The sequence below is a fragment of the Vicia villosa genome, unplaced genomic scaffold (assembly GCF_029867415.1).
Source record: "Vicia villosa cultivar HV-30 ecotype Madison, WI unplaced genomic scaffold, Vvil1.0 ctg.000927F_1_1, whole genome shotgun sequence".
Lineage (NCBI taxonomy): Eukaryota > Viridiplantae > Streptophyta > Magnoliopsida > Fabales > Fabaceae > Vicia > Vicia villosa.
Window position 1 is genome coordinate 619,505 of NW_026705417.1, and position 72,089 is coordinate 691,593.

The 72,089-nt window shown below is 36.8% G+C and overlaps 1 protein-coding gene across 1 annotated transcript; it reads left to right on the top strand.

The window, feature by feature from the left end:
• The first annotated feature begins 20,949 nt into the window (after nt 1-20,949).
• On the top strand, nt 20,950-32,823 carry LOC131632325 (uncharacterized). The gene is made up of 5 exons (XM_058903091.1): nt 20,950-21,171; nt 31,605-31,721; nt 31,806-32,114; nt 32,209-32,466; nt 32,722-32,823. The coding sequence occupies exons 1-5, from the start codon at nt 20,950-20,952 to the stop codon at nt 32,821-32,823; spliced, it is 1,008 nt and encodes a 335-aa protein (XP_058759074.1).
• Nucleotides 32,824-72,089: the final 39,266 nt, after the last annotated feature.

Genomic DNA, 72,089 nt, shown 5'->3' on the forward strand with positions numbered 1-72,089 from the left:
AGCTTACCTATCGACATTACCGACTATCAACACAGGGATAGACTTGTTTATAATGCGAAGGTGAAAGGTATGAAACTGTGTTACCGACTATCAGCATGGTGATAGACTTGACACAGTAAAAAGAGTTTCAAAGGTTCGGTTAATATTACCGACTATCAGCATGGTGATATACTTGACATGGTAATATAACCAGAACAAAAGGTTACCGACTATCAGCCTCGTGATAGTGGTTTTGAAGACATGATCAATTATCAGCCAAGTGATTACTGGTTATTCAGCCTTGTGAGCAGTAATAAGGCCCTGATTGTCAAATGGTCTTCATGAGGAAAAATCTTTTGAAAGAGACATAAGCTGCTCGGATGATGAGGCTATAGCTTATTGTCTGTTTTTCATGACTCTATTTCGGGAATCGGAATTTGAATCTCTGGTAAAGACAAGGTTCTATCCATGAATGAATTTGGAAAGAAACAGTCAAACAAGACTTTGAACCTAATGAGGAATGAACTCAAAATGGGATTTCCTCCTTCATTTTGAGAGGAGAAACTAAAGCAACCTTCTTCCACGAGGAATGATCTCAGTGGGGAACTGGAGAAAGAATATGTTCTTTTTTGCTTATGGGTGACAACCTACTTGGAGAGATGACACGCCCCTACTTGTTTTTTTTTTTTTTTTTTTTTGAGGATAGATATATCCTAAACAAGTGATTTTAAAGCAAACATTGAAGAATGCAAGAATACATAAATGATGCAAGTATGTACGAATGATGAATGTCATGAATGTCGCATGCATGTTGACGATACTGACAGACAAAGAAGTATATACTGGAGACGGACCAACGTCGCAATACAACCAGATACTTGGCGAATGTTCTTCAACACGGTGTAGATAACACAGGTGATGAATGATGCTGCGTGCTTTAAACTTCTCTGGGAAGATAAGCATCTTTTCTTATTGAGATGGAAGAACTTCTTCACTGGAGTTGAAAGATCTTCTTCACTGGGGATAAAAGAACTTCCCTACCTCGAGGGGTAATTGGTTCAGGAATTCTTTCCTGGGATAAGAATACCGTTGTCTCATCATCTCTTTTGGGGAAAAGAACAATTCTGAAAGATAATCTTTTTGTTCATCCTATGGAGACAACTGTTGATGTTCCTTCTGTTATTCACAACTCAAAGGAAAGTTTCGCTTTTATTTTGAAAAGAAAGGAAAAGTAAATTCATTTAAAACTTATTTTTTTCTTTTTCTTTCAAAAGTGAATAACACAATTAAAGCGTCATTTTGCAAGCTAGAAGAAATCAAGAATTGCAAACAAATGGGCACAAGGCTCAAATTTATTTAATAGGATGGTAACCAGCTAAAGGCGTGATTCCATGGAGTATTTACAAAAGTTGGAAATGGTAATTATGCGGAAAAGGCTACATTGAAAGCAATAACCACTATTCACCCTAACAACTTTGAGTTCCAACTGTGCTTGTTGCTTCAGATTGGCGATGATTTGATTGAAGATCCTTTGATGAAAAAGACTCCTCAGGTGACGAAGTACGGACTGATGCAGTTACTTTGTCATAGATCCCTAATTTTTGCCTAGATTGCCCTTTCAGGTTTTCAATCTACTAGGATGAATTTTTCTGTTTATTGTCTCTAATTTTTGCCTGGACCGCCCTTTCGAGTTTTCAGTCCACCGAGACGCTCTTTTTTGCCTAAGTCTCCCTTTGCGGGTTTTCGACTTACCGAGCTGTTCTTTTGTTCTTTTTTAGACAAAGAATTTTTTGCCTGCATCAGCATTCACAGGATGTGGGAGTTCATCACCATCCATAGTTGCAAGAGTCATGGCGCCGCCAGAAAATGTTCTTTTGACAACATACGGGCCATCGTAATTAGGAGACCATTTGCCCCTAGAATCTGGTTGAAAAGACAAGATCTTTTTAAGCACGAGGTCGCCTTCTTGAAATTCACGAGGTCGAACCTTTTTGTTGAAAGCTTGTTTCATCCTTGCTTGGTATAACTGTCCATGGCATAGAGCAGTCATACGTTTTTCTTCGATTAAGTTTAACTGATCGTATCTGCTTTGACACCATTCAGCCTATGATAACTTAGTCTCCATGAGGAATCTCATTGATGGGATTTCAACTTCTACGGGGAGCACAGCTTCCATGCCGTATACTAGAGAAAAGGGAGTTGACCTGTTGAAGTACGCACTGAGGTACGGTACCCATGTAAAGCAAATGGCAGCATTTCGTGCCAGTCTTTGTAAGTGATGACCATTTTCTGGACGATCTTCTTAATGTTATTGTTAGCAGCTTCAACAACGCCGTTCATTTTTGGTCTGTAAGGAGAAGAGATATGATGCTCAATCTTGAATTCCTCACATAGTTCTTTCATCATTTTGTTGTTCAAATTTGAACCATTGTTAGTAATGATCTTGCTGGGAACACCATATCGGCAAATGATGTTGTTCTTGATGAACCTCACAATCACTTGTCTTGTAACGTTGGCGTAAGATGCTGCTTCGACCCACTTGGTGAATTAATCAATTGCCACCAAGATGAAACGATGACCGTTTGAAGCTTTCGGTTCGATCATTCCGATCATGTCGATACCCCACATGGAAAAAGGCCATGGAGATGAGAGAATGTTGAGTAGAGTTGGTGGCACATGGATCTTATCTGCGTAGATCTGGCACTTGTGACATCTCTTCACGTGTTTATAACAGTCAGATTCCATTGTCAACCAATAGTATCCTGCTCTTAGTATCTTCTTGGACATTGCATGCCCATTTGAATGAGTTCCAAAGGACCCTTCATGCACTTCATGCATTAACATGTCTGCTTCGTGTCTATCCACGCATCTGAGCAAAACCATGTCGAAATTTCTTTTGTATAGCACATCTCCGTTCAAGAAGAAACTGCCAGAAAGCCTCCTTAGAGTTTTCTTATCTTTGTTTGAGGCCCCAAGCGGGTACTCTTGAGTTTGAAGGAAGCGTTTGATGTTGTGAAACCACGGTTTATCATCGATGACTGCTTCAGTTGCAAACACATAGGCGGGCATTTCAAGGCGCATAATTCTTACTTTAGGCATATCATTCCAGTGATTGACTTTGAACATGGAAGATAGAGTAGCCAAGGCGTCTGCCATTCGATTCTGATCTCGAGGTATATGATGCAATTCAACTTTATTGAAGAAAGTCAACAAACGTCTTGCATAATCTCTGTAAGGAATCAAACCAGGGTGGTAAATTTCCCACTTGTCTTTGATTTGGTTGATCACAGGAGCTGAATCTCCATATATGTCTAGGATCTTGATCCTTAAGTCAATGGCTTCTTCGAGACCCATGATACAAGCTTCATATTCTATGACGTTGTTGGTACAATCAAATAGCAATCTGGCAGAGAACGGGATATGAGTACCCTTGGGAGTGATGATGAATGCCCCAATTCCATTGCCAAAAGCGTTTACTGCTCCATCAAAAATTAGGCCCCATCTTGATCTAGGATCAGGACCTTCTTTAGGTAATGGTTCGTCACAATCTTTCATCTTCAAGTACAAGACATCTTCATTAGGAAAGTCAAACTTGAGAGATTGATATTCATTAATTGGTTGATGCGCCAGGTGATCGGCGAGAATGCTTCCTTTGACCGCTTTTTGAGCACGGTACTCGATGTCATACTCAGATAACAGCATTTGCCATCGGGCAATCCTTCCTGTTAAGGCAGGCTTTTCAAAGACATACTTGATCGGATCCATTTTGGAGATTAACCAAGTAGTATTGTTGATCATGTACTGGTGGAGACGTTTTGAAGCCCAAGCCAAAGCACAACATGTTTTTTCGAGCATGGAGTAACGAGACTCACAATCTGTGAATTTCTTACTCAGGTAATAGATAGCATGCTCCTTCTTACCGGTTTCATCTTGTTGTCCAAGCATACAACCCATGGATTCTTCTAACACGGTAAGGTACATGATTAATGGTCTTCCTTCAACTGGAGGAATCAATATTGGTGGTTCTAACAGGTATTCCTTGATACTGTCGAACGCTTTCTGGCAATCTTCAGTCCATACAACCCCTTGATCTTTGCGGAGAAGCTTGAAAATCGGCCCATAAGTAGCAGTCATTTGAGAGATAAATCTGGAGATATAGTTCAATCGTCCGAGAAATCCTCTTACTTGCTTTTCACTTTTTGGTGCAGGCATCACTTGAATAGCTCTGACTTTGTCGGGATCTACTTCAATACCTCTTTGGCTGACAATGAAACCCAAGAGTTTTCCAGATCTAACCCCAAAAGTACATTTGTTAGGATTCAAGCGAAGCTGATATTTCCTTAGTCGTTGAAACAACTTCAAAAGGTATTCAATATGTTCTTCTTCTGTGCTGGACTTGGCTATCATGTCGTCCACATAAACTTCAATTTCTTTATGCATTATGTCATGAAAGAGAGTAGTCATTTCCCTTTGGTAAGTTGCGCCTGCATTCTTTAATCCAAATGGCATCACTTTGTAGAAAAAGTTACCCCATGGGGTGATGAAAGATGTCTTCTCCATGTCTTCGGGAGCCATCTTGCTCTGATTATAACCGGAGAACCCGTCCATGAAGGAAAAGACGTTGAACTTAGCGGTGTTATCGACCAGCATGTCGATATAAGGTAATGGAAAGTCATCTTTTGGACTGGCCTTGTTCAAGTCACGGTAGTCAACACACATTCTGACTTTTCCATCTTTCTTCGGAACTGGCACTATGTTGGCCAACCATTGAGGATACTCAGAGGTGACAAGAAAAGCTGCGTCGAGTTGTTTTTGAACTTCCGTTTTGATCTTGTTAGCCATATCAGGGTGAGTCCTTCGCAATTTCTGCTTAACTGGCGGACATTCTGGCTTTAATGGCAAGTAATGCTGAACAATATTGGTATCCAACCCAGGCATGTCTTGGTAGGACCAGGCAAACACGTCAACATATTCTTTGAGAAGGTCTGTCAACTTACTCTTGATATCAGTATCAAGCAGCGATCCAATGGTCACTTCTTTTTTGTCTTCTTCAGAACCCAAGTTGATCTTTTCTAGAGGCTCTTTGTGAGGCAGAATGGCTCTTTCCTCGTGCTTAAGTAATCGGGAGATCTCGTCCGGGATCTCTTCTTCTTCCTCTTCTTCGGCTTCGAACACAGGAAACTCAAAGTTGGGAGAGGGCATACGGTTATTGCATTCAATGGGTTTATCAATAGTAAATCTGCACATATGATTTATGTTTATTTCAGAAAATTTATGAATGCAAGAGTGTATGCAGCTTTTTTTTGGAAAAGTTTTTTTTTGGTTTTTTAGGATTACCATTTCCAGAAAAAGAAAAAAAATAAAACACATAGTGTAGGGAATTCAAAATGACACTTTATTTATGATTCATTTTTGAAACAAAGCCCTAAACACAAACTCATTTGTCTTGGGCAGGACAAAGAGGGAAACTTTTAAAACAAAGCCCTATACACAAAGTTATTTGGGCGGAATATTTAAAAGCAAAGCCCTGTAAAACATCTCTCTGCTTTGGGCCAGGCAGGAGGTCAAAATAACAGCGAGGTGATTAATTTGAGCGGCGAACAACATTCGGAATGTCGACAGCTTTCCAGTAGCAACGAACTCCTTTGTATATTATGTATTCAGGAAAATTCTCCTCAGAATTATCTTCAATATTGACATTGACCGCTGGTCGAGCAGGATTTGAAGGTCCTGGTTTGCCAACCTTGTTCTTTGTAGAGCTGAGACGGTCTTCTTCTACTTCTTGAAGAGCATAAGATGAATCACAATCTTCAAAATTTTCAGGATGTAATTCCCAATCCTCAGGATGAAGAGACTCATTGTCAGAGACACTTTCCAAGTCAACTGCGGGGCCATCTTCCCCTTCATCTTCAAAAATGGCATTTATGTGATAATAACCATCTTCAGGGTTATCAATCTTGGTAGATGCAGTGAAGTTGAAATTTTCAGTAATTTCAGGCTGCTGAGAAAATTGAGAGGGCTGATAAACCTCTTCTGGTTGACTATTATATTCAAGGGAATCTCCCCATCCAGTTGGTTGGATATCCTCAATCGCAATCTTTGAACTTTCAGGTGCCGTATATTTCACCATATAATCATATTTGCCACTTGGTTGTCCCAAGGTGTCCCAAATTTCTGCAGGAACAGGCTCAGTTTCTTTATCATTTGTTTTGACTTTACCTCTGGCTTTCTCTGAAGGAGGATAGAATGGTGCATACGGTTCTTCCTGAGATATGTATCCCGAGTCATTGAGATAACATTTCCATTCTTCTTCAGGATCGGGTAGACCTTCTTCGATACATTCTTCGATAAGGACATTAACCTCTTGAGGAATTGGGTTAAAGAATCCTCCACTAATGAATGTTTCTTTGATCGGACGAAGGGTTTCATCCTTCTTGGTGCAGTTTGAGAATGTTGGTGAACATCCGAGTCCTGTTCTGGTTTCATTCTTGGTAGGGATCACAACTTGCCCCCAGCCAGTGGTAGTTCCATCTTTCACTACTTTCACTGCCTCTTTGTATGAAGAGATTGATGCTTTCTTCCTAGAAGATTCGTCTTCTAAAGAGAGACCTTGAAACTGCGTTCCTTCCACATTATCAGCACTAATGAAAGAGAAATTGGATAAATGGCTCACCATCAAGGCTTGTTCCCCACTTATTGTTACCAATTTTCCATTTGTTACAAATTTTAACTTTTGATGGAGCGTAGAAGTTACTGCCCCTGCTTCATGGATCCATGGTCGTCCTAACAGACAGCTATAAGCAGCTTGAATGTCCATGACCTGGAAAGTGATTTGAAATGTATGTGGACCAATTGTCATGGGAAGGTCGACTTCGCCAATAACAGCTTTCCGCGATCCATCAAATGCTTTGACTACTACACCACTGAACTTCATAGGCATTCCTTGGTAAGATAAACGAGCAAGAGTCGTCTTCGGCATCACATTCAAGGAAGATCCTGTGTCTACCAATACGTTTGACAAAGAGTCTGATTGACAGTTTATAGAAATGTGTAGAGCAAGATTGTGATTTCTGCCCTCCTCGGGAAGTTCTTCATCACAGAAGCTTAAATTGTTGCAAGCTGTTATGTTGGCTATTATCCCATCAAAATGATCAACAGTCACATCATGATCCACAAAAGCTTGATCCAAGACTCTCATCAGGGCTTCCCTATGGGCTTCTGAGTTTAAAAGCAATGAAAGTATTGAGATCTTTGAAGGAGTCTGCATAAGCTGATCCACAATCTTGTATTCACTTCTTTTGATAAGCTTCAAAATTTCATCAAAGTCAGGATTGACATTGGTTCCACTGGATTGACCAACATCAGTGTTTGTATTACTGACAGGAGTTCCCACAGGATTCCCCACTGGTGTATTGACAGGATTTTGCCCGGTTACAGGAGCAACAGGCTGCTTTAAAGGTAGTGGAGTATACACACGTCCACTTCTTGTTACTCGACTCACATCGGCGATATTCACGACAGATGAAAGAGTAGGTAAAGGAACTTCTTGTCCATTCTTTATCATTGTTGCATTGTAGTTGTAGGGAACTGCCTTGTCAGAGTCATAAGGAACAGGTCCAGGTAGACAAATGATCAGAGGAGCAACAGGAACCTTTGGCTTGTTGTAAGTAACTTCTATGCGCTCAGGCATGTTGAAATGAGGAACGATGACGTTAACTTTAGGCATTTCCGAGTTGATATCTGAGACTAAATGCTCATGCGGATAACATCCGATCATGTTAACTTCATCTTCATTCCTATTTCTGTAGATCTGAATAGTACCATTATCTAGCAATACTTGAAGATCTCTTCTTACAATCAAACATCCATGAGAATCTACACAACATATGCTACACAAACCGTAGTGATGCTGGCGAAAATTCTGCCCTTGACAGAGAGTAGCGTGCATTTGTACCAAATCTGCTCTTGAGAAATTGATGTCATAGATTCGGTATGGACCAGGACATCCATGCACCATGTTTACAACCTGCCCTCCATGATTGGGCAGCGGATTTGCTTGCACATTTGGATTCAAATTTCTGAAAGAGAGGAGATTAGATCTAACCAACCTCTGAACTTCATATTTCAAAGCTATGCAATGCTCAAGATCATGGCCAGGTGCTCCTCGATGATAAGGGCATGAGACCTTAGCTTTGTACCACCATGGGAGTTTCTCAGGTACTGGTGGTGGTGCTTTAGTTTGAACAAGACCTCTTTCAATCAAAGCAGGGTACAACTCTGTGTAGGTCATTGGAATCGGATCAAACTACGGAGCTCTTTGTACACGATTATGATTGTTGTTGAACTGCTGAGCCTGTTGTCGAGGCTGTTGTTGTTGAAACTGCGGGGTAAATCCTGGATTCGGTGTTGTATTAACGGCTGGCGCGATAGCAGCTACCTGTTGTTGACTATTGACATTTCCTCTTGGCCTTCCTTGGGATACCATGTCAACACTTTGTTCTTTCTTCTTTGGGAAACCACTTCCGAACTTTTTGGTTCTGCTTGAAGATCCACCTTCTTTAGTTAGACGTCCGGTTCAGACTCCTTCTTCTAGACGCATCCCCATGTTTACCATTTCGGTGAAATCACTTGGAGCACTAGCAATCATGCGTTCATAATAAAATGGGCCAAGAGTGTTCAAGAAGATCTTTGTCATCTCTTTCTCTTTTAACGGTGGGCCGAAACCATGTTGGGCCTAGTCTTGGCCCAATCCAGAACACCTATTGACATACCTTAGAATCTTAGATAAGTGGATGACTTGAGCTATGTTATGTGTGGTTATTGGTTAATTCGTCAACTTTGAATTTTCTTCTTCCTTGTTTGTTTCTTTATTTTTTTTATGAATTCAGAAAATGTAGTAACAAACTATCTACACAAGTCTTTGAAAACTTAGCATGGTGAATTGGTGATGCATTGCATTTGCATGGGGATCCATTCTAACACCAACATTCTCGTATGAGGACAGTATATTATTCCCATAGCTTCTCTCTTCTTCTCTCTCCATTTATTATTTCTTATTATTGTAATCGTCAAACTAAAATTAGTTACAATTAATGTTGAGATTTAGTTGTCATATGCCCAAAATTGTCATGCCACTGCACTTGTTTTGAATGTTTCATTAAAATAGCTTCGCCCAAATTTATAAGTTTCAAATTTTGTTTAGAGTTAGACAGATTGGTTCAGGGTTCGAGAGATGTTGAAGCTAAATCTCTCAGTGAGTTGTTTAGTCTCTTAGTGAGGGATTTTATTAGAGAGTTTCACTTTGACTTCATAGTTATTCAAGAAGTTAAGTTAGACCATGTGGATGAGGTATTGTGTTAGCATCTTAGTAATGTTCATAAACTGTATTGTTTTAAAATCAATTTTAATATAAATCTAATTCTATAACTAGTTTGAAAATATAGTTAGTTTTAATATAAATTCAATTCTCCTTCTTTTTCTCTTCAATTAACTTTTTTATTTTTTATTTTCAGGAATATTTTTGCTAGGGGTTACTTGTGAAGAGTGAAGTTCGATTCGTTTCCAAGAATCTTACAGTGTGTGTTTCTAGAAGTTGCTGACTTTCTTTACAGGTAATTAGTTATTCTGTTGCTATAGTTGCGTGACTAATTAGCATTTTTTGTTTAGCTTATTTTGAAATAGTTGCGTGAATAATTATAGTTTTTTTGTTTACTTTAATTAGTGATAATTCCATGGATAAAAAATGGATGAATGCCGATCGTTTTTCAAAAGAGTACGACAATGGGGTATTGGAATTTGTTAAGTTTGCAGTTGAACACGTCAAAGACGCTGGTCGAATGAAATGTCCTTGTTTGGGTTGTTGTTATGGGGGTCGGGTTGACGCAGATGGATTGAATTCGCATTTACTGACGCATGGGATTGATCGAAGTTATAAGTGTTGGATATATCATGGTGAGAAAATTAACGAGAATATTGAACCGGGGGAGAAAAGTAATACGACTACATATTCTCTAGACGACAATGACACGGATACATACGATTGTGATCGAGCTGAAGAGATTGCAGAAGCACTTGAAGAAGATCTTAAGGACTGTCCCAAAATGTTTGAGAGGTTGGTAGGCGATGCAGAGAAACCGTTGTATAAAGGTTGCAGTAAATTCACAAGACTGTCTGCGGTATTAAAGTTGTATAACTTAAAGGAGGGCAATGGATGGTCGGATAAAAGTTTCACAGAGTTATTAGCCCTCATGAGAGATATGCTTCTGGAGGATAATATTCTTCCTAATCGAACCTATGAGGCCAAAAAAATGTTGTGCTCTATTGGCATGAGCTATGATAAGATACATGCTTGTCCAAACGATTGTGTTTTGTTTCGAAACAAATATGCATCGTTAAATGAGTGCCCTAAATACGGTTTATCTCGATATAAGAAAAAATTGTCTCCAGCAAAAGTCTTATGGTATTTTCCTATATTTCCGAGATTTAGGCGCATGTTTCGTAGTGAAACCGATGCAATACATTTAACTTGGCATGGAGATGAAAGAATTATTGATGGAAAGTATCGACATCCGGCAGATTCACCACAATGGTCGAAAAATGATGATGATTATCCTGATTTTGGAGAAGAAGCAAGAAACCTTCGAATGGCATTATCTACTGATGGAATGAACCCACGTGGCCTTCAAAGTATCTCACATACCACATGGCCTGTGATTCTTATGATTTATAACCTACCCATGGCTATGTATGAAGCGTAAGTACATGATGATATCTATGTTAATTTCTGGGCCTAAACAACCAAGGAATGACATAGACGTATACTTGACACCATTGATCGAAGATTTAAAGATTTTGTGGGAGAACGGCGTGGAGGTTTATGATGGATATAGGAAAGAAAGTTTCAATTTGAGGGCGATGTTATTTGGCACAATTAATGATTTTCCAGCATACGGAAATCTATCAGGGTACAACATTAAAGCTCAAAAAGCGTGTCCTGTTTGTGAAGATGAAACCGATACGACGCGATTGGACCTTTGTCAGAAGAATGTGTTTCTCGGTCATCATAGATTCTTACATTCTAAACATCAGTACCGTGGGTGGAGACAAGCATTCAATGGAAAGGTAGAACAACGTAGAGCTCCACCTATATTGACAGGTGATCAAATTTTTGAAAAGGTGAAAGATGTGAGTACTCAGTTTGGCAAGCCTTTTGCACATGAGGTTGTCAAGGGTGGGTGGAAGAAGAGGTCGATTTTTATTGAAATGCCATATTGGAAGTCTTTGTATGTGAGACATTTTCTCGATGTTATGCATATTGAAAAAAATGTATTCGAAATTGTTATTGGTACCTTACTCAATATAAAAGGAAAGTCTAAGGATGGCGTTAATGCAAGGGAGGACATGTTAAAGATGGGAATAAGAACTGAATTGGGACCAGTGATGAAAGGAAGACGAACATATCTACCTCCTGCTGCTTTTACTCTATCTAGAAAGGAGAAAAAAATATTGTGCAAGTTTCTAAGTGAAGTAAAAGTTCCAGAAGGATACTCTTCAGATATTAGAAGACTCGTGTCTATGAAAGACCTCAAGTTGAAGAGTTTAAAGACACATGATTGTCATGTTATAATGGAGCATTTTCTACCAATAGGTATACGTTCCATTTTGCCAGAAAAAGTAAGAAGCGCCATCACTAAATTGTGTTTTTTCTTTTGGTCAATCTGTAGTAAGGTGATCGATCCTGAGGTCTTACCAACACTGCAAAAAGAAATAGTTATTACCTCGTGTGAGCTTGAGATGTATTTTCATCCCTCTTTTTTTGACATAATGGTACATCTAGTTGTTCATCTTGTGAAAGAGACACAGTTGTGTAGACCAGCTTATATGAGATGGATGTACCCTGCTGAACGTTATATGAAAATATTAAAAGAGTACGTGAAAAACCGGAGTCGTCTAGAGGGTTGTATTGTTGAACGATACATTGTTGAAGAAGCGGTTGAGTTTTGTACTAAATATTTGTCCAATGTTCAATCCGTTGGGCTCCCCAAAACTCATATTTTTGAAAAAAAGGAAGGTAAAAAATTAATTGGAAATAAAATTGTGACATTATCATGGGATGAACCGGAGCAAGAGCATTTGTATGTTCTACACAATGACAGTGAGGTTGAGTCATAAGTTGAAATGCACAAGGTTGTACTCCGAGGGTTAAATCAAAACAGAAATGAAAATTGGATAGTACGAGAGCACAATCAAAGTTTTATACAATGGTTTAAGGATCATATTTATTCAAAGCGCTCTTCAGATCCCGCTTCAATAACAGAAAGGTTGAGATGTTTGGCATATGGTTCAAGTTTGCATGTGTTTTCTCACAGCGCATACGCAATAAATGGATACACATTTTATACCAAAGAACAAAATGATAAAAGTACTATGCAAAATAGTGGTGTCACCGTGCTAGCTGAAGCAATCCACATATCAAGTAGGAAGGACTTAAACCCCAAATATGCAAATCTTTCATATTTTGGGGTTATTGAGCACATTTGGGTGTTTGATTACGAGAAGTTTAAGATTCCTATCTTTGTTTGCAAGTGGGTAAACAGTAGTGGCATATGAATGGATAAGTTAGGATTTCTGCAAGTTGATCTTAATAGGGTGGGGTACAAAGACGAGCCTTTTATTCTAGCATCTCAAACTAAACAAGTGTTTTATGTCACTGACCCGACGAGTACGAAATGGTCTATACTGCTTTTATCTAACAAAGTGGTTAATGATACCGGTGTAGATCAAGTTGATATTGATGTTGAGAATCAGTCAAGTGTTAGACAAAATTTTCAAGATGAGAATAGTATAACGGATGAATCGTATATCAGAAAGGATCATGATGAGGGAATTTAGATCAATTCTGACGTCCGCATTGCTAAGAAACAAGTAATTCGTATTTCAACCAAGAAAAGAAAGAGATGTTAATGAAAGAAGTAATATCATAAAATATTATATATTATGTCATTGTCAATAAATTTATGTGCGTATTTGGTTCGTGTTCTGCTGTGTGAGTGATATTTAGTACCTATTTTATGTTTTATTTTCATTGTTCATCGTGTTATCCTGTGATTACTATATGATAATATTTGATAATGTAACTATGTGAGTGTTACTAGTATGTCTAAATGTGTTAATCAATAAATTATTGTGTGCAGTGTAATCTTATGATGTAATAAGTTTATGTTTTATATTCAATTGATTATGGAATTTTATGAGTGTCATTAATTATGTTTTTCTTATTATAGGTTAATTAAATGGCTAGTAACGAGGATCAACCACATGATGATGATATTGATGATGGAGATCATGAGAACATTGTTGATCAGGAAGCGGAAATTAGAAGAGGAATAACACTTATGAAGAAAGTCATTCGGAATAGAGACCGAGGCATACTATTAGATGCGCATAGGAGCGAAAGTGGCCTACTAATTGAGCCTAACGGTTCAAAGATTACAAGTTTTATTGGTGCACTCGTAAGGAATGCAATTCCAATTACTTGTGATCATTGGAGAGATACAAATTTGGAAGAAGCTAAAGAAAAACTTTGGATTGAGATACAGGTACCATATGTGATGTTATTTGTTTTTAATGACAATTACGTCTTTAAATTACTTGTACTAACGCACTGTGTATGTTTTTCGTAGAGGAGTTTCAACAACATGGAGGATATAGAAGAAAAATTTGTCTCAAGTTGGCTGGAAGACTACTAAGAGGGTTTAGGACTTTTTTAACTAGGAGATATCTTAGGGATGCGAAGAAAAGTTTTGTTGATGCAGAGTATCAAAAAGGATATAGCAGTTTGATTGCACCTGAAGAATGGGAAACTGTTGCACCCCAAAATTTGCCCACTTATTTATTCCCCATTTGGCCTTCACATTACATTCATGTGCATACCTCATATAGGCCATTCATCCATTACATTCATCCATATCATGGTTACTATCCAGAATTGATAAGAAAAGAGCTACTGTAGAAGAAATTCCTGATAGAAAAATAAGGGAAAATTTGAAGTCTGATCGCATGGTATTATTCCCCTTGAAGTCCTCCTGAAATAAGGGTTTCATCCTCTCCAATTCAAAGCTTGATTAAAAGATACAATCCTCAGATTCATTAGGGCTTTCAAATTAGGGTTTTGACCAAAGTCAACCCTGTTGACTTTCTGGTCAAAATTTAATCAGAAGATGATTTTAAAATGTGAAATGTGGTTGTCCTGTTCATTGGAGCTTCTTTGGTTGAAAACTGATTGAGAGATGGAATCAGAAATGGATTAATCGGGAAATTCATTTGAAATCGGAAAAATCAGGAAAAGTTGACTTTTTGGTCCGAGTCAAAGTCAACTGTCAAATATTGACTCGTGGTGGAAAATCGGTCAAGAAAAGTCAAAGAAATAAATAAAATCGAGAAGTAATCAAAAGTTGCCATTTTTGGAAGTTGGTTGAAATAGGAAATTCCAAAAGAGGAAAGTTCTATACTTAGAGGAATTTTTGAAAGATTTGGAAATGGTTGACCAGCTCACTTCAGGTCCGGTTTACACGTGTTTTTATGTTCCAATTCAAAACAAGATCAACATCAAAATTGCTCCTCTCATGGCATAGAACAAAAGTGTAGTTAGGAGTTTTTTATTTGGAAGCATGGGTAAGAAGTTATGAGGGTGCAAAGTTGAGGGATTCAAACTGAAGGCGTGTCAAATTTGCCAGGCAGATTCTCGCCAGCGCAAGCAATTCCACAAACACATGGCGTGCCGTTTTCAATTCAATTTTTAAAGAGTTCCAAGCACATTCTATATCCAATTCAAACATCAATGTGTTCTATTCCATGCCTCCTATTTGAGGAGCCAAAGATCATTGATTCTATATCCTCTCGAAACTGTTGTAAGGTGGTTCCTTGACTAGGGTACGCGTGCAGGCAAGTCCAGTTGCGGAGGACCGAGTTCCAATACTTTTTTGAATAAGTTCCAGCACTCAAATCAATGTTCTCTAAACACCAAAGTTGTTCATATCGTAGCACACTATAAGTTTGTAGTTGGGAATTTCTCCAAAAGAGTTTTGAATCAAAAGATATATGAGAGAAAAGACTGGGATTCAAAATTGTTGAGTTTCCAGCACTTAGGGAAATTCATAAAGAAATTAAATCTCAATGAAACCATGGCTTTGATGAAAATTACACATTGATTTAAGCTTTGATTTAGGAGAAGTTCAACAACGAAAGTGTTCTATGATGTTCCTGCTCTCCGTTGATCAAAAGAAGTCCACGCTCGGTTGGATGGTTATCAAGTTCTGATTCCTTGAAGTAGAACATTCGAAACTGACAGAAGGTCGTTATTAGGCAGAGCTGGCAAGCGCATATGCAATGGTTGTGAGAGGTCATATTCCGAAGAAATTTTGAGCATGTTACAAGGAGCTTCTCCACAAGAGTTCAACAGGAAACTTGTTCTGCTACAAATGATCTTTGCCACGAAACCAAGAATTGATAATGTGAGGCATTGAGTAGACGGGTAGAGTATCATGAAGGTCACTTCTTGAAGTTGTCGTGACGCAAGCTTGGTTCAAACTTTTCCAGCCGAAGTTCAGCCACTACCAAAGCATTTCAAAGTCAATTATCATGCATTTGCAATCACTGTTTCAAGAGTTTATCAACACCAATCATGTTCAGTCTTGTGAAAACTCTCACTTTACTCTTGAGGTCGTGATCAGAAGGTGATCCCAAATCAAATTACTGGAGCTAGAAGACTGCCACTTGACCACCATAACTTCCTAGCCAAAATGTTGCACCATGACATATTTGTAGTAGCAGGAGCGCATGCCTACGTCTATTGCTCTAAATATCAACACATAATGCTGCACACATAAAATACAAAGGGAGAGTTACTATAAATGAAAAAAATTATGCATTAAGTTTAGAAAAAAGCTACAATACACCATACCATAACTTCCATGAATCATCATCATATAAAAACCAAACTCTTTCACAAATCAGGGGGGCACCGTTTTCGTTTTCTTTCTTTCTCAGTTTTCAAAATCTGTTCCCTTCTCATTTCTCCATTCTCAGAATCTTCACCACTTCCCTCTCACCATTCATCTTTCCTTTTTTACAGTTTCACACAAGCTCTCTCGTCTCTCGCCACTCTCCTCTCCACCCTCTCTTCTCTCATCTCTTTCTCTAACAATCATAACAACCTAACAAACTCCATAACAACCTAACAATCTTCCACCACCATCTTCTAACAAACAATCCCCACTCAAAGTTCTCACCTTTCATCATCATCTTCAACCACGATCCATCTCCTTCATCTTTCAATTACCAATACTGCCATAATCACCACGTTTTCATAATGTTATCAAACGTCCATGGACAGTCATCATCTTCATCCCCATAACCTTCATAGTCATTGTGAAAAAGCCGAGGATCCGTACCTTCACGGAGTGCTTCTGGATCGCACCGAGTCTTGTGTTTATTTCACAAGCTCCCGTCTACTGTTATCGCTAATCATCGTCAGCACCAAGAATCAAGGAAGACAACAGCTAAAGTTCTCTTGTTCTTCGTTTCCAAGCCCTAACAAGTAAGTAATCAACTCCCATGCATATTGAATTTGCTTCGCTTTTCTTGATATGGTGATTGTTTGGATGTCTGAACGATGTGTATGAATGATATATGTGGTGAGGATCATGTTGCTAGGCTTAATATGGATTTCGATGAAGGTCTTGAGTTTTAGGGTTTTAGAAACGGCCTCGGTTTGGGAGATAGAGGGAGGGCTGATGAAAATTAACACCGGATTCAGATAAAGCACGGAAAACCGAGTTGAAAGGTGGTCCCTTTTCTGGTTTCTGTGCATTCTAGTCGCAGCTCCGGTGATGGTAGATCGGAGAAGACGACCGGAGCCATGGCTCCGGCGTCTGTTTCATGCCATGCATTCTTTCTCCGTCGCTTAGGTGGCGCGCCAGCATTGGCGGATCTTCCTAGTTTTTTTTATTTTTGCTTTGTGCTAATGATTGGTTTGATGTGTTGTCATGATATGAATGACTCAGGATTTTCATTTTGTCCTTTAGTGTTTTAAGTGAAGACTGCACAGTTGATACAAGTCCTTATGTCACGTCTTATAAAATAAAACCATTTTAATAAATAGTTGCGGCAGGCATAATAAAAATGAAATAAAAAAAAAGGGAGTAGTGGACCAAATTGGAACTAGGCCCTAGCGCCACTTTTGATTTTCACACCCCTGATTTGGGCCCAAGCGCTTTTGATAAGGAATCCAGTTTATTCTTTTTTACTTTCTTACCCCCAGTCCTAGGAAGATTTGCATTTTGTTTTACAAATTGTTTCCTCTTTAACTTTTGCTTGCTAAATCTTTTTCTCACCATATAAAAAATGTGAAAAAATATGTTTTAGATTCCTTAATGTTGTTAGATAATTGTAATATTTTTCTAATAATTTTAGGACTTATCTTGGTATTTTTAATGGATTATTTTCTAAAGTGTAGTCGATTTTGTTTCGGTTTAGGTACCTTATGCATTTAGGCTTGATTGAATAACTTGAAAACTGATTTTTTTCATTCCTTTTTGTGTACATTCAGTAGAGATATATAGGATGTCATGTATCAAAGAGAAAGTTTTGATTCTAAATTTTAGTATGGTTTTTAGGCTAGTTCCTTTAGCATTCGATTATTGTGCGTTTATGTACGATTGTTGTTTGTTTTTGCCCATAAGGGATGATGCACCTATGCAATGCTTTTAATACTTTTTGAGGACATTTCTAGGACTGTTTAAGAGGCTTTAGTGCCTGATTTGTGAATTTTAAGTCATCCTTTCATGCTTTGCTCGAATTTCCTTTCTTACATGTAAATAACTTGCTTTTAGTTAGCGATTGTATCATAACTTGTCCAAATGACCTATAATTTTGTATGAGACTTCTTGACATGATTCTATGATTGATTAGACACCTCTTAGAGGTTATTAGCTACTGACTTCCATCATTTGATTACATTTTTCTAACTTCATTCAAAATTTGAAATCGTTTAGTTAGTTTGACCTAGTTTTGCCTAGTTTTTGTTAGAACTTTGTGTTGCTTCAAGCCAATTGACTAACAAGGATTGGTATAAGGTCTTAGACCTATAAATGCAATGTTATGCTACTGACCTCAAGCTTAGGTCATGTGTTCATTTGTTTTTTTGATTCAACTAATTGATACATGTTCGTTATTTGTTAAGCGACGAGTCATGCGATACTTTGGTAACTTCTTGTGAATATTTTCGTGTGTTTCCATGATGCTTTTGTGTTTGATTTAGGACACTAATTTCCTTGGTTTGCTACTTCCCTAGGGATCTCTTCCCTCTTTCTCATGCTTTGCCTCTCCTTTCACACTTTGATTGTTGTTAGTCTAAGAGGCGACGATTGTTTGTTCTTCCTCCACCTTTTGTGGATTGTTCTCTTTTGGGATTCATTATGTGTAGTCTCTCTTAGGAGTAGACTTGGTTAGGGACTTCATTAAGTCACCTACCTTACTTGTTGCTCTCGCTTATCTCTTACTATATGCTTACCATGTTCCCTTAGGGCGGTGACTTCAATCTTCATTAAGATTAGTCACATAGAACAACTTAGGTTGTAGTCTATGCATGATAACATAGGTAGAGATCCCTTATCCTTGACCTTAGGGCCATTTGTATGTTAGTATTAGGTTAGAAATGTATGTTCCCCTTTTGCATAACAAACAAAAATCCATAAAACACAATAAAACATTAATAAATAGTGAAAATAATAAAAAGGAATGGAAACTCTCGTCCCTCTTGTTTAAGGGGATCACTTGAGTGGAGATTCCTAAACCTAAAAAACACAAACATAGAGTTAATTGAGTCTTCCTTGTTTAAGGTTCACTCGAGACGCTCGACATACTTTTGTTTTGCTTTTAAGAGCATGTTACTTCCACTCCAATCCCAGCGTGAGTCTCCAAAGGTCAAGCGGCGGAGTGTGCTGTAACTGTTCACTAAAAAACACCAACAAATCCTAAAAAACATAGAAAATCTTGAGCAGAACTACGGTGCTCTGATTCTTCTTAAGAGGATACGTAGGCAGAGAGGCAACTCTAGCGAGCACAATAATTATTAAAAAACTTTAGGTTTAATCATGCATTGCATTAGTTTTAGATACACCCTTTAGATAGAAGCAAACATAGGTGGATACCATCGAGTACGATGGGCGCGAGGGGTGCTAGCACCTTCCCCTTGCGTAACTGACTCCCGTGCCCTGTTCTCTGGTCGAAAGACCTTGTCCTTGTTTCGAGTTAGGTTTCTGATATTCCTTTCCTGCGATGGGATGAATATATTAGTGGCGACTCTGATCCATTTTTCACGGTAGCGACAGCTGGCGACTCTGCTGGGGACGTTGTTAGACCTATTGCGGGTCCGTACTTAGTGAGTCGATCCTAGCCTTTGTTTGTTTATTTTATTGGGTGTTTATTTGTTTATATGTTTACATCTTGTATATATGTTTGCATATCATGTCTATTTCCTGCTTGCATATCATGTTTACTTTCCGCATGCATCTGAACTATATTATGGGTCCCCGTGGGGGCCACATATTTTCCTGATTTGTTTTGCAGGTGGGGGGTTGTGTGAGTTAAAAGGCCCACTACCCAGGCCAGTGATACTTAGGATTAGTTTGGATGCCCATGTCAACTCCCATAGCGTTTGATACGATCGAGCTTGACATGGGGTACCACAACCAGGCGAGGTTCTTTCATGGAACATTGTGTCTCGCACGTTTGTGCCTCAAACACATTGTACCCCATGGGAATTGTTAACCTTGGTGACCATTAGGGACCACCTGTCCGTGTCTAGACTTCATACCCGTGAGATTGGGGTGGGACAGGATACTAGCCTTCATCATACCCGGATTTCTATATTGCAATCTGAAGCCGGAATTTTGAACCTGTATCATTCAGAAAGATCAGTATAATTCAGATATCCAGATTTGCGAGACATTCAGTTTCACCACTTTGCATTGCATAACATCATTCCTTCATCCACTTCATTTGTGCGGGATCATAAAGTCTATTTCCAAAAAAAAAAAAAAAAAAAAAGAAAGGATATTATATACAGAACGAGGCTTCAAAAAAAAAAAGGGGGAAAAGAAAAGAAAAGATATTCTATACAAAACAAAGCCCCAATTTCAAAAAAAGAGAAAAGAAAAAAGAGAAATGAAAGTGTGTGAAAAGACTTTAGGATCTCTCATAAGTAAACATGCATTCATACTATCATGCATTTCATGGCTCTTACAGAGACTTATGGGACCCTTTCTACTCAGATTTCAAGATCAACAACGGATTTGACCTCTCACCGCCGCGTACTTCGAGATCGACTATGGAACAACTCTATGATGAGATGGATGAGATGAGGGCCCAGATGGGTCATCTTATGATGAAGATACAAGTTCTGACCCACGATCAGGGTGTGTTGAAGGAGGAAAATGATCAATTGAAAACTCAAGTGAGCCTGATCATGGAAGTTCTGAAGACGGTATTGAGAAAGGAAAGTGATACTGTTCCTGCTACAACAAGGGTTGTTGATCTCTTTCCTTCATATGGATCTCTTCCCATTCAAGGTATGCCTCAGGGAGTTCTTTCTCGACCTCAAGTGGCAAAACTTCCCCGTCAACCAGTTCATGTTCCTAAAATGAATCAGAAGGGCCAAGTATATGGACAAAGACCTAAGATGCCCGAGACGGTTTTCGATCCGATTCCGATACCCTATGCTCAATTACTTCCTCGCTTGCTAGAACTTCAATTGATTGAGCTACGCAATTTGACCATGCCTAAAAAGCTCCCCCTGATCATGATGCCAACGCTCGTTGTGAATTCCATTCGGGGGCACTTGGTCATGACATTGGGAATTTTAAGGCACTGAAGTATAAAGTCCAAGAGCTCATCGATTCCAAGGTGATTATGGTCATCCCTGATGGTTTGGATGTGCAAGGCAATTTGATCCCAATTGTTGAAGAGAAGGTTGATTCTGTTTTCTATCATGGGTCTACCTCAGGTCAGAAGAATGCTCCACCATCCTGGGTTCAAGATTCTCCGTCTTGGCCTAGTCCTCAACCTAATCAGAAGGCCAAGATGCCTGAACGAGGTGTACCCGACACAGAGGTTCAGGAAGCCAAAAAGAGTGTACGACAAGGTTCCTATGCCTTATAGTGAATTGTTCTCCCCTTTGTTCAAGAACTCTTTGGTGGAACCCAAGCAACTGAATCCCGTCTGTTTTCCTTATCCTTTAGGACTTGATCCAAATGTCAGTTGTGACTACCATGGTGGGGCACCTGGTCATTCAACCGAGAATTGTCAGCCATTCAAAGACAAAGTTCAAGACCTTGTTGATTCCAAAGCAATCACGTTCACTCCAAGAGGTTATGCATAAATTGAAGTCCCTATGAGATATCAAAACTGCAAAAAGCATTAAAGAGCAATAAGTCCAGACGGAGTCAGGTCTCCTCAACAATGACATTCATTTAGTTTTTTACTGCATTTTCATTTGTAATCTTCCTTTGTTTGTTTAAGCATTGCTAGCATGTAAAAATTTGTTAATTTTCGAATGAAAATCATAATAAAAGAATATGTTTGTCTTGAAGTAATCCTTTCGTTATCACTCATAAAAATGTTTTTTGGCATTACGATACCAACTTTATTAATATCTTGCTTAGGCAACGAGCGGAGGGAGAATGATGATAAAAAAAATGCAAAAATCCCTAATTGTGTGTTTTGAATAAAACCCTACTAATGATGTACAGGCATTGTTTCAAATCCCTAAACACACGAAAATATAAGGGAGATAGACCCTCGTTAACCCCTTTGAGCCTTGAAGGAGGAGTTTCTTTTTTTGATCAGAAAAACCCTTATTTTTAACCCTGGGGCAAGGTAGTGTTCATTTAACTTGATCAAGTGTTCAAAACTCACAAATGATATGCATCTAAGGATACAACAACGGTTATCTTTCAAAAGGTTGAGGAGAGTCAAAACCGTAATGGTTATCCTTCACCTACCAAGAGGTCAGAAGATGACGATACCACAATGGAAATCCTTCATCAATCATGAAATGAGGCAGTCGTGATCACTTCAACGAATCAAAGACAATGCAAGGTCACACGACTTGTTCAAAAAAAAAAGGGAAGAAAAAAAATGATGAAAAAAAATATATGAAAAGTGATGAAAGAAAAGAATATAGCAATAAAAAAGAAAAAATGATGGTGAAAATAAATCAAGAACAAAGTCGTGTGATACTGAATCAAAAGAATAAAAGGTGAGCGGCTGCCATGTCCAAGAAACCTCATTGATTCCTCAACCATCTCAAAATTCCTTGTGAGGGATGAGCACTCGTGTTGAGTTAACTGAATTAGGGTTGGAGAACATCATGAAGGGGGTGGGGACCAAATAATTTTGAGCCTAAAATCCTTTGTTTCTGAAAACCGTGAACCCAACCAAGTTACAACCCTTAAAAGTCCTAATTGAAGTAGGGTTTATTTCGAAAACACACTCCGATGAGATAGCGTTTAGCTGACTCCCAATGAAGCGTAACACATATCTATGTTGGTATTGTATGCCCGCTTTACATTTCATTCACAAGAGGTGGCCACCTCATTGCATAAAAAGTTTTAAACTTCAAGACTAGCATAGGCTTTGCATTAGAATTATCATTCTTAGAATTAACATTCTTTTGCATACAAAACAGTTGCTTAAACATCAAGGAAGTTTCCATGATGAGAATCCATGAAGAGCTTGATCATGTTAAATTAAAAGAGACTTGAGAACTTCGTAGAGAAAAAAAAAAGAAATCATTATCAAAGCAAGTTGTCTGAAGGCTCCATTAAAGGATGTGCAGTTTAATGCCTTCGTTGTTTGATCATTAATGGACAAGTGCTTGAAGACTCCGTTGAGCCTAATCAGTTTGATACTGTTCTTGATTGGTTACCCTGAAAGGAAAGGTTTGGATGCTCTGTTGAGCAAATAAGTTGATACCTTCATTGATTGACTACCCAGGGGGAGAAGTCTGAATACTCTGTTGAGTAGATGCATTTTGATTAAGTACCCTGAAGGGAAGAGTTCGAAGACTCCATTAAGTATGATAAAGTTGCTCCGACAGTTTGTTTGATCTTAAGGGAAGTAAAACTTGAGGATTCTGATAAGATGTACATAATCAGGGGAAGTCACGACGAGGAATCTCTCTCGTGAGTACAGCCAATCTGGGGCAATCAAATCGAGGTTTGAAATCTCAAAATCAATCAATCTAGGTCAATCACGACGAGGAATCTCTCGTGAAATTCAATCGATCTGGGGCAGTTACGTCGAGATTCGACAAATCTCTTCAAGGACCCGTTGATCAAGAGGAACCATTTCAAATGCTTGAATGTAATGGAATAAATTATCTCAAGTAAGCGTGGTGTAAGGATCCTTTCGAGGCAAATACCTTCGTAAGTCAGGCAGCCTGGGGCATAACCTTTTGGTTTGTATGGAAGAATCGTCATTCACCTGTAAAGTGCAGTTGAACATCATGAAGTTGAGAAGTATCATAATACTCTTCCCCAACAAGGTTCCATTCCTCAAGCATAGGAGTTTGTTTCTCCTAGAAAAAATCACTCCCCGAGTACAGGAGTTTATTTCTCATGAGAGTTGTTCCATTCCCCGATCATAGGAGTTTATTTCTCCTCGAAGTTGTTCTACTCATCCCAGAAAGGGTTCCTTATTCGGATTTCTAATCCTCACCATGGTGAACTGAGGGAATCTCCTCAAGCTGAAAAATTCCCCAAGCAATAGCACATGGTGAGAAGTCAGAAGTATTCTTCAAGTCAAATAAGAAGTATGTCTTGCAAGTTAAAGTCCAATGTCTATTGGCACCCCCACAGAGTTCTTAACACTAAGGGGATTCTCCCTGGTGTTTACCTCTCCCGAGGTCAGAGACGAAGCTCGATCGACAAGTCAACGGAATATTCTCTAAAGGGACCTCGTTATCTCTACATATAGTAATCATTGCATTCACCTTGCATCTACAAAAAGAAAAAACGCGTAGCATTTCCATTAATATGGAGCATTACGCCATGAAAAATTCAAACACGCATCAATGCATAAGCCAAGTTTGTATGTGCTCCAAAGGAACGAGGTAGTATACCCCCAAAAGAAGTCTCACTTTCTCTCTCAAGTTTGGATTGGATACATAATCATTTTCTCTATGGTTATTTCCCGTTTGCTGAGCTCAATCGTTTGGATAACCCATACTTTGTGTGTGGCAATTCGAACGAATGTCACTCTTGTAGAATTACACCCCGCCTTTTGGCCTGAGGGAACCACGTAGTTCTTATGTTTCGTGAATAACAATACCTCTTTCAAATACCAGTGTTTACTGGCATCATTTAATAGAGTCTGGTCGTCACCAGTTTTCTCTTTGTACTAACTTTCTGCGAGTCCCCTTACTGCCTTTTGCATAAGGGATATCTCTTGCTACTTGCAAGTTTGCCGTGGTTATTTTCCCGTATGCTGCGTGCAGATTAGAGTGCGAGTGAGGGTGGGCATTCAACCCATCTCATTTTTCAATCATTTGGGTAATCATACTTGGTGTGTGGCAACTCGATGAATGCCACCATTGAAGAGTACACCCCGCCTTTTGGCCTGAGGGATCTACGTAATTCTTATGCTTCGCAAGCATCAACATCCCCGTGAATGTTCAGTGGTTACTGTCATCCGCGTGTCGAGTCTAGTCGTTACTAGTCTTGTTTTGGTTATTTTCCCGCATGTCGCGTGCATAATAGAGTGCGAATGAGGGTGGGCATTCAACCCATCTCATTTTTCAATCATTTGAAATCCATACTATGTGTGTGGCAATTCGAATGATTGCCACCCTTGAAGGGTTACACCCCGCCTTTGGCCTGAGGGATCCATGTAATTCTTATGCTTCGCGAGCATCAATATCTTTTTGAAAGCCCAGTATTTACTGGCACCCCCTGATTAGTTCTAGTTGTCACTAGCCTTTTTTTCGGTCAAGCCCAATAGTTATTGGCATCGCCTTCAAATTTAGTGTTCATAAACATCCCCAATAAAGTCTAGTCGTTACTAGTCTTCGTCAATAAAGTCCAATGATTATTGGCATACCTTTTCAGATCTAGAGTCACCCTTCGGCTGTGTCTCTTTTTGAAGTCTAATTGAGGTTAGCAAAATAGGAGCGGTTTCCCCTTCGGCTGGTTACATCCTTTATCGAGTCGCCCTTCAGTGGTGTCTCTCTTTGAAGTCTAACTGAGGTTAGCAAAATAGGAGCGGTTTCCCCTTTGGCTGGTTACATCCTTTATCGAGTCGCCCTTCAGTGGTGTCTCTCTTTAAAGTCTAACTGAGGTTAGCAAAATAGGATCGGTTTCCCCTTCGGCTGGTTACATCCTTTATCGAGTCTCCCTTCAGTGGTGTCTCTCTTTGAAGTCTAACTGAGGTTAGCAAAATAGGATCGGTTTCCCCTTCGGCTGGTTACATCCTTTATCGAGTTGCCCTTCGGTGGTGTCTCTCTTTGAAGTCTAACTGAGGTTAGCAATTAGGATCGGATTCCCCTTCGGCTGGTTTCATCCTTTATCAAGTCACTCTTAGACTGTGTCTCTTTTTTGAAGTCTAACTGAGGTTAGCAACCTGTTTAAGGTCTACCTTCGGCTGATATCCTTTGATAATACTCAACACTCTTTTGCTCGGCCACAGAATGCAAATTTTGATGGTACTTTTGGGTATTCAATCCACCTACACCTCTCATGTCCAGAACTTGTGTCGTACGTACATTCAGGTTCAAGAAGATTGAATAGGGGCAGCTGTTGCACCCCAAAATTTGCCCACTTATTTATTCCCCATTTGGCCTTCACATTACATTCATGTGCATACCTCATATAGGCCATTCATCCATTACATTCATCCATATCATGGTTACTATCCATAATTGATAAGAAAAGAGCTACTGCAGAAGAAATTCCTGATAGAAAAATAAGGGAAATTTTGAAGTTTGATCGCATGGCATTATTCCCATTGAAGTCCTCCTGAAATAAGGGTTTCATCCTTTCCAATTCAAAGCTTGATTAAAAGATACAATCCTCGGATTCATTAGGGCTTTCAAATTAGGGTTTTGACCAAAGTCAACCCTGTTGACTTTCTGGTCAAAATTTAATCAGAAGATGATTTTAAAATGTGAAATGTGGTTGTCCTGTTAATTGGAGCTTCTTTGGTTGAAAACTGATTGAGAGATGGAATCAGAAACGGATTAATCGGGAAATTCATTTGAAATCGGAAAAATCAGGAAAAGTGGACTTTTTGGTCCGAGTCAAAGTCAACTGTCAAATATTGACTCGTGGTGGAAAATCGGTCAAGAAAAGTCAAAGAAATAAATAAAATCGAGAAGTAATCAAAAGTTGCCATTTTTGGAAGTTGGTTGAAATAGGAAATTCCAAAAGAGGAAAGTTCTATACTTAGAGAAATTTTTGAAAGATTTGGAAATGGTTGACCAGCTCACTTCAGGTCCGGTTTACACGTGTTTTTATGTTCCAATTCAAAACAAGATCAACACCAAAATTACTCCTCTTGTGGCATAGAACAAAAGTGTAGTTAGGAGTTTTTTATTTGGAAGCATGGGTAAGAAGTTATGAGGGTACAAAGTTGAGGGATTCAAACTGAAGGCGTGTCAAATTTGCCAGGCAGATTCTCGCCAGCGCAAGCAATTCCACAAACACATGGCGTGCCGTTTTCAATTCAATTTTTAAAGAGTTCCAAGCACATTCTATATCCAATTCAAACATCAATGTGTTCTATTCCATGCCTCCTATTTGAGGAGCCAAAGATCATTGATTTTGGCTGCGTGGTCGGAAGGATACAAGGCCCCAAAATTATCCTCTCGAAACTGTTGTAAGGTGGTTCCTTGACTAGGGTACGCGTGCAGGCAAGTCCAGTTGCGGAGGACCGAGTTCCAATACTTTTTTGAATAAGTTCCAGCCCTCAAATCAATGTTCTCTAAACACCAAAGTTGTTCATATCGTAGCACACTATAAGTTTGTAGTTGGGAATTTCTCCAAAAGAGTTTTGAATCAAAAGATATATGAGAGAAAAGACTGGGATTCAAAATTGTTGAGTTTCCAGCACTTAGAGAAATTCAGAAAGAAATTACATCTCAATGAAACCATGGCTTTGATGAAAATTACACATTGATTTAAGCTTTGATTTAGGAGAAGTTCAACAACGAAAGTGTGCTATGATCTTCCTGCTCTCCGTTGATCAAAATAAGTCCATGTTCGGTTGGATGGTTATCAAGTTCTAATCCTTGAAGTAGAACATTCGAAACTGACAGAAGGTCGTTATTAGGCAGAGCTGGCCAGCGCATATGCAATGGTTGTGAGAGGTCATATTCCGAAGAAATTTTGAGCATGTTACAAGGAGCTTCTCCACAAGAGTTCAACAGGAAACTTGTTCTGCTACAAATGATCTTTGCCACGAAACCAAGAATTGATAATGTGAAGCATTGAGTAGCAAGGTAGAGTATCATGAAGGTCGCTACTTGAAGTTGTCGTGACGCAAGCTTGGTTCAAACTTTTCCAGCCGAAGTTCAACCACTACCAAAGCATTTCAAAGACAATTATCATGCATTTGCAATCACTGTTTCAAGAGTTTATCAACACCAATCATGTTTAGTCTTGTGAAAACTCTCACTTTACTCTTGAGGTCGTGATCAGAAGGTGATCCCAAATCAAATTACTGGAGCTAGAAGACTGCCACTTGACCACCATAACTTCCTAGCCAAAATGTTGCACCATGACATATTTGTAGTAGCAGGAGCGCATGCCTACGTCTATTGCTCTAAATATCAACACATAATGCTGCACACATAAAATACAAAAGGAGAGTTACTATAAATGAAAAAACTTGTGCATTAAGTTTAGAAAAAAGCTACAATACACCATACCATAACTTCCATGAATCATCATCATATAAAAACCAAACTCTTTCACAAATCAGGGGGGCACCGTTTTCGTTTTCTTTCTTTCTTTCTCAGTTTTCAAAACTTGTTCCCTTCTCATTTCTCCATTCTCAGAATCTTCACCACTTCCCTCTCACCATTCATCTTTCCTTTTTTACAGTTTCACACAAGCTCTCTCGTCTCTCGCCACTCTCCTCTCCACCCTTTCTTCTCTCATCTCTTTCTCTAACAATCTTAACAACCTAACAAACTCCATAACAACCTAACAATCTTCCACCACCATCTTCTAACAAACAATCCCCACTCAAAGTTCTCACCTTTCATCATCATCTTCAACCACGATCCATCTCCTTCATCTTTCAATTACCAATACTGCCATAATCACCACGTTTTCATAATGTTATCAAACGTCCATGGACAGTCATCATCTTCATCCCCATAACCTTCGTAGTCATTGTGAAAAAGCCGAGGATTCGTACCTTCACGGAGTGCTTCTGGATCGCACCGAGTCTTGTGTTTATTTCACAAGCTCCCGTCTACTATTATCGCTAATCATCGTCAGCACCAAGAATCAAGGAAGACAACAGCTAAAGTTCTCTTGTTCTTTGTTTCCAAGCCCTAACAAGTAAGTAATCAACTCCCATGCATATTGAATTTGCTTCGCTTTTCTTGATATGGTGATTGTTTGGATGTCTGAACGATGTGTATGAATGATATATGTGGCGAGGATCATGTTGCTAGGCTTAATATGGATTTCGATGAAGGTCTTGAGTTTTAGGGTTTTAGAAACGGCCTCGGTTTGGGAGATAGAGGGAGGGCTGATGAAAAATAACACAGGATTCGGATTAAGCACGTAAAACCGAGTTGAAAGGTGGTCCCTTTTCTGGTTTCTGTGCACTCTAGTCGCAGCTCCGGTGATGGTAGATCGGAGAAGAAGACCGGAGCCATGGCTCCGGCGTCTGTTTCATGCCATGCATTCTTTCTCCGTCGCTTAGGTGGCGCGCCAGCATTGGCGGATCTTCCCAGTTTTTTTTATTTTTGCTTTGTGCTAATGATTGGTTTGATGTGTTGTCATGATATGATTGACTCAGGATTTTCATTTTGTCCTTTAGTGTTTTAAGTGAAGACTGCCCAGTTGATACAAGTCCTTATGTCACGTCTTATAAAATAAAACCATTTTAATATTTAGTTGCTGCAGGCATAATAAAAATGAAATAAAAAAAAAGGGAGTAGAGGACCAAATTGGAACTGGGCCCTAGCGCCACTTTTGATTTTCACACCCCTGATTTGGGCCCAAGCGCTTTTGATAAGGAATCCAGTTTATTCTTTTTTACTTTCTTACCCCCAGTCCTAGGCAGATTTGCATTTTGTTTTACAAATTGTTTCCTCTTTAACTTTTGCTTGCTAAATCTTTTTCTCACCAAATAAAAAATGTGAAAAAATATGTTTTAGATTCCTTAATGTTGTTAGATAATTGTAATATTTTTCTAAGAATTTTAGGACTTATCTTGGTATTTTTAATGGACTATTTTCTAAAGTGTAGTCGATTTTGTTTCGGTTTAGGTACCTTATGCATTTAGGCTTGATTGAATAACTTGCAAACTGATTTTTTTCATTCCTTTTTGTGTACATTCAGTAGAGATACATAGGATGTCATGTATCAAAGATAAAGTTTTGATTCTAAATTTTAGTATGGTTTTTAGGCTAGTTCCTTTAGCATTCAATTATTGTGCGTTTATGTACGATTGTTGTTTGTTTTTGCCCATAAGGATTGATGCACCTATGCAATGCTTTTAATACTTTTTGAGGACATTTCTAGGACTGTTTAAGAGGCTTTAGTGCCTGATTTGTGAATTTTAAGTCATCCTTTCATGCTTTGCTCGAATTTCCTTTCTTACATGTAAATAACTTGCTTTTAGTTAGCGATTGTATCATAACTTGTCCAAATGACCTATAATTTTGTATGAGACTTCTTGACATGATTCTATGATTGATTAGACACCTCTTAGAGGTTATTAGCTACTGACTTCCATCATTTGATTACATTTTTCTAACTTCATTCAAAATTTGAAATCGTTTAGTTAGTTTGACCTAGTTTTGCCTAGTTTTTGTTAGAACTTTGTGTTGCTTCAAGCCAATTGACTAACAAGGATTGGTATAAGGTCTTAGACCTATAAATGCAATGTTATGCTACTGACCTCAAGCTTAGGTCATGTGTTCATTTGTTTTTTTGATTCAACTAATTGATACATGTTCGTTATTTGTTAAGCGACGAGTCATGCGATACTTTGGTAACTTCTTGTGAATATTTTCGTGTGTTTCCATGATGCTTTTGTGTTTGATTTAGGACACTAATTTCCTTGGTTTGCTACTGCCCTAGGGATCTCTTCCCTCTTTCTCATGCTTTGCCTCTCCTTTCACACTTTGATTGTTGTTAGTCTAAGAGGCGACGATTGTTTGTTCTTCCTCCACCTTTTGTGGATTGTTCTCTTTTGGGATTCATTATGTGTAGTCTCTCTTAGGAGTAGACTTGGTTAGGGACTTCATTAAGTCACCTACCTTACTTGTTGCTCTCGCTTATCTCTTACTATATGCTTACCATGTTCCCTTAGGGCGGTGACTTCAATCTTCATTAAGATTAGTCACATAGAACAACTTAGGTTGTAGTCTATGCATGATAACATAGGTAGAGATCCCTTATCCTTGACCTTAGGGCCATTTGTATGTTAGTATTAGGTTAGAAATGTATGTTCCCCTTTTGCATAACAAACAAAAATCCATAAAACACAATAAAACATTAATAAATAGTGAAAATAATAAAAAGGAATGGAAACTCTCGTCCCTCTTGTTTAAGGGGATCACTTGAGTGGAGATTCCTAAACCTAAAAAACACAAACATAGAGTTAATTGAGTCTTCCTTGTTTAAGGTTCACTCGAGACGCTCGACATACTTTTGTTTAGCTTTTAAGAGCATGTTACTTCCACTCCAATCCCAGCGTGAGTCTCCAAAGGTCAAGCGGCGGAGTGTGCTGTAACTGTTCACTAAAAAACACCAACAAATCCTAAAAAGCATAGAAAATCTTGAGCAGAACTACGGTGCTCTGATTCTTCTTAAGAGGATACGTAGGCAGAGAGGCAACTCTAGCGAGCACAATAATTATTAAAAAACTTTAGGTTTAATCATGCATTGCATTAGTTTTAGATACACCCTTTAGATAGAAGCAAACATAGGTGGATACCATCGAGTACGATGGGCGCGAGGGGTGCTAGCACCTTCCACTTGCGTAACTGACTCCCGTGCCCTGTTCTCTGGTCGAAAGACCTTGTCCTTGTTTCGAGTTAGGTTTCTGATATTCCTTTCCCGCGATGGGATGAATATATTAGTGGCGACTCTGATCCATTTTTCGCGGTAGCGACAGAAACGTTTAAAGCAAAACGAAAAAACCCAAAATTTCGGAGTAGAAGTGAAACAAATCGGCAAAGAGCATCAGGTCCCCCATATTCATATATAAAAGGGCGTATGGGATATGGACGCTTAAAACAGTCTATTGTAAGTATCTATAAATTTCAATGTTATACTTGTTCATCGTGAGTTATATTTGATCATATTATTTGGCTTAATGTGTAGTTAACAAGGGAGAGTAGTTCTGAAACATCTGTTCCACCACATGTTTTATGGAAGGAAGCCCGTGTGGGAATGGATGGAGTTGTCAAAGAAGATGTTCAAAAAGTTTTTGAAAAATGCGTAAGTATAGCATTATTTCTTTAATTAAATCAAAAGTTTAGTAACATTAATAAGACAAAATTTGAATATTCATATGACTCTCAGGAGACTCTATCTCAGTCTATATCTCCAGATGAAGGCAATGATTGCAGGAGCATACTTAGCCGCGCATTAGATGTTCCTGAATATTCTGGTCGGGTGAGGGGTAAGGGATTTGGAATCACTCCAACATCCTTGAAGATGAAAAAACAGAAGGCTCTTAGCAATGGAGAACTGCAGGAAACCTTGTATGCACTACAAGCTGAAGTCCGCGAATTGAAAAGGGAAAAAGAATTAAGAGAGCAAGCTTCAAGTTGTAAAGCTACTAGTGACAAAGGTAGTATCGGTTGTAATTTTCAACCGGATCTTCCAAAGGTAATTATATATATTATTATGAAATTAAAGTAACTTAATTTATTTAATTAAAATATATACACAATAACAATTTGAAATTTATTATTGGTTTTAGGGCATTTCACCTTGCCAACTCTACTTATCGTCACCGACTTATCGGATGGTTGGCAAGGGAAAAGTGCATAACACTTTGGGAGAATTACTTCACACTAGACCGCTCCCTACCGGCTATTTGAAAGTATCGGTTGACATTGCTTTAGAGAAGGATGCGTTATTACCGCATCCTGACGATGTTTCGGATGCCACATTGGTGGGAGATGCAATAGGTTCGTTTGTTGCATGGCCGCCAAGCCTAATTAGTGTAGATGATGAGGTATTCTTAAAACCATATATATGAATCTTTGAGTATTCAAAGTTTTTTACGCGCATTTTACGTACATTTGTTTTTACATGGTTATGTTAATTATACTCCAACAAAATCCAAAGCAAAAGACAAGGAGCCTCCCTGGAAAATCGAGTCAGTTGCATCAATAAAACAGGTACATCACAATTATATGATATTTATGCATGAAAAATTTTAATTCGTGATCTTATATTTCACCTAACTAATTATATGATCTTTAATTAGATGCATGCTAAAGAGATTGAAGATTTTTGTAAGGGTAAGAAGCCTGAAAAGGTTGTTGCTAAGAAGACTGATCGCGACTTTACGTGTGTATTAATCGGATGACTGCAAGTGCATAGTCGTGACGTGTAGTTTTAAAAGATATCGAATCCACAGGGACTATGAATCGATCTACCGTTATCTAAGGTTACTATGTAAAGCTAAGGCTACTGATATTTTGATTGTTCCTAAGGGAGAGTGATTGTGAATAGTAAGAAATATAATAAAAGACAGATATCAGTATGTATTTCGTTTAACTTAAGGTGATCCGAAGGTCCATTGGCTAGTGCATAATTCCATTAAAAATCTTTACTAATTCAATTGGTTAAAAATCCTCGTCTCAAACTTTTGCTCTGTTGATTTAGATTACTATCCTAATCCTAATGTACGCTTTCGCCATCCCATTAGATTTTAGAAAAGCTTTTTGAAAACAACGTAATTAATAAAATGCCTGTTTTATGAAGTTGTTTTCTATTTAAATCTCCTAATCTCAAACTTTCGCTCTGTTGACTCGAAACATGCTAATATCCCTAACGTACGCTTTCACCATCCCGCTCGGGTGTAAAAACAATTTTTGAAAATAAATAAGTTCTACTAGTTTTAATACGCTTTCGTCATCCTTAAAACTAATGTCCTATGTCTACTATCCAGTTAAAGATCTCAAACTTTCGCTCTATTGATTTTAACCTTTGACCGTCTTAAGACCTCAAACTTTCGCTCTATTGGTTTTAAGACTTACTAATTAAATTAGACATACAAACCAAAAACAAGTGATATTTAATAAAACATAACTAAGCCAATTAATTTCGGATCCCACAGTTAACTTACTTTACATACCGACACCTCAGTAAATTAGCCAGACATATTAATATGGTTAAACATGCATGAATTAATTTGGCTTATAATAAAAGGGAAGTTAATTGGCATATAATATATCATGCAATAACTATATAAATAAAGGCGGTAAAATATTAAACCTGAATTAAATAAATTGCAATTGAATCTTCGAGTATTGAACTTACACCACAGGTTGGCTGGATCGTTCTTCGGAATTTAAACGGACGGAAAATAAAACAAGGAAATAAAAACGATAAATCTAACGTAAGGCTAGATTTATAAAAGGTTCACAACAATTTCCGGTGTAGAAATCGTTGTGAGAAAATAACTGTTTGAATGAAAGCAGGAAGAAAATATAATTCACGGTACAATTTCGGCAGCACTTCGTTGGCAGGAAATCGGACCTTTAGAACTGAAGTGGCAGGCTCTATTTATAGGCGAGGAACTGCAGTAGGAATGCGTGAAAATAGGGACTTCTCAGACTGGGCCTTGGAGACGTGCGTCTCCACTTTTTGGGGAAGACTCAGCACACGACTTGAGACGTGCGTCTCAAGTGGAGAGAATCTAGGAGTGGTTGGAGACGGGCGTCTCCTCTTTGGTGACGTGGCATAGAACGTTGGAGACGTGCGTCTCCACCTTCTTGTGTGATTTGGGCCACGCACAATTGATTCTTCGTGGGCTGGTCTGTCTCTTTGGGCCTTTGGGTCTTATTTGCACATTTGGGCCTTATTTGCACCTCTCTTTCACTTCAGCACCCCTTTTTCATCTTTTAGGCATAAATATTGGTCATTTTAGCTCCATTTCTTCTCCTTTTCACAAATAGTCTCAATAAGAGTGTAAAACCTGAAACAAAGCAAATACTCGCGTAATATCATAATAAATCAACATAATAAATGGAAAATGCTATAAATATCTACAGATTTCAAGCTAAATATAGGATATAAAATCGTGTTATCAAATTCCCCCAGACTTGAACCTTTGCTTGTCCTCAAGCAAAACAATAAGATAAAGATAGGAGGACAGCGAAAATGAAATACGCTTCCACCACGTCGTTCGGTCATACTCAGCTACATAGTGTTTTTGTTTGAAAATAATGTTGCAGATCTTAGCAATAAACTTAGAGTAGCGACACTAGACAACTCCCAGCATGCATACCAATACGAATCATGCCATTATAGCTTGACCTTGACTCGTCATCATGTTTTACCCTTTTCATTCGCGCGCAATCACATTAAGCCCTTTATCTTGACACGCACATAGCAGAGTAGACGGTTAGTGACTATGATCCTTCTTATGGAGTTTTGGCACAATTATGTGGTATACTCCTTAGCGCTCATTTGTAGATTGTGGGGAATCGGACAATAGTCCTTCCTACCAAGTTCAGTACCAGATGACTTCTAAACCAATCAACAATGAGTTTTTAAATTCTCTTGTATTTGGGATTTGCGACCGTTAGGTTAAATGACCTTGTGAGGATCACCTTACTTAGTAGGCACATCTTCTAATTACGGTTAAGCACATAATTATTATTATGAGGATCATACACTTATATTCATCGACTCTCTGCGTAGTTGGTATCTAAGACGGTGCCGACTGCTAGAATAAACTACTAAGGGTTACTTCAAAAGTTAAAGTCGATGGTTTCGGTACAAAGGGTATTCAAATCGGTTACGCATACTTGGGGGGTTTTAGAGTGTTGGGACAATAAGGATATCGACTTGAATCAATTTCTATGCGTTGAGTGTTTGAGTAGCTTCGTATTTCTCGAACGTGTGGGGTTGTGCGTTTATCGTTTTGGAGTAAAAATTTTGTTATGGCTCAAGAAAATGGAAGAAATTGTAATAACTACGGAATTATACATATAAGACTTGAAATTCCATAAATATTCTTTATTGAATTAGAAAAAAATTACAAGGAAGGGAAATAAAACTTAAAGGAAGGGAAATAAACTAAAAGTAAATAAAACTAAAGCAAGAAATACGACTCCCCCAGACTTAGATGATGCAGTGTCCTCAATGCATGAGAACTACTCCTCAGTGTTGCGGTTGCGAGAACTGCTTGCGCCTCTTGTACGAACACGGCGACGTCTATCACTAGGAGAGCCATTTACACGAATGATAAGATCATGCAAATGTGTAGCAATTTCAGTGTATTGACCTTCGTTCCTAATAGCATAGTCACGGTGCTCTTGTTGCATCTCTCGAATGAGCCTTATTGTTTCAGTTTGATTTGTCTGCATAGCTTGAACGAGTTGATCTTGGCGTTGAATTGCAGCATACATGGCATCAAGAGTGATAGGCGGAGGGTTGTTTTGAGGAGGTTGGTTGACATCAGCTTGGTCTTGGTTGAGTTCTCCTTCCATTGCATCCACAGGTTCATTAGGATGTTCAGGTTGGTTATCTTGAGGATTGTCTTCAATAAGCCTCCATCGCTGAACATAAGGATGTTGATTCTTTCTGGGCATGAAAGGACGACATAAGGAATCAGAACTTTGTTGACGACCAAGGTGTAGTGGCCATCATGACGGGGTGAAACCAAGTGGGAGTCACTGCAGTAAGTGAGGTCGAGTGATTGAGCAGGCATCATGAGATGAGAAAGGGAGATGAGGTCATCACCAAGACCTAAGGCACAGGCCAAGGAAGTGATAATTCCGCCAAACAGGAAGGGGTTTGTGGCGGGGGCGTTGATGCAGCCTTGGATGTGTTGGAGCATAAAAGGTGCGGCATTGAAACGGATATTGTTAAGCGCACAGTAGATGAAAAATAATTCATTTTGGTTTACCTTGTGGTTGTTGGATCTTGCAAAGATAGTGTGCCCTAAGACACGTTGAAAATAACGTATAGCGGGGTTTTGAATGTGAGAAGCATGTAGAGATCTCCAACCGGTAGGAATTTCGCCAGTGAGATTAAACCAAAATTCGAAAGCGAGTTCCTCCCAAGATCGACCATTGAGTTCTTGAAAGATTGTGCGGTGAGCATTTGGTGCATTATTAAAATGCAAATACGTAGCCACTACTTCTTGATCCAGAGTATATTCACGGTTGAACATCCGAAATTGGATGCTACCGGTTGAGAGCGGTTGATCAGAAGAAGTGTCGTAGTTGAAAGAGCTCAAGAACTCCAAGACGAGCGTCTCATAAGTTGGTACGGGTTCGGTACAAAGATGGTGAAGACTAGATTTAGTTAGTAAACGGGTGACACCATCAATGAGACCCAGAGTTTCTAGACATTCTATGTTCACAAATTTTGTGGGAACAACCGAATGTCATAGAATGCGAGGTATTTGGTTCTCTGAGCATCGTTGTCGTCTTCTCGGAAAATAATATTTTCAAGGTTAGGAGGTGGTCTCTCTGGACGCACACTACGGATGATTGAACGTGGAGGCATGATGTGTTTGGAAATAAAAATAGTATGGAGAGTGGAAGAGTAGAAAATGGTTTTGAGGTTGTGAAGAAGAAGAGTGGTGGTGGTGTGGTTTTATAGTGAGGTTTGAAAATGGTGTGGTTAATGGAGAATTAAAATGGAATTATGGTGGTGTTTGAAGTTTGAATGGAATGGAGAAATGGGAAATGATGTGGAGTTAAAGAGGTGAATGATGGAGGATGAATGAGGTTAATGGTGTTTAAATGGAAGAAATAATGGGGAGAATGAAGAAGTTTGAATTTTGAAATTCAAATTCAAAATTCAAAATGGAGAGTGAAAGAGTCTTCTGTGTGGTCAAATGCAGACTGCTGCCCTTGGGAGACGCGCGTCTCAGGCAGTCAGTCTGATGGGGGACAGAGTATGGAGACGGGCGTCTCCTGTCCTTTGCATGCAGAGTCTGCTCCCACAGAGGTGGAGACGTGCGTCTCCTAGCCTAGGGACATGCCCATTTCGCATGTGGTGCTGTAGTCACGTGCTGACAGATACAAAATCATGAGAATAGCACAGATGGGACATGTGATGTTACTATAAACAGCTAAATACCAGACTGAGTGAGTTATATGCATTCATAAATATATAGCAGTCAGACAGCAGAATATTATAACACAGTAGCAGTGATGAATAAAATATTTCATTTCAAATTAAAAACTGGTACTGAATGTAGACAGAAACAGAATGTAAAAATGCAGAAAATTAAATTCTAAACTAGGAAATGGAAATTACTAAAACTAGAAATAAAACTAGCGGCGTGGTCAGTGTATATGATTATTTTGGCTCCTACCAGGTAAGAACGGAACTTGTCTAACGCGAATACGACAGCTAATAATTCTTTTTCTGTCGTGGCATAATTCATCTGAGCTTCGTCTAGGGTTCTACTCGCATAGTATATGACATGTAGTTTCTTATCCTTTCTTTGCCCTAGAACGGCTCCTACAGCATAATCACTTGCGTCGCACATTATTTCGAAAGGTTCATTCCAGTCGGGAGGTTGCATAATTGGCGCAGAGATTAATGCTTGTTTAAGCGTATGGAATGCTTCAGTGCATTTATTAGTAAAAGTGAATTCGGCGTCTTTCATTACTAATTCGGTTAAGGGTTTGGTTATTTTAGAGAAATCCTTAATGAAACGTCGGTAAAAACCAGCGTGTCCTAGAAAACTTCTTATTTCTCTAACAGTTTTGGGAGGTTGAAGGTTTTCGATAATTTCAATTTTTGCTTTATCTACTTCGATCCCTCTATCGGATACGATGTGTCCAAGTACAATTCCTTGTCGAACCATGAAATGGCATTTTTCCCAATTAAGGACAAGGTTTACGCTTACGCATCGTTTAAGTACCAATTCAAGGTTCTCTAAGCATTTCTCAAATCTTCCTCCACAGACCGAGAAGTCGTCCATAAAGACCTCCATTATTCCGTCCAGGAAGTCAGCAAATATTGCCATCATGCATCTTTGGAAGGTCGCGGGTGCATTGCAAAGTCCAAAAGGCATTCGTCTATAAGCGAAAGTACCATAAGGACAGGTAAACGTGGTCTTCTCTTGTTCGTCAGGGTGGATAGGAATTTGGAAAAATCCTGAGTATCCATCTAGATAACAAAAATGTGAGTGTTTAGCTAGGCGTTCGAGCATTTGATCTATGAAAGGTAAAGGGAAATGGTCTTTTCGGGTGGCTTTGTTTAGCTTCCTATAGTCAATGCACATTCTCCATCCAGTTTGGGTACGTTGTGCTACAGATTCGCCTTTTGCGTTAGTGATTACAGTAACTCCTCCTTTCTTTGGTACGACATGAACAGGACTGACCCATTTACTATCGGATATTGGATATATTATTCCGGCTTCTAGAAGTTTTTGGATTTCCTTTTTAACCACATCGCTCATAATAGGATTTATTCGCCTTTGATGTTCCCTAGAGGTCTTACAATCGTCTTCGAGCATAAGAAAAAACATACTCCCAATAAGTTTAGGTCGTGCCTTTTAACTTCTTTACAACTCTCTGATATTCCTCAAGGAAACACCCGTCTTGTATCTATGGAGGAAGATGTGTTTGGTATTGAGCATCAAGAAACAATTGGTATGGAGGATTTTGAACAAATTTTTGAACATACGCAATTAGGCCTCGGTGTTATTGATACATACATAAGGTATATCCGATCTAATTTGTTTAATTGAATGAACAATTCATTTACTCATTTCAAATGTTAATGAGGTCTTTTATTTAAGGTTTTTGTATGAAAAATTGATGCACCCGAGTGGATTGAGGAAAAGATTCGCTTTCTTAGCTCCCTTCAATACCAACTTAGGGTTAATCATATCTAAACCAGATGAAGTCATGGCGTATGTACTCAACCTTTTTATGGCCAACATAAATTCAGAAAAGTTGTTCTTTTTACCGTTTAATACCGACAACGGGTTAGACTTTAATTCTAAATTCATCTATTATAATTTTTCATATTTTTACATTGTGCAAAAAAGTTTTCATCTCACATTTGTTTTGCCTTAGAGTGGACATTGGTTGTTGGTCGCGATTAATCTTACCAGTGAAGTTGTATATTTTCTGGGTTCCTTACACAATCCAGTTAGTACATACGAAGCTATGAAGAAGTTGGTTGATACGTAAGTGAGATTGTTCTAAATATTCGTGTGTATATTTATTTATTTATGGGAATTTTTTTAAATTATGCGTTTATGCTTTATTAGCGTTATACAAGTTTTTCGAGCACAAAGAGGAAGCCAAGTACCAAAGAGTAAAGCCAACAACGTCACATGGATTCGAATGGAGGTATATTAATTAATTATCACAATTTTGATTATATAAATAGTGATGATACGTGATAAAACTTAGGCCTTATCCATATTTTCTTTCCATGTGTAGTGTCTTGGGCAGCGTAATGAAGTAGATTGCAGTTTTTACATGTTGTAGTTTATGAAAGAAATTCTTCTTTCGAATCAAATAGAGATTCCGTCCAAGGTATGGATTTCTAACTTAAGAGTTATTTTAATATTTAACACATATTTCTCATATAATTAAATAGTTTTAACTTAAACATACCATGTTATATTATTTTGTAGTACTTTGATGCAAGGTTGTCAAGATCGAGATCTTACATAAGATCGGGAGAGAATAACCAGTTCGTAAAATATAAAATCGTAGCTAAGATCGGAAGATTCTACCCAATTAATTTTGCAAGGTCGAGAGCAGGTAACAAGATCGTAAAACATAAGATCGCAGCCGAAATCGTAAGATCCTACTATATTTGAAGTATTTTTACATGATATATTATAGTAGGCAAGTGTATTAGTGAGAAAATGACTCTTTTTCATATTCTCTAGACATGTATGACTGAGTTTTTATACGTTATTATTACCACATGGACAATTTGTTAGACTTTAGGGACATATTTGGCCAATTACTAGACATTAGGGATATTTTTTTTACAATTTAACTACAACACGCGATTCTACTTAAGATCGGGATCGTTAGGGGTGAGTGAGATCGTAAAATCTTAAGATTTTAAGATCTAAATTGGGATCTTGACAACCATGCTTTGATGACTTCAAGTGTGCTACTTACTCAAAATCTAAGTTGGATGAACTTAAGGAGGAATGGTGTCAATTCATGATTGAGTTGAAAGTTGTATAGGTATATTGAAATCTTACTATAATTGATGAGAATTTTGAGTATAGCCAAGTGCATGTTGCAATATTTGATTTATCTTCATAGATTATTTAGTGATATGTAGGCCGTTTGAAATACATTCGTGGCAAATGTAGAATAGTTTTATGTACACTAATGTAGATTTTTTTCACCTTTATATCAATTTTTTTTTGGTTTTCTGTTATTCAGTTTTGTGATTGTAATGGTTTGATGCAATTGCAGGATATTAAAGGGTAAAAAGGTTAGCTGGCAAGAAGAAAAAGTAGATATTTAGCATCCTTTTTACTTGTGTAAAAAATAACAATGTTTTGGATGATGCAATTGTTTTCATTGAATTGGATGTAATTTTGTTGTTGTTTATTAATATATTCTTAGCATATAAAAAATACAAAGTTTATTCGTATATATATATATATATATATATATATATATATATATATATATATATTCTTAGCATCTTAGCTCTGAAAAATAGAGTTTGAAATGAGTATTTATATGTGAAATTTGTAATGGTATATTGTACAGGTGCAAGATGTGGTGAAAACCTGGGGCAAGCCTTTTTTAAATAGATCCATCTAAAAAATTCGTGGACATTAGACAGCGCATTCAAATAGAAGCGCTGTCTAAAAGTTATTTAAAAACTTTGTTTCAGAAAAGCGCTGTCTAAAGGGGGCTTTTAACAGCGCATTTAAGAAAAAAGCGCTGGCTAAAGTGGGCCTATAGCAGCGCTTGTGGGGACAGCGCTGCCTAAAGGTGGCCTTTAGCAGCGCTTTTAAGAGGCTTTTTCTTAAAAATTGTTTCAGAAAAGCGCTGTATAAAGGGGGCCGTTAGCAGCGCTTTTAATATAGAAGTTTTGTCTAAAGTGGGCCTTTAACAGCGCTTTATAGGTAAAAGTGCTGACTAAAGGGTGCCTTTAGCAGCGTTTTCAAGGTGAAAAAAAACGCTGCCTTTACCTACGACAGCGGGGAAATAGATAGCGCTTTAAAGCGCCGCCTAAAGCCAAAAAAAGCGCTGTCTTTTTCCTTGTTTGTTGTAGTGTTATATGGTTGTAGCTTTCTATATGCAATGGGCTTCATATTATATAGGTGCAAAATATGAATATACTTGGCTTAATTACATTTTCCATTGTTTTTAGTCTCTATTAAAATTTAATCAAATATGGTCACATCATCCATTTTCTTTCAATTCTCTTTTTTTTAATCCAAATATTTAGCGCTAGATGATGAATTTAAGATATAAAATAAGTTAGCTTTTCAATGAATCATTTATCATTACTCAATGAATCTGATTGTCAATTGTGAATTGCAAAAACTAGAGGTTTGTATCTACACTATTAGGACTATAAGAGTCCAGTATTAGTATCTACACTATTTGCCCCTGTACTGTATCTACTTAGAGGATTTGTTTTCCATAATTAAATATCTAGATTTGGTGCAGATGTTGTGTTTTCAAACTTAACCGCAACTATCTAAACAAAATTGAATTTTACTCCCTATTGGAACCAAACTAATTCTTTATGAACCCGACTGTACCAAATTGCTATTATTAACTGACACTATGGCTGTAAACAAACCAAAAAACAAACTGAATATTAGGACAGGTAAAAAAACAAAAAGCGATACCGCACATCAAAAAGAGCCAAACTGTGACAAATAGTTCAGAAACAACATTCCATGGATATTAGTTTTAAGGGTTAAATAAGTTTTTGGTCCCTATAAATATTGCAGTTTCATTTTTAGTCCCTCCTGAGTTTTGGCAACGGTTTTAGCTGATTTTGGCAACGGTTTTTTTTGTAAAAACCGTTGCCTAAAGGCAAGGAGGGACTAAAAATGAAAACGGTAATATTTATAGGGACCAAAAACTTATTTAACCCTAGTTTTAATGTAAAACTCTATTACCTACTTGGTTGAAGTTTATCTTATGATCATTACCATTTTCAGGCAATTTTGTAAATTCATGCTGATAATGGTGTGGTGTCGTTTTCTTTTACCTCCCCGTTTCACTTGGGAGGACGGCACGCTAGACCCTTCACGCGAAATTTGGAAGGAGAATGCGCCCGTGGCGGGATGAATTTTATTTCAGTTCTTCCTACGATATCACACGAACTTTCTTATTTGTCCTACGAGTAGGAAAGGGAAAAAAGATCTCAACTAAACCCTAGGAATTTGCTAAGTGTGGGGATTTCACCTAGACTAGAAATTCTGGAGTCCGGGAGGTCGGTTATACATAGGGAAGTGTTTAAACACCCTACATATCTGTAGTACTCTACAGGAACCTTCTCTGTGTCATTTGTGATTGTGTTTGCTGCTAATGATTGGGAAAGTTTCTCCTTTGTGTTAGGAGAGAGAATTGAATTGAATAAAAGAAAGACAGACAGACAGACTGACTATTTTTGGTATTTTATTAGCTCGCTGAGATTCCTTGTGAACCTCATGCCTACATATCCCTAGTGGAAGTCAGAGCTTAATGTAGTTCGGGGAACTAACTAGGGAAATTAATTGTTTTTTTTTTTGGTGCCTTGCTTGAAGCTCAAGGTTGAAGCTTGGAATTAAATCTCTGTTTACAGTAAAGAGACATGAAATTATCTCTACAGAGAGGTATTTGTACTATTCTACCACAAACATTTAAAGGAGTGACAGAATAACTGAATTCATTTCATTCAAGAGGGGGACCTTACTTGTGTATGTGCAAGTATACCAGTCAAATGCCTCTTAAATGAAAGAAAGTTGCTCATCCAAATTAGGGAAAGTTACCACATGTCTGGGTTTTACTGCCAGCTCATGCCTTTCAAAATCCTAAATGGGAGACTTGATTAAAATTGAAATTGAAATGTTTGTTTGTTTGAATGTGGCAGAGTAGTAAAAATATCTCTCTATAGAGATAAGCTATGTCTATCTACTGTATAAAAGATTTGACTTTAGCTGGCTTGTATGAGGCCCAAGCTTGAGGCTTTTTGATTGATTAATTAATATTATTGACTCTGGGAGATGACTCCATTGGGGATTAATTACAGGGTATTTTAGTGTTCTGTACAAAGCCCAGAATTGAGGCTGACTCTACTGAGGGAGACTCTATTTATGTGCCTTGTACAAAGCCCAAGGTTGTGGCTGACTGTTGAGGATAATTGAATGAATGACTCTATTTTGTGTGCCTTGTACAAAGCCCAAGGTTGTGGCTGACTGTTGCTAGGGAAAACATTATTTTCTGCCTTGTACAAAGCCCAAGGTTGTGGCGGACTCTTTTTAATGAATTGAGTATAGGTGACTCTATGGGGGGAAAGATCCTAAGTGTTAAGAATCTTTGACACATGAAAATATGGTTTATCTGCCTTGTACAAAGCCCAAGGTTGTGGCTACTGAGTGATAAAGAACTCACTGGGGAGACTCTATTATCTGCCTTGTACAATGCCCAAGGTTGAGGCAGACTCTTGACAGGGGAGTTTTATTGTTTGGGTGCCTTGTATGAAGCCCAAGGTTGAGGCTAACTGTTTTTGTTGGTTTTAACTCTACTGGAGATTAAAAAAAAGACTGTTTTTCTTTGGAAGCTAACCCTTTCCAGGGATTTTGACTCAGCTGGTGAATTTGTCTATTAAAAGACTGACTTTTATCATGTTTTTGGAGGCTGACCCTTTCCAGGGGTTTTGACTCTTTTGGGGAAATTATCTCCTAAGAGAAATGAATCTTTATTTTTTTGATATTTTTATTAATTGACTTTGGAGGCTAACCCTTTCCAGGGGTTTTTATTAAAATGAAGGAATGTGTGGAAGCTAACCCTTTCCAGGGATTTTATGGAAGTTGATTTTAATTGACTTTGGAGGCTAACCCTTTCCAGGGGTTTTTATTAAAATGAATGGCAGAAAGATTATCTAGTGGAGACTTCTTGTTTAAAGCCCAAGATGAAGGCTGACTCAATGCTGAGGATGATCAAACATGGATCCTAGACTCTGCTAAGGAAGATTGATGAAGATAAGGGTGACAGAGACTGTCCATGTCTCTCATTCCAAAAGGTGTGCTCAAGGTAAAATTGAGACAAACTTAGCTTGTTTAAAGTCTGGTTTAAATTGGAAGAAACTCACCAGGGTAGGCTAAAAGGTGACTAAAGACCTGTTCCTATGTTTATAAGAAACCTGATGGGTCCTTGTATACAAGCTCAAGAGGAAGCTGGAAATGCTTTTAAGAAGCCTGTGGGTCCTTGTACAAAGCCCAAGAGGAGGCTAATCGAGGGTCCTTGTTATAGCACAAGAGAAAGCTATGTAGTTTTGAACTTATTTTGGCTCTAAGCAAATGGGTAAGAGGTTTCACCGGGAATAATTCCTCTTTGGGTGGATGTGTCCTATTATTTGGATTCTAAGGTTTTTACCAAGATGTTTCACCGGGAATAATTCATCTTGGGGGTTTGAACTACAGATCTCTAATTAGGAAAGAGCCTTCACCGGGAAGACATTCTCAATCCTAGGTCATATTCCTATAATATATATATAGTTTAACTGTCCTAAGGTTTATACTCAAACATAGTTCTAAACTAATATATATATGGACAGTTTATATTTGACAGTAATTTAAATAAAGACTGTAAATTGAAAGCTTGTAAAGCCTAACCTGGATGGAGTGGAGGCCATTGAAGAAGTATGTACAAAGCCTCAACAGTATTTTTGTTGTTTTGTTGATAACAGTTGAATGTATATGATAAACAGTTAATGGTTTTTGAAAACAGAAGAAGTGAAGATGGACAAAGGTCACATAGGTATCTGAAGAGTTTCACCGGGAATAATGCCCTTCAAATACCAGAAGAATGTTTTGAAAACAGAAAGAAGATTTTGAAAATACAGTTTTGAAAACAAGCTAAGAAGAGAAGGTTTTTTGGGACTTACACTCTATTAGAGGCCCAGTACTTTGCAGTACTGGTGATAAAAACAGTTGGAAATGATTTGAAATGATATAAGGTTTTGTTGTTTGAAAACCTTAATCATTTGATTTAATCAGAGATTGAAAACAGTTTTGAGAATTGACAAAAGTCAACTTAATTAAAGTAAAAATAAAGATTTTTACTTAATTAAGACCTAAACAATTAGGGTTTTATCATAAAATTATTTACAAAGTGATTAGGTTAAAATAAAGTGATAATATATATTTAAAGTATTTAAGAAAACACTTAAAAACATACTATTTTAAACCTAATTAAAATTCAAGAAATAAATAATATTTTTATGATTTTTTTTACTATTCACAAAATAGATATATTAAATAATAGGTGTATGAAAAATGAAGTGAAAATGATTTATTTTGATAAGTGAATTAATTGTGTGAAGTTGTGAAGAAATTTAGTGTGAAAAGTGATAAAAAAAATGGTTTTGTCACCTAGAGGGGTTGAACTCACGCCCTCCAAGTCATTGGCCAAAACACCCACCATCTGGGCTACGCGCGCAGTTTGTTTAAGATGCACATCCAACTTATTATATTTTCAAACAAGTGGCAAAACATTTGAAAAATAAATGAAGCAAAAAAGTCTGGGGCGAGGGGGATTCGAACCCCAGACCTTGGGCATGAGGAGACTAAGAGCGCATGTGTGGCCACTAGGGCAAGTTGTTCAGTCGTTAATAAAACGCACACCATTCAAAATAAAATAAACTCTCCCCTGAGAATTCAAATTTTGCGCGCCACCACCATCTTCGTCTTCAACCTCAAGCTCTCCATTTTTTGAATTTCTGAACTTACTCGTTTCTCAACCATTTGCAACGATGTAAACATGAAACTTGCTCTAAATTCACTCACGATTCTAAATATGTAACTAACATGAACTATCATTAACTACATCTAACTAATTTACCAGAAATCGTGAAGAACCCTAAAATTTCAAAATTAAATTAAATGACTATACTGAAAGATAAATGGATGATGATAGAGGGTTTTCAATCCTCTGATGATGCTGAACAAGATAGAATCGAGCTATTTCACAAAGAGTACTTAAATTAAAGAGAGGGAGTTCAGAAACTTACCTCTGAAAATGGAGATCGTGAGGATGATAGATAGCAACTGGGCTTGTATGAATGATCCCAAAAGCTTCCTTGTGGCTCAGTGATGCTAACTGAATGCTTGTAATGACCTCAAACCTCCTGAATTGTTCTATGGACCTCCCTCGATTTCAGCTTCAAGTGAACATGGAGGGTGTTGATTCTTGAGTTACAGATGAGCTGCAGCCATCTGGTTAGCTTCACTATGACCTGAGGAGTGTGTCTGGATGATTGGCTTGCCTTGAAACCTTCTGAATCACTCCATGGACCTCCAACTGCAGATGCTCCAAAGTGAGAGCAACAATGGTGTTCCTCCACCTACAGAAGTGATCCAGGTGCTTGGATCACCTCAAATGACCTCCCTTGAGATGTTAGAATGCTCACTTCCCAAAGATAAGCTTTGGTTTGAAGAAATCGATTCTTCTTGCCAAAGAACTTTGAAAAACAATGAACAAGAGAAGAGAAAGAGAAAGCAAGTAATATGGTTGCTTTGGTGTGTTTTTGAATGAGGAATGCATCTGTATTTATAGGCAAATGGATCAGTATAGCTGCAGAGGAGTGAGCTTCCTTAGTGAAGTTGATTTGCTTTCTTAGCCATGAAGAAAGTTTGCAAGTATCTCTTATGCAATGATGAGAATTTTGATTCCATTTGATCAATCCCCTAGCCCTCAATTTTGTTTAATCTTAGGGGACAATTCTGAGCCAGAAATGAGCTCTAATTGGTTGGTGCGAAGATTCCTTGGGTGATTCATCAATTTGCCATAAATTCACAAATGTAATCATTACATAATCACATGTTCTTGTTTTTAGAATCTTCTTCAATTCTTATGGCATGGTGAAAATGAATGCATGGCATGGTTTCAGATGTGTTATGGGTCGTGTAGCATCCATAAGAGAGGTTATTTGCACAAAATTTGCAAAGTCCAAAAGTGTCCATGACCTATAATTTTACTTCATGAGGCCAACTTTGAACAAGCATAACTCTTAGCTCAAATTGAATTTGGAGAAGGTTGAACACAATTTGGAAAGCCCTAAACATCTACTTTAAATCATTAGTTTATGTCTTCTTCAAAATCATTTGGGAAATTTGTGAAAAATGAGCCCAAAGATGGATGAAAACTAGGTTAAAACACTTAGAAAAATTTCTAAGTGTTTATGACCTAAACTTCAAAATTTCCAAAACTTCATAAATGGTTGATCTTTTGAGAAAAGTTCCTTTGTAAGATGTTGTTTTATTTTGCAAGATCTACAACTTTCATGTTGGAAGTTTTTTGAGTTGTGTAGGTGAAATTTTGAGTTCTCACTATGCCCTCAAAAACCCTAATTCCCGACTTTTTGCTCCTTGATGAATCTCTTGAATTTCTTTGGTCAAATGACTTTGACATCCATATATTGATGATATTGATCTTTGAAAGTCATTTTTTGACCAAAAACCTTAAAAGTCAATGATGATCCTTCACAGTTGACTTTTTCCTGACAAAGTGAATTTTTGGACTTTTTGTGTAGAAACAAGATCTTTTCCTTAAATGAATGATGTAAATGGATTATATTGAGGTAGTAGAGATTCTTGAATCATGTCTTGAGTTTTGGATTCATGCCCTGATTAAAAGTCAACTATCTTGGTGAATTAGGTCAAAAACCCTAATTGTCGACCAGAGGACAATGATGACTGTAGACTTTGAACTGAGATGTAATGTCCAGTGGATCTTGTCATATGAGTTATTTGAAGATGATTGATGTCTTTGAATGGTTCCCTGGGGCTTTTTAGGGTTTCCCAAAAGTGATCCCTGATTTTAGTCCTTGATAGGCTCCAAACCCTAGTCTGTTGGTCTGAGTAATCCTGTGCTTAGATGACTGGGTGTCTTAATCAATCATAGGTGTAATAATGAGGCTTTTGAGTCTTATGATTGTATCAGAGACTAATCCCTCTATTGATTGATCCTTTGCCTGAGTTTTCTTGTCTTTGAATACCCTCGATTGAATGTCAGGCTACTCTGGGTACTTGTTTTGACCTGATGAAAAATCCTGAAGATATGCCATCTCAGGGGGGTCAAAAATTAGGGTATGACAAATGGAATGGGTGAATATGAGGATAATTAACTTCACTTCTGATTATGCAGTTCATTTTTCATTTTGTGTTAAAAACCAGAAGGCTGGTTGCTGCCTGGAAATACTTCAATTGTCTTCCACTTCCTCTGGCGGTGCTCTTTAAAATTATTTGTAGGCAAGGCATTGCCTCATTTTTTATAGAATGGATGAATTTAGTTATGTGACTTCATTTTTATTTTATGAATTTAGAAATTGCCCACCTCATACGCACACATTTGAAAGAGGGAAAACCATCATGAAAGAAATTATCAATTGATCAAAAAAATTCTTTCTTTGACTTATTTCAGATAATCTAAACATTGCCTAAACATATTTTAGAAAGCGGTAAGATAAAATAAAAATATGATGTTCTCATTCTATGACCGATATAAAGTAAAGAAAGTAGAGAAGTTTTGTTTAGTAGAGACAAAATTTGTCAACCAATATTTCAACTTGTATGTATATGTACAGTTTTACGAACAAAATGTCTTTTGGTTTTCAAAACTGAATAATTAAGTCATATATTCATATTATCAGTGACATATTCACCATCCTCAGACTAGGTCCCCCCTTATACTCTAAACCACTAGGCTCACCTTGAGGATCTAATTCACAAACATGAGTCTTACTTTAAAAAACTTAAAATTTAACAATAACTTGAATCTTACTTACATGATAATGGTAGGATATTTTAATTTTGCTTTGTTGTGTATATTTGAACGATGTATAACATGATTTTTTTGGTACAGAAAATTTTTACATGGTCACCAGAACATAAGGTTACGGTGCGACGTAACTTTGAAAAGAGAGGTGCAGCTAAGATTTCCCAACTATTGCAAAATATTCGAAAAGACTTGGAGTACAGACCGGGGTGGATGGGAGCTGATGTGTGGCAACAATTATTGGTACATTGAAATTCGTTAAAGTTCAAAAAAGCATCAGAAACGAATAAAAGAAACCGATCTTCTATGGATGGCGCATCTATTCACCTTGGAGGGTCTATTCCTCATGGTTTACATTGGAAAAGAATGATATATATTATATGTTTTTCATTATATTTCTTAAATATAATAAATGACATTACTCTTTTGTAATTTGTAGAGAAATGAAAAGGGTGTAGATCCATCATTGACACAATTCTATTTTTGGCTTAAAAGAGATGGTCGAAGTGAATAATAAAATTTCATTTTTAATGAATCATTTAGAATTGGTTGGGTCTTCTTCTCACCCACCACAACCCACTAATGAAAATGATCACACGAATGAAGATGTCGTCGATGAATTAGATAAAGAAGACCTTAATAATGAATTTTGATTTGTACTTTTTTTTTCTTTTTGACTTGGTTGTAATTTGGATTATTTTATCTTTTTAATTTGGTTCACAAATGATTAGTAATAACTTTGTTTTTCGAATCATTTTTGGTAATGAGACTATGTAAGATGTTATCAACTTTGAGATAGATTTCATGGTAACTTGTTCTATGAATTTGAATGTCTTATTTAATATATAACATTTTAAATTATAATTATATTTTATATTATAGTTATTTTAACATATAATTTATAAATTATAACATATAATTTATAATGATTCAAAAGTTTATTAAAATAAAAAATTAATAAATTTGAGAAAGAAATTACCTGCGGATTTACCTGCGGATATTTCCCGCGGATTGTTTCCTGCAGATTTAGCTGCGGAATTTCCTACTAAAAATATTACCCCCGAAGGTTTTAGCTGGGGGCGAAAAAAAATCCGCAGGTAACGTGTTTCCTGCAGAATTTTAGCTAAAATCTGCATGTAAATTCGCAGAAAATTCAAGTATTTCTAGTAATGAATATACATGAAATTAACAAAAAAGAAAATAAAATTATTATATGAAAATACAACAACTCTATTGTATATCATTTAATATGCTTAGGAAACTTTTGGAGCTCTTTGTAAGTTTTTTTCTTGTTTCTAATTTATTATAGGGTTGCCATTCCCAAAGAAAGATAAACACACGCATCGTTTATTGTCACACTTCGTTATCTTTGGTGGGTAACACGCATATGACATACATTGCTCGTCTCTTTTACATCCACGATTTTCTGTATTGAAAAATGATAACAATATTTAGATAATATTTGAATAAACCAAGGAAATTTGTAAATATTAAAAATTGTCTTACTTCCAAGCCGGATTGACGTCGAAAGTGTAGAAAAAATCATAATCATAATATAAATAAACTTGACAATTCCTACCATATTACTTTCTTTGTATTTAAGAGATGGTTTTATCTATTTATATCTTTTAAAGCTCGAACTCTTCTAACATTAATTAAATATTTGTGTCCTTTATATAGACTAAAAATATAATTCTTAAAATGAGAATAACTATAAAATAAAATTTAATTACATTAATATGTTTAATTTGTCCCTCTCGCACATTTAATACGCATTTAGATTTTAAAATAATCAATTTATTTAATAGTTCAAACATTTCATAAAATGAAAGAGTATAACAGAAGTGATAAATAATATTATAAGAAAATATGTTATTAAAAAATTAGTTAACTCCATGATTCTGAGGATATTACCGAACGGACAAATCATGTTCATTTGTGACAGCCCCCGATGAGTGGAAGGGTTAAATGTAATGTGGATGCGGGGTTTAATACGCAATTGGGAATGACTAACAGAGGTTGGTGCTTTCGAGATAATTCCAATAATTTTATGGTGGCGGGCACCTCATGGAATGTTGGGATTTTTACTACTATTGAAGCCGAGGCGTTAGCCTTGAAGGAAGCGATTCAGGTAGCTATTGGGATGCAATTAGATCGTATTATTTTCGAGAGCAACTCGCAATTGGTCGTGCACGCCGTTAACGCGAGTTTTACGGGTAACTCTGAATTTAGTATGATCATTAATAGTATTAAGCATTTTCTTGTTTCTCACCATAAGTTATGAGGTTAAGTTTGTAAAACATCAAGCGAATTCGGTGGCTCATAATTTAGCCAGGATGGTCAATTCTTGGTCTCGACGTATGGTTCTCCATATGACTCCTCCTTATATTGAACTTGTTTGAATAATGATATGAATTAAATTTATTTGTGTCAAAAAAATTAGTTGTAACTTCCCTTTTTTTTTTTTTTTTTTTATAAGCAACGATATTTATATATCATGAGTACAAAAGATACTCAACCTATATACACCACACGTAAATACAATAAGCAACAACCTATGTTTGAGCAAGTGACAAGGCAACTCCCTAATTGAGGAAATTCACTGGACAAATACACCATTCATAGAATGAACACACTTTGTGTCTCTTACTATCTATCCCTAACCATAACTAAGAGAGCAATTTTATTTGAAACAGTAATGAACTTGCATCCTCTTCTGCATTATTAAACAACATATTTGTAACGTCCCTATTTTTCACTAAGGTTATAATTGTTAGTAAACGTTAAAGCTCTTGCTAATGATCATTAATGAAGTGCATAAGGGTGGAATTGGAAATGACCTAAATAATAAGGACATTTCAGCTTTTTTCACCTCTAAAAGAAGTCAATGGGTATTTAAGTCCAAAATTGGATAAAGTTTTATTTTTCCTCCTCTATTTCCTCTTTCTCTTATTGAAGAGCAATTTAGTATTTTAGTATGTTGTCTATGTGGCTTTAATTTTCTGTGTATAAATACACTAGTAGTTGTCATTTATTAATAGAATCATTCTTCTTACAACTTTAGAGCCGCCGTCATTTTTTACTGAGCATATTTATTCCTTTTGTTCTTTTAACCTTGTGCACCAACAATTGATTTATAGAGCTTCGGTTCAGATCCATGGGGAAACACGAGTGAACTGTGAGGCATTGTGTGATTGATTTTGGTTCTTGTATTCGTGTTGAATTTTGAACAAAATCGGAATAAAATCACTGTGTTTGGGAAACACTGTGTTTAGTGAGATCTGAGTGACTTGCACAAGGTTGAGGATGAACGAAAACATTAGACTGAGCACCAAACTTCCAGTGTTCGGTGGTAAGAACTGGAATTGTTGGATGATTCACATGCGTGTGTTGTTTGGCGCTCAAGATATTCTTGATTTCTTCAACGACACTTCCAAAATATGCAAATGATGCGCATAGAAATGCTTAGCGTGACCTAAGGAAGAAAGATTAGAAGGCGTTGTTCTATATCCATATGTGTGTGGATGTGAACGTGTTTTAGAAAATCGCTGATTCAACACCGACGAAGGAGGAATGGGACACAGTGGTCAGATGATACCGTAGTGACGCATCAGTGAAGATGGTGAAGCTTCAGTCCCTGAGAAAGGAGTATGAGAACCTCAACATGAAGAACAACGAGAAGGTATCTGAGTACATCTCCAGAGTGATTCTGATCACTAATAAGATTAAATCTTTTGATGAAACCCTTTTTGAACATGTAATCATAGAGAAGGTATTAAGGTCTCTTACTCCTTAATTTGATTACATTGTTGTAGCAATTAAACATTCTAAAAATTTGGAAACCATGAGAATAGAAGAGCTTCAAAGCAGGCTAGAGACGTAAGAGTTGCGTCTGACTGAAAGAACTTCTAACATGGAGGTTTAGCAGGCTCTGAAAGCTTCTTTTGGCAAAGAGGACCAGAAGCATTCTTGGTCAGAAGCCAAGAATAGACATGGTGATAGATTCCATAAGTCATAAATCTCTACTTCTGATGAGAACAAACATCGAAACGGAAAGGAGAAGTTTGACAAGAAGAAGGATTAATGTTACTGTTTTAAGAAATTCGGCCATTTTGCTAAAGATTGCTGGTTAAATAAGGGAAGGAAATCAGAAGAAGAAAATATAGCCAGAGGAGATTCTGATGATGAACCTGTGCTATTAATGGCTTTTGAGTTAGATGGAAAGTGTTTGGCAGATTGGTGGTATATTGACACTGGTTGTTCAACTCACTTGATCGGAAACAAACAATGGCTGGAAGATTTTGACTCCAGAAGGAGGACAAAGATCAGATGTGCTAATGATAAGTACCTTAATGCAGAAGGTATGGAAAATGTCAATGTTAAAGTGAAAAATGGGAAAAGTGTTCTGATCAAGGATGTTTGGTATGTTCCTGGAATTAAGAGCAATATGATGAGTATTGGTCAGCTCATTGAGAAAGGTTTCTCAGTTGTCATGAAGGGCAATCTCTTGAAGTTGTATAATTCCAATCAGAAGCTAATTATGGAATCTGAATAATGAAACAACAAAACATTTGAGGTGAATGTGGAGACAGTTGAAACGGAATTTTTTAGTACAGAAGACGTTGAAGGTGATAGTAAGTTGTGGCACAAGAGGTTGGGGCATCTGAACAACATAAGCCTAAGGCATTTGAGTTCTAAGAAGCTCGTGCGTGGCATTTCGAAGATTGTAAAGCCTGAGAAGTCACGCGAGGTAAAACAATATGTTAAAAATTTATTTGTAACGTCCTTATTTTTCACTAAGGGTTATAAATTGTTAGTAAAGGTTAAAGCTCTTGCTAATGAACATGAATGGAGTGTATATGGGAAAATTGGGAATGAACGATCTCGAATCAACGACATCACCGTTGAAATGCATCATCGAATAGTTCCTTCATAATCACAAAATTTGGATCAATTTCTCCCACAACCTTAAAAAATATAGCCTTGATTGCAATTTTGGTTCATCTATTTTTATTTTTTTTTAGTTTTAGTCCATCTATTTTAAAAATCGAAATTTTAGTCTCTTTACTTTTTTTTTTCCGAAATTTTAGTACGTCATTTAATTGGGTGTTATTTTTTATGACATGATAGCTATATTGATCATGTGACAAGTTTTAAGTGGCATAAATGAAATTCTACCTCATTTATATAAATATGAGTTAGTAAAATTTCATAGGAAATGTGCAATTGTTAGGTGATGAAGCTATTGATCATCATCCGATTTTTAAAAGGTGGTAGTTCGAATCCCACCTACTACCAAAATTCAATTTTATAAATTTGGTTAATTATTTCTTCGAATAAAAAAATGTAAATTATGTCAATAAATAAATAATATAAAAATCTATTAGAATTTATTTTAGATTTTTTTAAAATATAATAATTAATATTATAATTATAATTAAAATTAATTATAAATGAGATGGAATTTCATTTATGTCACTTAAGTCTTGCCACGTCATTAATTTAGCTGCCACGTCACACTCAAATGAAATGAGGGACTAAAATTCCAAATTTTAAAATAAGGGGACTAAAAGTCAAATAATTTGAAAATAGAGGGACAAAAATTACAATTAAGCCTATATGGGGCAATTTTGTAAATAACATATAGTACTTATAACATATAAAAAAATTTAAAATATGTTTTTGGTCCTTGTAAATATTGCATATTTTGTTTTTAGTGCCTCTAAATATTTCCTTTAAAGAATGACTTCTCTAAAATTTTCCAACCACACTTTTGGTCCCTCGTACTAATATCCGTTAACAGAGATGACTTGGCATTGCCATGTGGTAATGCTTGCGTGACAAAGATGCTGACATTGATGCCACGTAGCATTTTGTCCCCATTTTGTATTTGGCTTAAATACACTTTTGGTCCTCGTGTGTTAATCACCTCACAGAAATGCTCCTGCCTTTTTTAAATCAATAAAACTGGTCCTTACCTCCAGTTCCCCCTTTAGAAACGCTTATGTGTCAAAAAAAGGCTTACGTGGCCTTGCATACATGGAAAATCACATTTTAAAATCCATTTTAATTATTTGCGGTTTAAGTTAATAACATTTTAACAATATTATATTTCATTAATACCTTAATCCATTGGTTTAAATACACTTTTTGTCCTAGTGTTTTAATCAACTTACGAAAATGGTACTGTATTTTTCAAATCAACAAAATTGGTCCTTACCTCCACTTTCCCCTCATAAAAAACTGATGTGTAAAAAAAAGACATACGTAGTTTCATGGAAAATTACATTTTAAAATCCATTTTCATTAATGGCAAAAAAACTGGAATAAAAACTTGAAATCATAAACAAATGTAATCCCTAATGTATTTCAATCTCTTTTGAACGCTTTTCTCTAATCTCTTGTTTCAATTCCATACTCGTCTTCCTTGGTTCCCATTCTCGTTATTCTATTGAAACGTAATACACAAACTCCTCGTCTTCATCCTCATCGTTTTTTCCATCTTCATCAATGTCACAAGTGAATTGCATATCTACTTCTAGCTGTGCATCACGAAGAAGAGAAGTTCGTATCTTTTGTAACCTTAATTCACCTCTCACTACTTTGTGGACGAGTGGAAATCCTGGGAGGAAGTTTAATGGGTGTGGGTTATACAAGGTAAGTGTAGTTGTTATTATATTCGTTTTTGAATCTGTTGCAGGGAATATGGGCTAAGGTTAAACAATGCTAACCTTATTTGTGATTGTTGTTGCAAGGAACAAAGGGATGAAATTTCTTCAATTGGCACGATGAAGAAATGTCCGTTCGTGCAAAGGAGGTTATTTTCTCACTAATGAAGAGAATTGATGAACTTAAGAAGAATGACAATATAAAGTTGAAACAATATGAGGATTTGAAGAAGAAGCTAAAGTTTTGGCAATGATTGGTTGTGGCATATATTATTGTCATAATGGGATTGATTTGCATTGTTAGCTTGAAGAATTGAAGGCTGAGATGTTAAGGTGTTATGTATTGAGACTAAATTAAGATGCCACACACCTATAGTGGCCTTGCTAACATGGAAAATCACATTTTAAAATCCATTTTTATTATTTTCAATTTAAGTCAATAACATTTTAACAATATTATATTTCATTAATACCTTAATCCATTTCGCCCTAAACTATTTCACCATAAACCATTTCGCATTTTGAAAGTTATGCATCATCTTACTATAAGTATGTAGCATCTACTTGCTTACTTATTGTTATGTGGTATATAACTATGTGGTTACTTACCTTTTTTTTTAATTATAGGAAATCACAGTGCCTGGCAACTTATGCTCATATTGTGCTACCATCAAATGGACCAAGACTGTGGCCAGTTACAAATACTGAGCACATCCACCCACAAGTCATGAGAAGGGCACCAGGAAGGCCCAACAAGTTAAGGAACAAGTCCAATGATGAGCCCAAAAATGCTAGTGTGCTACCAAGAGAGTTGAAGACAGTGAAATGCACACATTGTGGTAAGTATGGATATAACAGTATGAAATGTAAAGGCAAAAGCGCTGCTGACACACAGAATCCAAGGGGAGGAAACAAGCAGAAAAAGAAGAAATAGAAGGCAAATGAGGCTGAAGTTATTGCTCAAGGATCACAAGTTCCACATACACATCCATCTCAGAATTAGATTAGAATTAAGTTGCTTTTTGTTTTATTTTATGTGGATGCAATTTATAGGTTTACTGTGCTGTCAATGTATACTCCACAAACAAATATTTTTTGGTTTAGATATAATTATGCTACTATTTTGGTGATGTAATGACAACTATTTTGAAGATGTAATGACAATTATGCTTTATTGTAATGAAAATTGATCCATGTTATGTTCAACTCAATTAATTTATTCAATTTTACATTGTCATTAAAACATCAAGGTAGTTCAACAACTTTCATTTTCATCCAAACAAGAATAAGTACACCACAACAGACACAACATCTCCATACAACACATAAACAATCCGAAACATAACACTTAAACAACAACATGGCACCTAAACATATTCAGTCTCAAGACATAACACCTAAGCATCCCAACCTTCAATTCTTCAAGCTAACAATTCATATCAATCCCATTATGACCACAACTAATGCAACAACCAATCCTTGCCAAAACATTAGCTTCTTCTACAAATCCTCGTCTTGTTTCAACTTTATATTGTCCTTCTTCTTAAGTTCATCAATTCTATTCATTATTGACAAAATAACCTCCTTTGCATGAACGACCATTTCATCATCGTACCAAGTGAAGAAATTGCATCCCTTTCTCCTCTGCAACTGTATTCACAAATATGATTAGCATTGTTTAACATGTTCCCAGATTCACTACAACACTTTAAAAAACAAACAGAATAACAACTTCACTTACCTTGTATAACTCACACCCATTAAACCTCCTCCCAGGAATCCCAGTCGTCCATGAAGTATGTTAGACGCTGGCCTTAGGATCTAGAGGGGCGGTGAATAGATCTTACACAGTTTTGCGGAATTAATTGAACTTTAAGCGGAAGTGATTCTGAATCGACTTGCGTCTATTCCGAACCACTATTGAAACGATTGTATATGTGTTAAAACCACTAACCAGCTTGAGATAAACGATAAGAGAATACACTATAGAATCAATACGTCGCTCTATTGAAAATCAATTAACTTCTTATATGATGAACGACGTTTGCAATGCAGTAATAGTGAAAGAAGCAAAAACACAAACACTTGGTGATAATGATCAAATTGATGGTGATTCAATATGTGATGGATTGTGATGTTTATATAAGTTCTTAATTCACAATCTTAACACTCGAATCGTTGATCAATTTGCTATTATAACCAAATATGAACAGAACATAAATGAAAAGGTAAAAGCGACAAGAACACGATATTTGTTTAGGCAGTTCGTCGATCGTCCTCGCTACGACTACGTCTGCCCCCAATTCCAAACTGAAATTGGGAAATCTTTCATTAATGTTGAAAGCAGTTTATACAAAGAAGATAACAAAGCGATAAACCATAAACCAATTATGTCGATCCTTTGAATCTTCTTCCCCCTTAATCTTGAGTCAGATCAAGGTTATCCAAGAGCTTCACTTGATCCCTTTTCTGCAGTGTCTTGAATTGCCTTGAACCCTTGTTCTTCAATCTTCACACTCAGATGGATCCTCAATGAAACCTCTTGATAAAAACCCCCAAGAAACACCTATCTTGGAGGACAAAACACGCAGATTTTATTCACCAAAAACCCCACAAATCTTCACCCACTAGGAATCTTCAATTCCGTTCCATGGACGTTATCGAACTCGATCACTAACCCTCAACGCAAGAATGATTATGTGTAATTGTGTTGGAGATGACGAAGAACGAAGATGAGAAGCCTTTGTGTATCTTTCAGTCTTTGGTGTTGTTCTCAATAATTGAACCTTGGACAATATATATGAGAGCTAATCAGTTGGAGCAGAGAAAAACATAATTTTTGGCATTTTTGATCAGTTAGGTGCATAAGCTTGAATGGTATTTGCTCCCAGTTAGGTCGACCTGTTTGGGAAGTAGGTCGACCAGAATTCTCTTCAAGTGCGTTTTTGGGGCAAATCTTCAGTTTAGGTCGACCTAGTTGATGTGTGAGTCGACCTAGCAGAAGTATGTGGAATTTTCTCCATTTTAGGTCGACCTGGGTTGACAGTAGGTCGACCTAACTGCTGCTTTTCTGCATTCTTCTTGTTTTGCTTGTGTTGAGTCGACCTATATGCATAATAGGTCGACCTGTTCTGACATGAGTGATCAATGCTTGCTTTTCTTTGAGTTTTCTGCTTCCACCTTGTTGCTTTGCTTCCACCTTGTTGCTTGTATGCTTATTGAGTTTGCCATGAATCAAAAACATCTTTGTGTTATAATCTTGTATTCACAAAGTAGTGAGAGGTTAATCAAGATCAGAGAAGCAACGAACTTCTCTTCTTCATGATGCACATCTAGAAGTTGACATGTAACTCGCTTGTGATATTGATGAAGATGGGAAAAATGATGAAGAAGAAGACGAAGAGATTGTGTATTGCGTTTGTGCAGAATAAGAAGAATTGGAACCTAGTAAGAGAAGTATGGAACAAAAATAAGAGATTGGAGAAAAATGTTCACAAGAGATTGAAATAAATTAGGGATTAGGGATATTTATGATTTTTTTCGGTTTTTTTATATATTTTTTTTGCAATTAATGAAAATGGATTTTAAAATGTGATTTTCCATGTAAGCAAGGTCACGTATGCCTTTTTTTTGACACATCAGTGTTTCTAAAGGGGAAAGTGAATGTAAGAACCGATTTCGTTAATTTAAATAAGGCAAGACCATTTTCATGTGTTGATTAGAACTTGAGGACCAAAAGTGCATTTAAGCCTTTATATTTTTGTATATAAATTTTATTTATAGCTAAAGATATTTCGCCGCAAAATTCATCGCTAACATGACCTCATATAAAAATCCCTGACCTGTAGCTAATTTGCAGCTAATCCGTAGCTAATTCAAACACATCATTCTTAAGACCTAGAACTCATTTTTTTTTCATGATTTTTTATTGGAATTTTATCATTAAAAATCCCTGACCTGTAGCTAATTTGCAGTTAATCCGTAGCTAATTTCATAATTTGCAGCTAATCCGTAGCTAATCCTTAGTCTTGCAGGTTACTACAGAAAGTTTATTTAAGGATTTTCGAAGTTAGAATTGCCGTTAACTAAGTTGACTAGAAAAGGGCAAGCGTTTATTTGGGATTCTAAGTGTGAAGAAGGATTCCATGAGTTGAAGAAGAGGTTCACTAGTGCTCTGAGCTTGATTTTGCCTAATCCGGAGGAATCTTTTGTGGTTTATTGTGACGCATCGTTGATGGGATTGGGATGTGTATTAATGCCAAATCAATAGGTTGTGGCTTATGCGTCATGACAACTCGAAGTGCACGAGAGGAATTACCCGACTCATGATTTAGAGTTGGCAGCGGTGTTTTTTGTATTGAAATTATGGAGACATTATCTATATGGTTCGACGTTTGAACTATTTAGTGATCACAAGAGTTTGAAGTACCTTTTTGATCAGAAAGAGCTTAATATGAGGCAGAGAAGATGGTTAGAGTTTCTTAAAGATTATGATTTTGGGCTAAATTACCATTCAGGTAAAGCGAATGTGATTGCTGACGCGTTGAGTAGGAAGTCCTTACATATGTCCATGCTAATGGTGCGGGAATTGGATTTGATTGAACAATTCCTAGATTTAAGTTTGGTATGTGAAGGTACTTCTAATAGTATTAAATTGGGTATGCTGAAGCTGACGAGTGGAATTCTTGATGAGATTAGAACAGGTCAGAAAGTTGACGTTGAGATGGTTGATAGATTGAATTTGATTAACCAAGGCAAAGGAGGTGAATTCAGGATTGACGAGAATGGTATAATGAGGTTTGGTGATCGGGTTTGTGTTCCTGATGTTGCAGAATTGAGAAAGAGTATTCTTGAAGAAGGACATCGGAGTGGGTTGAGTATTCACCCTGGTGCTACCAAGATGTATCATGATTTAAAGAAGTTGTTTTGGTGGCCTGGAATGAAGAAAGAGATTGCTGAATTTGTTTACTCTTGTTTGACTTGTCAGAAGTCAAAGATTGAACATTGGAGACCGTATGGTGTTATGCAACCGTTGTTTATTCTGGAGTGGAAGTGGGAAAGTATATCTATGGATTTTGTTTCTGGGTTACCGAGGACAGTTAAGAATTGTGAATCTATTTGGGTCAACATGGACAGATTGACGAAGTCTGCTCACTTTATACCGATGAGAATGGATTATTCGATGGAGAAGTTAGCTCAATTGTATATTGAGAAGATAGTGAGTTTACATGGTATTCCTTCGAGTATCATGTCGGATAGAGATCCAAGGTTTACATTGAGATTCTGGGAAGGTGTGCAGAAAGCATTAGGTACTAAGTTAAGATTGAGTTCTGCTTATCATCCGCAGATTGATGGTCAGACAGAGAGAACGATTCAATCGTTGGAAGACTTGTTGCGTGCTTGTGTGTTGGAAAAGTGTGGTACGAGGGATAGTTATTTACCGTTGATTGAATTTACCTACAATAACAGTTTTCATTCAAGCATTGGTATGGCTCCGTTTGAAGCCTTGTATGGCAGGAGGTGTAGGACGTCATTGTGTTGGTATGAATCCGGTGAGAGCGCAGTAATTGGATCAGAAATTGTTCAAGAGACGAAAAAAAGATTAAGATGATTCAGGAGAAGTTGAAAGCTTCTTAGAGTCTTCAGAAGAGTTATCATGATAAGAGGCGGAGAACACTGGAGTTTCAAGAAGGAGATCATGTGTTTCTGAGAGTGACTCCTACGAAGGGTGTTGGTCAAGCACAGAAGTCGAGGAAGTTGACGTCACATTTTATTAGTCCGTTTCAGCTTACGGAAAGAGTAGGAGAAGTGGCTTATCGCATTGCTTTACCACGACGCTTACAAATTTGCGTGATGTATTTCATGTGTCTCATGTGATACAAGTGGATGAAGTGCAAGTGAAGGACAATTTGACCGTTGAGGCATTTCCTCTGAAGATCGAAGACCGAAAGTTGAAGCAGTTGCATGGCAAAGAGATGGCATTGGTCAGAGTAGCTTGGGGAGGAGCAACAGGTGGAAATGTTACATGGGAGCTGGAGAGTCAGATGAAGGACTCTTATCCCGAGCTGTTCAATTGAGGTATATTTTCGAGGACGAAAACTCTTTTAGTGGGGGAGAGTTGTAACACCCCATATTTTCCGTCTATTAATTTAATTGAGATTTAAATTAATTATTTGGAAATTTTGATATTTTTATTGGACTTAACTAGAAAAATAATGGAATAATAGCTATTGGGCTTAAGTTGTGGTTAGTAAAGAGGAGTCAAAAGGATAAAAGAGGAGAAAGAGCAAAAACACGTAAAAGAGAAGAGAATAAGAGGAATATCTTTCAAGACTTCAAATTAAGGCAAGGGGGGAATCTTCCTTTTAGTATATCTTATTTGATTATAGGTGATATAATTGATTAAGATATGGATTGATTCAATTGGATATATTGGGATTGTTAGGTTTGGGAATGCTGTAGTTTAGGGTAATTGATGAAATTGCATGAACTACTGTTTGAAAACCCGTTTTTGTTGATGTTTGATGATGTGTGATGATGTATCTGATGATTTTATGCATTTAATCGATGTTTAGAAGGGATTTTGGGTGAAGGATGTGTTGAATCGCAGGTCTGTCACAGAGGTGAATTTCTGCATAATCGCACGTCCGCTATGCGGCCCCTGGCTCGCTAAGCGGACCTAGCCCGCTAAGCGAAGGTCCCAACGTAGTTAGCTTCTGTCATAGACCACTTGAAGCAGGGTTATTGAAATTTCAAGTGCGTAAGCGCGCTTGAAGGTCGCTGAGCGGACCTTGCTATATGCAACTTTTTCTAAACTTTGAAATAGCGTATCTTTGGATCCTTGTACCCTTTCTAAGTGCCGTTTTGGGTGTTGCAAAGCTAATTAAATGTTTTATACGATAAATTGGTGAGATGGGCAGTGACCCGATTTTATTTTAAACTCGATTTAATTACTTTGGTAAAATGAAACATTGTGCATATATGTGATTTTGTGATTATGACAATGTATTGGTGTAGTGATGGATGAATTGTGATTATTAATATGTTTATTGTTTTAATACGGTGGGAGAACTGACTTTTTTAAATGTTGCGGATAGCAAGAGTCGCCACTGACTTTTATTTTATTCAATTAGAAAGGCTAAAAGAACAAAAAAACACATTTTAAAAGACTTTGAGTTTGGGGGGTAGGTTATACAAAGGGAAGATGTAAGCACCCTTCGTATTCATGGTTATCCACGGGCTCTTAATTGCTTAGCTCACTTTTATTTGTTTAAATTGTTTGAAAAGTGTCGTGTGTGTTTAGAAAAGATTTGAATAAGGACTTTAACTTGTAAATAAGTGTAGCCTTTTCGAAATTGTTTGAAAAGAGGTGTGAAAAGTAATTTTGAAGTATTGAATGCTGAGCAAGCAATTAAGAGTACCTACCCTAAGTTCGTCTTTCTTGTTCTTTAAGTCTTTTCGAAAGGGCTATCCATACCATAAGGAGGGCAGGTAGTCTTTTCATTGGATGTATCGGGTCATCGAAGGTCATCGTTTGCCATAAGTTTATCCATACTATAGAAGGGCGGGAAGTCTTTAGGGAAGGACGAGAATAGTCATTGTAGGCAACCAGTAAGGATACCTTAGCATTCGAAGGGACGGTTATCATTTATCGAGGTAACATCGAGGGACGAGATCATTTTATCGTTTGCAACTCGAAGGGACTATGATCTTTTATCGAAGGGACTATGGTGATTTGAATTCGTAGGCAGCATGTGCTAAGGTATCCCTACGCTTGAAGGGACTTTACTATTATCGAGAAGGCAGCATAAGAGAGGTTACCCTAAAGGTGGGTGTGTGTAGCGATCACGTGATTATGTTTGGATTTTTATCTTTGATTTAAAATTAGCTAGCGGTTGATTGATTATCTTGTCACTCCCTAAATTACTAACCACGCAGTTAATAGCATACAGAAATTTAAAACAGTTTATGGGTGTGGAAAGTAAAAAACGAGAAAATAAAGCCCTAATTACTATTACATCAAAAATTGAATGAGCGACCTATACATAATTTCTTGAACTTAAAATGAAAAATTAAATAATTAAATAACAGTAATTAAAACAAACACGCGACAATCATTGAAAATTGGGATGAGAAGAGAATCGAAAAAAAAACAGAGTTTAAGAGAAATCCAGTATTTGAACTAATTAAAACCTATTTTTTACCTAATTACTAATTAATTATTAAATTAAAATAATTATGTACAAAAAAAATTAAGATTAATTAAATCCAATGTCTAATTAAAAAACTAAAACCTAATTTTATTTAACCTAAAAATTAATTTAATTAAAAAAAGATAAATTATTAATTAAAACATTTTTTTTAAAAGAAAATTAAATTTTAAAAAGACTATTTTTTGTGTGAAAATATACTAATTTAGTTAAAAAGAAAATTATAAAAGAAAAAAAACAATTTAAAATATGTTAAACCAAGCGTAGATCTTATGTGGAGGAGCTGTGAGGGATCATGGTGGACTACGCTTTCTGATCCGTCTGATTTGGATTTAGTGGAATCCAAAGGTGATGGCATGAGTATATACCATGTACCTGTATTACATAGACGCGCTAGATCTGCAGATAGAAACGTTGCAAAAAATAAGGCGTCGCTGGTGGGAATCGATCCCAGGACACCCTAATTACCAATTATCTCAGGCTGCCCTCTGTGCCACAAATGCCATCTGTCTATAAATCAAACAAAAACTAATAAAACGAAACGTGAATTAAATGGATTAATTAAAACAAAGTCAACCGGGCCCCTTTTGATTCCTGTGCAAGCCAATGAGCGTGGGAGAGAGAATCGGACGAGATTGACTGGCCAATCAGGTTGTCACGCGTGGGATCAATAATTCAACGTTACTGTTCATTTTCTTCCTCCATATTACCTGCGAATTTTGCCATGGCTCTGCCTGTGGATTTTGTTGCGGTTTTCCTAACCATTATGCAAAAATTAAATCTCAAAAAAACAACGTTATGCAAACGAGATAAGCTCCCAGATTGATTAAATGGAACCCCAAAAACTCAAATATGGCGTCGCTTTGGATTGATACGTGCTGCAACTATGAAAACGAAGAACAACTTCTTCCTTGCCCAAACAATGGTGAAGTTTGATTCTTGCGTTCAAGCTTGGATTCAATGGTTCAAACCTTGTCTAATTGATGCCAGAAACTCAACTATACCATTAGTTTGTGTTAAAACTCAATAACAAGTAAGAAACGATATTAAAGAAAAATGCATGAAGTAGTTAATTATAATATATGAGTTCTACACGTGACCAAAGCTTACTAATTACTCAGGCTTACCTTATAATGTCTCACAAGTGGAATAGATAGTTTGTATGCCTTTGGATTTGTCTGGAACAAGGAATGCAAGTTTTCTCTATTTCCTTGAATTTTTCAACTTTAGAACCCTAGCCCCTTCCTCTATTTTTCGTCCTCTATGCATTAGCTTCAGGTGTGTTTATATAGCCAAGTAATTTAGGTTAACAAACTGAATCCAATCTTATTAATTCATGGTGATTGAAATTTGATTGAAAAAGATTAAAAATCACATAGAAAGTTTCTATTTTTGCATCCAATCATGCCAATCATATTCCAATCATTCTCCTCACCCTTTAAGATCCATATTTGGCTGATTCTGATTGTAAAAAACAAATCATGCGCTTCACTTTCATTATTTGGAATTTACTTGATTTAATTTGAATTTAAATAGGTAAAACCCGAAATAAATAAAAATAAATTGGGAAAAATGCAAGGATGGGCTTGGAGGTCGTGGGCCATATTAGGAACAAGTTTCAAACATAAAAAGATAGGCCCAATTGGAAGAAATCCATTTTTGCTTAATAGTCACTTTATGCACTTTCTTAAAATTTGGTCAACTTCAACAAGTCATAACTCATTCAATTTTTATCATATGGAGATGTTCTAAGACTTTTTGGAAAGCTCAAGATGTCCTTTACAAGCCACTTTGGAACCTTTTTTGCATTTGAGAATTTTATCTTGAAGATATGGCTTCTGACAAAAAACAACTTTTTGCGATCTTCTAGAAGGACCTGTAATGTTTTGGCTTATATCTCTTAGGCAGAAGCATTTCTTGACCTTGAGCCCAACATCAAAGTTATAGAGAATAAAATTTCCTTGAGAATGAGCTTTATTTGAGGGTTGATTGCTTAGGAGAGAGATAGTCAGGCTTATTTCTAAGTGCTTGAGCGAAAATATTTTAAAATGTTATGGGCAAATTTTGGGGTATGACAATTGTGATAAATGAGTAAATGATTGAATGATTGCGGAAGCATGTGCATACTTTTTGGTGATAATGGTGGGTTACGGTGAGGCGATGTATTTCATCGGATTGGTGATGTGTAAGTATGTCATATGTGTGCATTCATTCATAAATCATTTTGGTGATGGATCCCAATGATGTTTGGATCATTGGTGGGCATAATTCCCATTGTGTGGAATTTGTGTCGGTAGGTCCGTATCTTGGTGATGTTTAGATCGGTTGGGTGGATTAATTCCACGACTTATTGGTACCACATGCATAATGTTAGTTGGTTCATATACATTTTATCATAACATGATTGGATGGATTTCAGTCTTATGTTGGGTGATGTATTTGTTATTTTCGATGAATGACCGTTAAATATCTGAATATGTTGTAATTGGGTGAATGATATGTTATGATGTTTTGTTGCCTATGAATGCATAATATTTATTAATTGTGAATGAGACTCACCCTTACATGTTGAAAATTTTCAGATTAAGGAGTATCGGCTTTATTACTCGGTGAGGATAGCTCGTAGAGTTTATCCAGTTATTTCGGGCCGTGTCGGTCATGCTCTAGTCTTGTAACACTGGGAACGATAGAATTAGAGTTTAATTTCGTTACACTCTATTTTGTTAGGTTTGGATTATCTTCGTTGGATTTATTTTGGGAAGATGTTTTGTTATTCCGTTGTGATAAACATAATAATATTATTGGTGAACGTTCCTATTAAAGCATGACTTATGACTATAATTGGTTTATTTGATTTAATTAATTGTGGCACCCTTGTTTTTATGTTTTACTCTAATTAATTTATTAAGTTGCCGCGGGGTTTATAAGGGTGTTACACTGACCGTCGAGCTTGAACGATGTTAAACAAAGCGCTTGTTGGGAGGCAACCCAACACTGTAACTCTTTTATTTAACTTTCCCATTTTAGTTTTAAATTTTTTATTTGTCCCCAGTTTAGAATGAATAGTTCCTAAAGCACAAAGAAAAGCTCAAGTGGAGCAAAGCGAGTATCAACAATGGAGCAACATGGACTTGAATGGTAATGATAGATTTTTTTAATAAAGCGATAAAACAGGTAAAATTCTATCATTCCCAAACTCTGGATAGCAATATGAAACTTAAGTTGTTAGTAAATTTCATTGGAAGTTTTTGTATGGTACATATTAAGGTTGAATCAGTTTAGCCCTTTAACCATTGTGAGGAAAGCCTTCCATCATTTACAAAATGCAGGAGACCAACAATCTTGTTGACATTTTTGTATCATGCTAAACCATATGTGTGCATTATCTTGTGAAAATTTGTTAAAGTGACTAAGGTAGTTGTTTCAAATTGAGAGTTTCCTAGCCCAATCTTTTCTTAATTTTCTTTTATGAGAATGCGATCCTTTACCAACCTTTCTTTGAGCCTGAGATCAAGAAGAAAAAGATGAAAGCCAAAAGAAAAAAAAGAATTGAATCTTGATCTCAATGAAAACTTTTGTTGTTAAAACATCAACCACAATCTTTTGTGATGTGTTTTCTTCCTTAAACCTTCTTAGAAAGTAGGGGAAAATTCATAACCCACTGTTAGGGACCGTGCTGCGGGAACTCGAGCCACGCCGCGGGCACGACAAATTTATTATAAAAATAAACCCTTGCCATCACTATGGGTGTGCATTTTTTTGTGAACAAAATTGACAGAGAAATCTGATTCTGAAGAAGAGAGCAACAATTGAAGGTGGATTCTACATCAATTAAAGATATTCTCTTGATCATGATGAATACCTCAATCAAACTTTGTATGTTCTTCATATCTATGGAGAGCTAATCCTCTTGTGTTGAGTTTAAGGTAGTAGTTAACCTATGATCATGCTATACCATTGATTAATTTTTTTGAACAATTGTTTGAGTTTATAATCAATAAGAAACCTTGTTTTACGTTAAATTATTGTTGAATCTTTGATCGAAAGAAAAGGTTCAAACTTTTACCCTAGGATACTATATTGATTCATTCATAATTTGCAGAGATCGAATTATTAATGAGTTTTCATAATTATCGTGCTTTATTACTCCTATTGATATTGATATTCTGAGAGATTGAATCTCACAACGGAGAAAGAATATCTAACTTGATCATCAGACATGAGTTCAAGTTTGAGGATAAGTGAAGCGAATAATTCAAATGATAGTTCACTTATGATTTAATTAATAATTTGCATATGAATAGGTTGATGAACCCTAAAGCTCAACATATATCTTTCATTGTTAACCAATTTTCAGCATTTTAATTTTAATCATTGTTCAATTTTCAAAGTAACTTTAGAATAATACAACAAAACCAGCTATTTTTAGTCACTCAAAATAATTTGACTATAGAACAAAAGGGATACTAAACCAATCCCTGTGGATACAATATGTAGAAAATATTTACCCAAAAATACTTTCAACAGTACTTACCAATCATATAACCGTAGTCTAACTTCCCTAATCACGTTTAACTCTTAACAACCGCTTTCTTCCTATAGAAGATGCTCCATTACTCTCTAAGTATTGTAATTGTTTCCGATTGACATCCATAGCTTCTCTTGAATTCCAAAGATATATCATCTTATTAATAGTTAATAACCTTCATCTCATCTCATTCCGAACTCATCCAATATTTTTTCTCAAAAGGTCTCCCAAATTAGGTTCGTATTTTAAATTCTTTGTAAGCTTGACTTCCACTTGTCCTTACTCAGCATCTATGAGTGACGAGAACAAATACAACTTCTAATCGATATAATTATTATATAAAATACTTCATAGTTCTTACTCAATTCAATCTTGCTCCCTCTAGACCAGCACATCCAAAGAATTCAAAGACACGTGTTGACCAAAGTCGACTAATGTTCTGGGGTGTTAATTATCCTTCTTACTGAAGTACTATAGGGTACATTAACTTCATTTAAGAGACAATTGATTACCTAAGAATTTATCATGCTTGAATCAAGCCACACAACTCATAATATATAGGACTCCAAACATTTACTCCTACTAAACTCGACACTTGATCAACTTAGGACACCTGACTCACAGACCCTTGGCAAAATCTACCACCGAGCTCTGATACCACAATGTAACACCCTGATTTTTAACAGCGGGAGTGTATGTTTTTTCTTTATAAAACAAAAAAGTCTTTGAAATAAAACCTCTTTGGGCATCTTTAAAATAAACCAGAGTAAATTTTTGTAATACAATGATCAAAATACAAGTCCTCTTTTATAAAAATGTTTTCTTAATGAAAGGTTTAAGAACACAAGTTAAACATAATGTCTAAAATAATATTATGAAATTATTTATTTTAACAAATAAATTAATAGAGTTTACCATAACACTAAATACAAAGAAAATGGTAAGTAAGAGTAAACAAGACTTCAACATCACCCCCCCTAAGCTGATCTCTGGACTCTAACTGAAGATGATTGGGTATTAAATCCTCGAGTAGCATCTTCCTTGTTGCTTTAGATTATCGATTCAATAACTGTTTTTCCATGTCTTTAAGAACAACTGAAACCTCTAAAAAACTAGGGCATAAGCCCAGTCCACAATAATAGTAGAGGGTCATGATCTAAAAATAGCATACATGAAAGAATACACACGTGCAAGTAAAACATGATATACAACAGTCACAATATTTATTTCAATAAATAAAATAATTCTCCAATAGCCTAATGCAGACTCTATATGAGTGTGATTCTCCCTAATCGGGTTCCCCACATGCATGAATTTCAGAATTTAACATCTCTGCAGAGAGTCGTGGACCCTTTCTGGAATTCCCTTCACATATGTAATCATAACCACAAGTCAATTCATATATTTATTCAAAATAATATGAAAGTATGTTCACAAGTTTAGCATCACAACATAAACACATATTCATAATTGGGCACACAACATTAAACATTCTCAGTCGGACACACAATTATCACAAAACCCCCTACTGGGCACACCATCATTCATACCAACACATATGCATTCAATCACATATATTATCGTTAGAAAGTTCCCTTACCTTAGCAAGCTTCTCACACGTTCAACTTACGTTACATGACTATGAGCACGACATATCTCTCTACGAAGTCTTATATGCAATTCACACTTTCAACCTTTTAAAATACACAATTTATTTAAGTTAATACAAGTCCAACTACGTCCAGCTTTATCTTGGCCAGTTAGCTAATCAATTAAGTTTTTATTACTGTTTTACTAACCTAATCATTTTATATTAAAAATATATCTTTTCAAATATAAAATGATTTTTTTTCTCTTAAAAGAACAATAAAATATAAAATATTAATACAAATATGTTTCTAACTCAATAGTTTAAAGCATTTATTATTTTGAGCAACCCAATGTGTCAAATACTAATCTTTGATTAAAAATTTTGAAATTAAATTATTATACTTAAATCATTATTAAGTATACAAGTGAATAGTATTGAACGAAAACAATATAAAATTTAACTATTAATTAATTTGTGATTAAAAATTATTAACTTGTTTATTTAAATTAAAATCACCAATTAGGAGGGAGTTGTTGGACTTATCGGGGTTCAAGGAAACGAATATCTTGGGGAAGTATTTAGGGGTGCCGTTAACAGGGAAAACTCCTAAGGCCAAAGATTTTAACTACATTATGAATAACATTAAAGAAAAACTTACCAATTGGAAGGCGGAAAATATGTCCTTTGCAGGGAGAGCAGTTTTGGCCAAGTCTGTGATCGAAGCCATCCTGACTTACACAATGATATCGTGTGCTCTTCCAAAAGCAAGTCTTAAAGAAATTCAGAAGGTGAAAAGAAACTTTGTTTGGGGCGATACCAATGGAGGAAGGTACTATCATGCTCTCAAGTGGAGCACTCTTACTACTCCCAAGATAGCTGGAGGCATGGATTTCAGAACTCCTTACTGACTTCTTGCCCAACCATATTATTGAAGAGATTTTGGAATTCATCAGCCTAGAATTGATGATGGTGCGGATATCCGATTGTGAAAAGAGCCCAAAAATGGAAATTTTTCTGTTGCAGGAGCTTATAGTGTGCTGAGTTCTACCAGGTGTGTTCATGAGGACAGAAAACTGTGGAAGAATATATGGACCCTCAACTACCCAGAGCGTATTAGAGCATTTATATGGTCTATCAAGCATGACATCCTTTTGACAAATATGCGTCTCAGCAAGATGAATATCAATAACCCTTTCTGTTTGGAGTATGGCAGCAAGCTTGAAACTGTTTTACATGCCTTGAGAGATTATGCTGTTATTAAGAACATTTGGCTATCTCTTGTTAGAGAAACATATTGGTCTTGTTTTTTTGCTGCAGGTTTGGATGAATGGATTAAATTGAGCCTTTGCAACAACCTTGTCCGTGGAGGAATAGATGAATGGAAATCCTTGGTGTTACGACGTGTCACTCTATGTGGTATTGGCAAAACAAAAGGAAGCATGACGACAATTTTGTGATGCCTTTCAACGTGGGGAAAGATATCTAAGACAGAGCCAATAGTTACTTCGCTAGTCTCAAGATGAGGCAGAGAGTCAAGATTGAAGGATAGAAAAACACTTAGAAAGGGGGGGGGGTTGAATAAGTGTAGCTTTAAAACTCTTAAGATAAAAACAATTTGCACAATGGTTTTTATCGTGGTTGGTTGTTAACTAAACTACTCCAG

Coding starts and splice junctions, on each gene's coding strand:
- LOC131632325 (XM_058903091.1), top strand. CDS start 20,950: ATGGTCATCCCTGATGGTTTGGATGTGCAAGGCAATTTGATCCCAATT. Junction 21,172..31,604: donor TTCAGGAAGCCAAAAAGAGT/GTACGACAAGGT, acceptor CTTAATGTGTAG/TTAACAAGGGAGAGTAGTTC. Junction 32,115..32,208: donor TTCAACCGGATCTTCCAAAG/GTAATTATATAT, acceptor TATTGGTTTTAG/GGCATTTCACCTTGCCAACT.